Raw genomic sequence first — 64,898 nt, 5'->3', positions numbered from 1 at the left:
CGCATACAAGGATATACGTATATGGATATGGAATATTGCATTTTTGCTTTGGAAATAAAAGGTCAAACGCATAGTGTTGGAAAGACTGAGTTTTTGCGGTCACAGTGTTTTTTCTCTTGTTTAGTCCCTCGCGGCACTTTTTTTAAGATTACTGCCGCAATAGTATGTGTGCAAGGCCAGATGTTTTCAGTAGAGTGTGTGTGAGGTGTTCAGTAGTGAATGTGAGAGTATTCAGTAGTGTGTGTGCAAGGCCAGAGGTTTTCAGTAGTGTGTGTGCGAAGTGAGTTTGAATTTTGGCGTACACGGCCCCTCATAAAATTGACACCACCTCACACATTGTCACCCGTCACTAGCAACTTCCAGAACATTATTGGGAGTTAGGACTGATTTGGCAGAGCTGGAACAAAACAATAAATAGAAATAAGATGGAAACAGCTCAAAAGACGAATTGTCTTTAGATTTGTATAGATTGTACACTAAAGTGGAAACTATTTTTTGTTTTACACCTGAAAAAGAGTCCATCATTTTGTTTCTATTTTGTATACGTTATTTTTGTACTCATCATTTAAATACTGTAACTGACACAACCATGGAGAAAATAGAGATTATGTCAAGAACAAAGCCAAACCAATTGTGGGTCCCCTAGGGATAAGAGTCAGAATAGCATTGTTGATTGTGCTCATTACATGTGGCACCTTTCTGGTTGGGTGGGGAATACAATATTAGTTCACGCATAGAGAATGCCCACATCACTAACAAAACTCCAGCTGTGTTTCAGAGGCTTTCACTTATCCCCAGAGCCAAAAGATCAGCTGAGCAACAAGAGGAGGAGTTAGAAATACTCGTTTCCAAAGGTGAGGCGGTTATAATCAAGATGATTCACCCCCCCATGCAGTTCTTGTATCAAATGATAAAATGGGTTTACGTGATCGGGATAATGTAAGTGATGGGGATTTACAGATTAGGGGAATCTCCAAATACACTGGATCCATGTTTTAGTCTGTACCAGAAACACCCCCTGTTAAGTTTATGAACAACCGACCGGTGACCTATCTGAGCACAATTATTGAAAATGATTACAGTAGAAACAGGCTACTAACCCACAAGTACAGCTTTGTACGTACAAACTCTATGAACAAATTCCCCAGCAGATTGTGGCGACATTGCACAGATATGTCCAGTCACAAAAGTTACTTATGTTCTAAATAACAGTGAGATTTAAAGTGATCAGTGGCGTTTCTATATGTACAAAAGTAGTGCGGCACAAAAAACTCAGATGTCTATATATAAGCTTCTGCAGTGAGGTTCATTGCTGGTGAGGCACTGGCACTGACTCTTCAGGTTTACAAATTATATTTTGACCTAAATCAAAATATAATATTTTTCAAAAGCTTTTTTAGTCTGATGCTTCAATTAATTTTAAACAGACAGTTCAACAGAAGGATACCCAAAAAATGTAATTTTATCATTTAAATATTGAATTGTTCTCTCTTAGTAAGATCCCATTTTCAATAAAATGGTGGTCTTACCTTGACTTGAAGATGAAGTCCATTTGCCTATCCTTCTGGACAAAAATCTCTATTACTTTTTTGTAAAAAGTAATAGAGAAAACTCATCTCTTTCGACTCCACTTCGAGCGCTAGAACGATTAACGAAGCACTTTTATACTAATAAAGGACTGGATTACCTAAAGCCAGTGAGTAGCACTTGAAATGTTTGGCTCTATGAAACCTGATATACTTATATGATTCTGTTTTCTTCAAGGTTGTGTCTTCCTGGTCGAATGTACTTATTGTAAGTCGCTTTGGACAAAAGCGTCAGCTAAAGTGCAATGTAATGTAATGTAATGTAATGTAATGTAAAAGTCCTCCTTATCTTCTTGTAGTTTTCAAAAGTCTATCATAAAATCTAAATGATGGACTTATGATTAGAAAATGATAAAAAGTAGGGTATAGACATGTGGATATTATCCGGCTGAAACAAAACGTACATTTATCTAACAGCTACGTTTCCCACAGATCTTATTTTGAGCTATTTTCTAAAATCCTATGGAGAAATCTCATTGCTTTTTTGTGGAGGGAAGCCAATGCGCAGCTTACTTCCTGGTTTTAGGACGCGTCTCTCTCCCCTCTTCACACACCACACTTTTCGCGGCACACGTACTTACAGCCAATCAGCTCTGAATGATGTGAGATGACGTATGGTGGGGATGGCAGCTCTATGCCCCTATGGTCATTATTTTTGCCACACACATTAAATAGGAAAATACTCTGAGCACGCGCAGTGTAGTTTTTTACAGTCACCGTTCACTTAGACAATAAGAGGGAGGGGCAGGATCGGGTTTTGTCCCACATGGCTCTAAACAGCTCAATAGGCACACACTGTAGACACTAATTAGAAGAACACATACTAAAACAGCAATGTACAGACGAATAGATGATTAAACATGATCTTAAATATATTTATATATTTTTTTATTTATTTTTTGGATTTTGTTGTAATCATTATTTTAATACTTTCTGCTGACACTAGGTGTGTAATTGAAAAGATAATACATTTGCAACATAGGTTAGTCCAAATGTTTGGAAATGCATGTGTGTATAATAGGAAGATGAATCCACGAGGATATCAATCCAGGACCTATGATCCAGGACCACAGCCACGACTCGCCATCCAGGGCTCGCGATCCAGGACACAGGACCGCAGGATCATCCATGACTCTGGATCCCGGCGTATATAGACACCAAAAAGAAAGACATTTGGGAAGCTGGGTTAATCGGAACATGAGAGTACACAGGTATAGACAGAGAGAAGGAAGAAGTAAGATGTCCCCCGACAAACTAAGCCTATATCAGCAAAAACTAGGGGATGAATCTAATCAGCCCTAACTATAAGCTTTATAAAAAAGAAAGGTCTTAAGCGCACTCTTAAAAACGGATAGGGTGTCTGCCGCCCGAACACAAACTGGAAGCTGACTCCACAAATGTGGAGCTCGATAAGAAAAGGCTCTGGCTCCCATTGTACTTTTAGAGACTCTAGGAACAACCAACAACCCTGCATTCTTGGAACGCAATGCCCTAGTAGGACAGTAGTGTATAATGAGTTCTTTAAGGTAAGATGGTGCCTGCCCATTAAGGGCTTTGTAGGCGAGAAGAAGAATTTAAATTCTATCTTGTGTTCTATAGGGAGCCAGTGTAAGGCAGCCAGAACAGGAGTAATGTGGTCCCTTTTCCTAACTGTGGTTAGTACACGAGCTGCAGCATTTGAATCAGCTGAAGCGACTTGACTGACTTCTTGGTACACCCTGATAATAAGGAGTTACAATAATCCAGCCTTGAAGTAACAAATGCATGGACTAGTTTCTCTGCATCGTTTTGAGGCAAGATTATGCCTGATTTTTGCAATGTTACGTAGATGGAAGTAGGCGGGTCCTTGAAATTGATTTTATGTGGGCGTTAAGGATAAATCCTGATCAAATATAACACCAAGATTTCCTTAGTCTCACTGGAGGCCAAATTAATGCCATCCATAGTTAGTTATATCTTAGATAATTTGTTTCGTAGATTCTTCGGGCCAAGTAACTTCAGTTTTTGGTCGTGTTAACATCAAAAAATGTAAGGTCATCCACGTTTTTAAGTCCTTAAGGCAGTCTTGAATTTTATTTAGATGATTAATTTCATCAGGCTTGATTGATAAATATAGTTGAGTATCATCCGCATAACAATGAAAGTTTACAGAATGATTCCTTATAATATTGCCTAACTTGAACAAAATAGGTCCGAGCACTGAGCCCTGTGGCACTCCATGGCTAACTTTGGTTTGCGTGGAAGATTCATCATTGACACGTACAAACTGAGAGCGTTCAGATAGATAGGACCTAAACCAGCCTAAAGCAGTTCCCTGTATGCCAACTAAGTGCTCTAATCTTTTGCAATAGGATATCATGGTCGATAGTATCAAATGCAGCACTGAGATCGAGCAAAACAAGAATAGAGACATGTCCCTTGTCTGAGGCTATTAGAATGTCATTTGTGACTTTAACCACTAACCACTGTACTGTGGGATAATGGGGTAGACATGATGGAAATAACATGTATTTGTCGTCCAAGATGTAGAGTTTTTAAAAATACACTGGGCAAAGAGAGATTGCACATTTTAATTTTGAAAAAGCAATATAATTGGGAGTAATACATGCAGGGCCTTGGATCACTCATTGTAATGGTGCATATTTTTGACAACCAATATCGTTCAGGGAGAAGGTGTCGCTCAACCCACCCTGCAGATGTTTTAAATCTTACTTGCAGCTCCACAGGGAGCGCACGGCGCCAGATTATGAGTTTTAAAAGACAAGCGCCACCACCTCCTAATGTTCATCCATTTAATCAGTGATGACCTGAAATTTAGAGATGATATTTAAAGTAGAAACATATCCTCCATAAGTGAAAATTCCTGAATTGAACTACAAACCATTAATTAAATGACTTCTGTTTTTAAAATACTTGATAAAGGAGGGAGTAATTATCACATGCTCGGCACCCAAGGTTCCACACTCTGTTAAAGGGGTTACATTGTTCTTTGAATAGACCAGAATTGAAGGTAAATTAGTATGAGTTATTGATATTCCACTGGTTTTCACACCATTTCAGGGACTTTATCACTGCATAAGAACAGACCACCCAAAGGTACTGAAGTAGGAACTTTTAAGTGATGAAATTCTACAACTGTTGTAACTGACCAACATCTTCTGTCTAAAATGCCGTATCCCAGAGTAGATGCACGACGGCCTCTTCTATAGAACATATTACTTTCATACCTTAAATGGTATGAAAGGAGGGAGGGTACATTTCTCATGAGGAAACAGTTACAAATGCTAGCAGAACAAGACAATCCACCAGAGATGGATGTTCAATTATGAGATTGTTCAAAGAATGTCCAAATGATGTGATACTTCTAAAGGTCCAAACCAGTGATATTTCAAATGATATCATTTGAATGAAGAACCAGCTACAATGCTAAAATTGAGTATTTTCTATTACCTTATACTATTCCGAGATGGTGTATTCTTTTTACCTTGTGCTATTCTAAAATAGTTTGTTTCTTTTACACTTTGTAAAAACAAGTGCCTTAACACTGAGCGTGGTATGAGAACAGTTTCTGTGAAAGTATTTTTTTGTATTTTTGTATTTTCATGAAGGTTATTGAACCATTCCATTTTGATTGTATGTTTTTGATATGAGTTATGTACTATGCAAAGTTCAGATGAAGAACTCATTGATTTCAGTAGGCTATTATTTACATACCCTAAAGGGTCTGTAAGGAGGGATTGTTAGAAATTAAAATCAATGTTTTATGGCATGACTTGGTTTGGACGTACCGTCAGCTTAAAAGCTATTTTATTCTCGCACGATCTTAATGCCAAGATTTTATTCTGAAAATCCTTGATGACGACATCCGGGTGACCGTCCAGTATTATAGAGTGGCGTAGTCACGCCCATTTACTTCCGGTCCATGGGACCCCCGGAAGCGGAAAATTATACATTGAAGTCAATGGAGAGAGAAAGTTATCTTTTGATCCCGTTTGAATTGTGCCACGAATGACACATATGATGTTTGTCAATCTTAAACAATCATTTCCATGTAAAATAAGTCACAGTTTGTCGTAAAACTGTTGAGATATAAGACTATGAAAAGTACGCAACTAGAAAGACTACAAATCCCATTCTGGGTCGCGTAAGTGATGTCATAGGCGATAATGCTCCAAGACTGGTTGCGACTCGCAATTAAAGCAAAGAAGAAGAAGAAGAAGATCTCATAACTGATTTATTCCCTCCAATAAATATAAGAGATTGCTCCAATAAATTCACTTTTATAAGATGCCTGTGTGCTTTGTACCAGGTTGTAATCACAAAAGTGATCATACCACTTGCTCGTTCTATCGCTTCCCGTCTGATGAAAGGACAGGAGTCGTTGGATCAAACATATCAGGTAATATACATGTTTTGCATGGAACATAGTCAAGTTATATTCTGTACACACTGTGAAGACCACTGAGACAAATGTAACATTTGTGATATTGGGCTATATAAATAAACATTGATTGATTGATTGATTGAGTTAGCTACCTAGCTAGTAGCGAGCACGTTAGTTAGCATCACATTACTTAGCCTTGTCATTTGTATTAGCCTTAACATGAAGTAAACCAAAATGTTAAACAGTAAGAGTAGTCATGATGGTAAGTATTTTGTGAAACATTTGAAGAGTAGCCTATCGCCCCCTCCACCAGGTGCTAAGGGGGCGGGAGGTAGGCTAACGCTACATTAGCATCGGCGATCTTTTCTACTTAATGCTATCTGCACAAATGGTTAACATTGAACATTAAAAGATCAGGCAGTTCAGGGAGAGTCGAAGGCAGGCAGGCAGCTTTGCATGACATTCTTCTGGACGTGTTTCATTGTGATGATAGTGAGGGTGAGTCAATCTGTTTGTTGGAAAGACAGTAGTTGAGTGATTACTGAGAGAAAATTATTAAAAGAGATAATTATTCAAAGTGTTGTTACTTTAAAGTGTTGTTACTGACCTTTTTCTCTTTTATTTTCTTTACCTCACCTGTAACTGCTGAGACCCTGAGGAACATGCACACTGGACTGACCTGCTCTGGCAACCTGATTTCCACTGTAGGTAATAGTATTTGGTTATGGTATATTATTTATCAAATCAAATCAAGTTTTATTTATATAGCACATTTATAAACGATTTTTGGTCGAGCCAACAGTGCTGTACATATAATAAAAATAGCCTACAGTAGGGACACTTTACAGCAAATACAACAGCACAGATTGTTCAGAATATCAGTATGACAATACGACACCCTCTATCCTTAGACCCTCTGTCCTTAGATCCTCTGTCCTGAGACCCTCTGTCCTTAGACCCTCTGTCCTTAGACCCTCTGTCCTTAGACCCTCACATCGTACAAGGAAACACTTCCAGATAAAACCCACAGTTTAAGCGGAAAAAATGGGAGAAACCTCAGAGAGAGCAACAGAGGAGGGATCCCTCTCCCAGGACGGACAGACGTGCAATAGATGCCGTGTGTAAATCGAAGAGATAATACATTTTACAGCATATAGACCGAATGTTAGGAAATGCATGTGTCTGTAATAAGAAGATGAATCCACGAGGATGTCAGTTACAATCCTGTGGAAGCCATCAGGGAAGCAGCATGACGAGACCCAAGGCAGGACCGCAGAGACAGGTTCAGCCACGACCCGAAGTCCACGACTTAATCCAGAACTCAGGATAGAGGATCCAAGACACAGGACTACAGCAAGAGGATCAGCCTCGACTCCGGATCCCGGCGTAGATATAGATACAAAACAAGAAAAAAGATTTATATACATCAAAGGCACAATGCACCCCCCAGAGAGACACATGTATTGAGTGTGATATTTTGTATAGGTCATGTGAAATCATCTTTACATACTAGAAAACTGTAGGAGCGACAACTTGTTTTGAAATTGAATTTTTAATATCTGATAAAAAGTTGATCTGTTTTCTTTATTCTTCTCTCTTCCCAGCTCCATCCATCACCATTCTCTGTTCCTGCAGGTCCTGCTTGCTAATCAATGCTCATATTTTTTTACACAATTACAAATAAAGTCAATGTATTGTATGACATTGAAGTTGTGCTTCATTCGGAGTCAATAATAAATTAATTCTGCCTTCAACTGCACAATGATTGTGGACTGCACCGACATCCATGTAGCTGCCCCCCCCAGTAAGATGAACCAAGCAAAGAGGGTCACCATCATGCCCAAGGACATCCAGCTGGCCCGCCGCATCCGCGGAGAGGGCTTAGACTGACCTGAGACCACCACACTCAAACACAACGGCTCTTTTAAGAGCCACCTACAGTTTCAAAGAGTTGCAATTAGTGCTGCGTACCGGTACGCCGAACCGGTACTGGACTTGTAAAAAGTTTCGGTTCAAGTCCGGTTGAAACCGGAACGTCGGGAACCGGTACTTGGACTCGCAAAAAAACTAGCACTTACGTATATTCTGGTGTCTGTGGTTATTTAAACATTCCCTGATAAACGTTATTCAGCCTCAATAAATGCTAATCCCAGTGTGCTCAGTGTACAACATCACATGTAATTTCACCTTCGATTCACGGTTTGAAAACGTAGCATTTCGCCACATGCTAATGCTAACCGGAAGTGAAGAATTTTCAGAATAAAAGTATTAAGTTAATAGTGTGAACTTCCGGTTTTTTCAGAATAAAACTGATTTAAATTAAATAGTGTATTTAATTCAAAATTACGCCATATCAACATTGATTTTAATTTCTAACAGTATGTATGTACATCACTATGTATGTAGTATGTACTGTATAATGTACACATGTAGAGTTGTAGAAAATACATGGTGTACAGACAGTACAGTACACTCTGACTGTACAGTCACTACAGTGTAGCCTATACTGTATAGTAGGTGTGTAACAGTGTAATGCGTATAGTCTACTCTACACTCTACCTTTCAGCAACGTTTTAGGGATTTAGTTTTAACTTTGTAGTAGTTCACTGTAGTTACTGTCATAAGTCATTGTTTTTTTTTACATTTGTACTTTGTAGAGAAATGTAGACACAAGTTGGAAGGGAGCACAATAAACCTGACGAGTTTGAATTTGAGTTGATTATGAGTTAATTTTCAATTGATAATTAGCTCACAATAAGTTCACTTTAGTTACTCACACAACTTGACACAAGCCATGGGTTCAGGTCCGGACTTATAAGTCCGGACCTGAACCTGAACCTCTGGACTTGAGTCTGGACCTGAACCTGAATGTGAGTCCAGGTACGCAGCACTACGCAGCACTAGTTGCAATCCTACGTTATTATAATGATTAAACTGGTTCATGTATCAGTTTACTGAACCGTGGTGAATGAAAGAAATTAGTGAGGTAGTGGTTTACTGAAGTTACAAAGACATTAATATATGAGTAACAGGTCAGTGTAAACACAAGCTTCTGTCAATTATGGATCATTCAAACTCTATAAAAATATGTAATAAAGTTCTAAAACAAGTATTCGGTATATTCCTTGATAGTTTTTGGAGAAGGTTGTTTTTAAGTTTACTAAAATCTATCGTTTCAACTGTTTCACTTTATAAAAAGGGAACAGGTGAGTAGAGCATCATTGAGTTTCTTATTCTGTCAGTAAATTATCCAAAGGAATGTTTTTCATTATTTTAGTCAACCCTAAACAAATTGATTGTACCTTTTAATAATGACCTTACATGGTCGGCAAAGTTAAATTAACTTCAGAAAATCAAATCTGTTATGAGAAAAAACTAATAAATGTTTAAAGATAGGAACTTGCCATCCCACTGAAAAACAGTCCGTAGAGATTTAAAGGCGTGGTTGTAGTTCAGTCCAACGTTTCATTTGGATTCATTTGACAACAGTCAACTATTTTCATAAAGAATATATATATTTTTCAAAGTCAACTTTATTGTCAATCTTACTCAGTTTGTGTTTATAGACAGAGAGATCAAAAAGACATTTCCAACAATCCCAAATACGAAAAATTAAATTATACAATTTACAGATATGTATACAAATATATATATCCTATATACACCATCATGTATAATGATGGTGTATGATGTAGAAGGAAATGTGGTAGATAACAAGTAAATATAGAGTTACATACAGATCCAAGTTACAGCAAAAGATGGAATAACTAAGAAGCACGCAGTATAATAATAATTACATGCAACAATTAAATAACTGCTCAGCATCTCCACCACAATCCCAATCTGCTGTGTCCTGTTTTCCTCCCCTCTGCATAACACCCCATCACACATACGAAACACAACGCAGAGTCCGAGGGTGTTAAGAGTATGTTTATTTAAATGTCCTCCTCTCTACTGGCCAACACAGGGAGCATATGCTGGGTGTAGAATTGTTCCAGGAGGAGGAGATTTCCATGCCATGCAGGGTCTTTGGGGATAGGGATGATGATCGCCTCCTTCGTGGTCCACACAACAAAGTAGCAGAGACTCCGGTCTGTGATGTGCAGCTGCCATTGGACCTGGTGCCAGTATGGGTGATTCTCCTTGAGAATATATGACCCACCCTCCTCACGGAGACAGAAGGATGGTAACTGGACTGCCTCCGCGATGGTCATGTTCCTCTGGCTGTGTAGACACTTCACCTCCAGCAGGGCAGATGGCTGCACAAGTCCATCGGGTGATGCTCCCAAAACACCCGACTCACTCACAAAGAGACCAGACTCGAACACTGTCACCCGATAGGCCTCCACAAAAGCCTTCACCCCTTCGGCCTCGTTTACAACCCCCCAGTTGACAGCCATGACTCCGTCCAAGTTGTACCCCACAAGCACCCTCTTCATGAGGGACGCGCATGGAGTGGATGAAAGTCCCGACCGCAGCACAGCACCAAAATTGCTGGCTGTCAACCTGCCCCGCCTGTGTAACTGCCACTGAGGATTTGTCCGCTGTCATACGGTGGCTGTCTGGATGGCAGCTTTCTGGTCTCTGCTCAGTCGCATTGAGGCAAGAATTGACTCAAGCCCCCGACCCCCATGCTCCTTCACCAGCTCCGGGACTGTGACCATGGCCTGATGTTGAGGCCGCGGCTCTGGCTCAGGTGACAAAAGCCATGCCATGCCACACTGTGCGCCCCTCAGTGCAGACCTGAACCAGTCTACATCCTCAGTGGCGATGTCTCTGGCCAGTGGGTTGTATGTCTCCTCTCGCTGTTGGTAAAGTTGAGACACCGGCTGGACTACTTTTTAAGTGCCAGGCTTCCTCCACTGGCACTCAACATCTGTGGAGCTGATCTGCCACATGGCAAATATTGCCAATGCTGCAGCGTGGCTGCATTTGTACATCCCCCGTGCACAATCACAGACAGCGCTCTGCATCGCGCCATCGTCTCCCATGCAGATCTGTAAAAATAAAGTAAGTACCATTTGTTAGCATGCTATAATAGATTGAATGAGCAATAATACAAGGATGGTCCGGATCTGGGGGTGGGAGGGTTTATTTTTCCATAGTTTTGTCCTCTTGTCTGATTGTTGTTATTGTTTGTTTTTTCTGTATTTTTTGTAATTTGTGTTGTATTGGTTGTGATTGTACATTGTATTTTTCTAAATGTGTATGAATACATTTTTAAAAAACAATTGATCAACAATAAAAAAGCATTTGGTCAGGATCTAGACTCAGTGTGTAGTTTATTAATTAATCAATGCTCTCTACATTAGGAAAACACATACCAGTGTACCAGAGGGAGTCACACACAGCTGTGCCTAGATAACCAAACAAATTGACAAGATAACCAAAATCCTTGAATCTACACACAGCAAATAAACTCAAATGACACAACGAGATGTAAAAGGAGATCACACATACAGTATAGTCGATATAAAACTGGCCGCTTCAATCTGAAGAGCAACTAAAACAAAACACGGGAGTGTACCTTGTTCTTGTGAACACTAATGTTATCCACAGCATACACAGAGACCACGAAGTTCTTAAGGAGAAAACTAGTTGCTAAAACAAAACACGTTAGTGTACCTTGTTAGCTAATGTTAGCTAGCTGACATTAACGTTACACATTGCACTCATATTACTCACCGAAACCTTGTAAAGCCGGTGTTATGCCGTAGGTTGAAGCCTTGCCGTGGATTGAAGCCCTGTTCGCGGGGACGCGCAAAGGTGACGTCATCGCCTGTATTGAGCATGGATGTATAATAAGAACATACTCTGGGCCTAGCAGGTACAAAACTAAAGAGGGGCTTCCAAATTCGGCAGCACCAACACCTGATCTGCCGGATTTTTAAGCCCTCTTTAGTTTTTCACCTGCAGGGCCCAGAATAAAATGCTTTTGTGAACACAAACTAGAGGGGAACAGCAAGCACCAGTGTGATTATGGTGAGTCTGTGACTATGCTGGCCAAAATTACAGGGGGCGCTTCAAAATCCGGCAGCTCTAACAACTGCACTGCCGGATATGGAAGCCCCTCTTTATTTTTGTACCTGCAGGGCCCAGAGTGAAATGCTTTGGTGAGCATAAAGAGGGGAACATGCAACACCAGTGTGATTTTGGTGACATTGTGACTAGCCTGGCCAAAATTATAGTGGGCGCTTCAAAATCCGGCAGCTCTAGCAACTGCACTGCCGGATATGGAAGCCCCTCTTTAGTTTTTGACTTGCTGGGCCCAGAGTGAAATGCTTTTGTGAGCACAAACTAGAGGGGAACAGCAAGCACCAGTGTGATTTTGGTGAAGTTGTGACTATCCTGGAGAAAGATATAGGAGGGGTTCCAAATCCGGCAGCACCAATACCTGATCTGCCGGATTTTGAAGCCCCTCTTTAGTTTTTCACCTGCAGGGCCCAGAGTAAAATGCTTGTGTGAGCACAAACTAGAGGGGAACAGCAAGCACCAGTGTGATTGTGGTGAAGTTGTGACTGTCCTGGACAAAGTTGTAGGGGGGGTGCCATATCTGACAGGAGAAATACCTGCTCTGCTGAACATGTTATAGAGAACAGTGCAGATCTAAAATAAGGAACATTAATAGTGTGATATAAGATATAAGATCAATAATACACTTTATTTTAGGGCACCTTTCAAAGCATTCAATGTCACCTTATTAAAATACAATAACAAATAAAATATGAGTGGCATTACAATACAAACATGTGTTGAGTAGGAAACCACAGAGGAAAATTACATTCAAAGGAGCAATTAAAGCGAGTGAAGCCAGTTTGAACACATTATCTTTTAGGCTTGCTTGAAAATAACACAGTGTCTGACATATGTTATATCATTACTGTCATATAATTGCTTACTATTCGTGGTTATCAGACACTTAAACAACAGAGAAGGTTTTAAGAAATAGGACTATACTCACAAATGACATATTATCCTGTCATTGTCTGTTCTGTAGGAAGGAGGAATATAACAGAGTGGGACTGCACTCAAAAACGGAAGTTTGTTCCAATACGAAGATTGTGACTATATGAAAAGTGTCCTTAAAACGAGCCTCCTCGCAATTGTATGCACATTATTTATTCAGCCGTTTGCTGTTTAATCTGATGGGAAATATATCATTCAAAAGAGAGAGAAAAGTTTATTAAACTAGACGAACGCTCAATACAGGCGATGACGTCACGTTTGCGCGTCCCCGCGAACAGGGCTTCAATCTACGGCACAACAGGTCTCCTTATTTTAAGTTTATTTCCTGGGAGCAAGAGGAGCAGGAATATCATAATACTTCTCACTTCTCTGGGGTTGCGTCAGAATAGTCAATTTTAAATAAAAAATAATCCAGAGTTTTGGTTATTTTCTTTCTTTTGTTTATTGTTTTCTGCAGTCTCTTGTCCACACTCCAGTCCAGTTGGTGGCGGTAATGCACCTACAAGTTGGTTTGCCAACCGCCAAAAAACACCAATGAAGAAGAAGAAGAAAAACCGAGAGAAGAAGAAGAAGAAGAACCCGGGTGGCGTCTCGTCGCTAGGTCACTACGGTTCTCTGTCTTTCTGTGTTCCTGAGACATTGTGTGAGCTCCAGCACTACTGATCCATCATCTGTGCGTTTGGAGAATCCTCCGAATGGACTGTGTGCTCTTTTTTCTGGAGCGTTTACCTCCGACTATAGGAGCTAGCTTAGCATGCTAGCTGGAAACACGTTGGTAGTCAGATTGAGAGTTTGATGGAGAGAAAGGAACAGTGTGTTTAACGGAGTTTGCAGGAAAAGGTGATCTAGTAGATATGAGTAAAGACCAAATGCTGCTTTCGTTGAAGAAGCTGCTACTCACTCCTCCTGGTGAAGAGATATTTGCTCTGTTTGAAAAAACGATGGCAGAGTACGAGGAGGAGCTGTCTCGTTCAAAAGAGGAGAACAAGAGACTCCAGAAACTACTGGACGCTGCTTTACAGCCTCAGCTTCGGATACACAGAGCAGGTATGTTCCCTTTACTCTTAATTAACACTTTAAACCAGGCCAAACTACGGCCCGAGGGCCAAATGACCCTGGCCATTTTGAATCGGCCCTCAGCTAATTCAAAAAGTATAATGAAATATGGCCCACAAATTAAACTTGTGCTTTTCTCATATTGTAATTCTTAAATATTTATGTACAAATATATTACACAGTAGTATTCATGTTGATAACATTTTGATTACATTTTCTAACAAATTTTAGTAGATAAAAGAAGCCTAATAACTTACATACATAACAAGCTTGAAATAGATCCTTCATATGTCATGTTATTATAATAAATATATATATATATATGTTTATATGTGTATATATACACTATTGAGACTTCTGTTTTTAAGGGATGAGCTGCCAACAAGATAAATGAAATCCAATATAGAGCTGTGATGTAGGCTGTTTTTTTCTTAAATAGCCTGTGACACGAGTTTCCCCCATCATCCAAACCCATCAATTTGAGTAAATATTGTCCCCTTGAAAACCGTTACTGAACTGATTTTGGATATTTGTACTTTGATAACCATTTATCTGCCCTTCAATGTTGACCATTTCTGGATCTTCTCGGGGATTCTTCAAGTCCCGCCAAATTATGTGTGACGTCATTCCGGGCACAGCGCTCCAGCGGCACCGTTCAGGATCCCAGCATCTGCATGTAAACGCACGATGGCGCACACAGCAGCAAGCTCAGACAGTTTAATTTTAAACGTGTCTGAGAGCTCATATGAGGCTGAAGGATCGGTTTATGTTGTATCTGTTAGAAGTTTAGGAATTAGGTGCGTCAATATGGGCGATCATACGGTCATGTAGCCAGTGGTGGACTGGGACTAAAAATCATCCCGGGACTCTCGACCGGCCCACTTCGGTACCGCTAGTAAATTGTCAACGGGGGAGTGGGGGATGATGTGCTAGTGACTTATCCGACCGGCCCACTTCGGTACCAGCCCATCGGGATTCGTCCCGATGGCCAGTCCGCCACTGCACCCAGCCCACGTAAACTGTCAACGGGGGGGGCCTCGCTGCGGGGAAACGGTGGACCTAGTGTCCCGATCGGAGTGGGAATAATAATAATCCGTGCATTTTATCCATTAATTTCCCCAACATTGTGGTAAAAAAACACACGTTTAATCCTTGTTGGTGTACTACAACTACAAAAAGCATCGGTTTGTTTTCTCATCAGGAAATGCAGACCGGCACAAACGATTTTTAATCATCATCCTCACGATCATTTAATGTATCATATGTTCGCCGAATTGACATGAAAGCACTAATAAATGTAGTTTCATCCACTTGAGTTTACAACTACAAAAATAATCGATTTGTTTTTATATCACATCCTACAGGAGGAAATTCAGTAGCTCTCACTACCGATTTTTAATCCTAATGTAATCATCATCTTCACCACGATCATTTATGTTTATGTTCGCCAAATTGACATGAAAGCACTGACAAATATGAATATACTGTAGTCCAGTGTTTCCCAACCGGGGGTACGCGTACCCCTAGTGGTACGCGAGGGAACTGTAGGGGGTACGTGGAATTCCAAGGTGACAAGTAAAACAAATAATAATCCCGTCAAAAATGATAGTGCGCGATTTGTTTCCCTAGGGAGACAATAGTCTGTGGCACGCACAACCGCGCCAAAATCCCACAATGAAAACAGCTGTTTACCTGCAGCCAGAAAAATACTGGTATGTCTGCGCTATGGATAAATGGCTGAAACGTCCGCTTGCTCTGGATTCAGGCCAGAGTTCAGAGGAGCCCGCCGAGAAACGTAAGAAAGAGGCCAAACTGAAACCAAGGCAGTACAGTGAAACATATATATTATTTGGATTCATTTATACTTCTGCGGACCCACCGCAGCCTCAGTGCTTCTTTTGCGGTGAAGTCCTGGCTAATAGTGCGATGAAGCCAGCGCATTTACAGAGACACCAGAGCACCAAACACTCGGGAAGTGTCGATAAAAGTGAATAATTTTACAGACGAAAGCTGTCGGAATTTAAGTCGAGCCAGACAGTAATGATGAAAGCCACGAATGTGTCAATGAAAGCACTCGAGGCATCTTACGCCGTGTCCCTGCTTGTGGCTAAATCAAAAAAACCTCACTCTATTGTTGAGCTCATTCTCCCTGCAGCGACTGCGTTGGCCGAAATTATGATAGACAAGAAAGCAGCCGAAGCACTCAAGAAAGTTTCCCTGTCGAATAACACCGTATCCCGTCGGATCAATGATATGTCTGTTAATATAATTGAACAAGTGGTGAACAAAATAAAACTAGCCGGTCAGTTCGCTTTGCAGCTGGATGAAATGACAGATGTGAGTGGAGAAGCGCAGCTCCTGTCCTTCGTGCGTTACAAAGATGCGTCGGACATAAACTATGGAGGTTATTCCCTATCTTTATTCAAGAGCGCGGTATTTAAATTTGAGAGCATACTTTATGTATTTATTTCCCTCAAACCCTGTCCTCGCACTCCAATAGTGCCTGCTTGCACTTAGATTAGCTCTGCTTCTGCTCAAACTGTACGCTTGCACTCAGATATATTGCTGTTTACAGATTTTTTCTGCTCTCAGATTTATTCTGTGCGCGCTCGAAACTTTTGTGCAACAATCCTGTCAAAATCCCTCAACCAATAGGAGGCCAGGTGTCCTTGCGGGTGCGTTCGCTTTACTTATTACAGCGTCCCGTAAGGGCGGTTACTCTTTGGTTTATAAACTCCCGCCCTCCACGGCTTTATAACATAGCATGTACTGCACTTGTTTGATTTACAACTACCTTACATAATAGCTACGTTCAGTGGCGGACTGGGACTAAAAATCAGCCCGGGAATAAAATAAAATCGTCCCTCCGTTGCCTTCTGCACATGTTGCTATGCAACAACAATAACAGATAGCGAATGTCGTCGTTTAGGTGCTTTTTTTTCTGGAGATAGGCACTTCTCAATCCACTCCTCAATCCACTCCTCCATAGTAAGCCCACCCCGGAGGTCGAAGTTAACCTTAAATGTTTCCATCTTAAGCTTAGTTAGTTAGTTAGTTTACTATATAAAGTTTAGTTTAGGATTTTATAACGGTTCTCAGACGCGGAGGGATACTGATTTGTGAAAAGTAACAATAACTATTCCCTGGATATAGGCCTACGCTCATTATATCACGGCTAAGAAACATCAGATTGCTTGATTTGACTTGTCCGTTTTATAAACATATACTAACTGTGCTTAACCCCCCCCCCCCCCCCCCCCCCATCCCAAAAAAAAGTTGTAAATGACTGGTGAAAAGAAACTGCTAGGCCATACTGATTCTGGATATTATTTTGCTAAGTGTTTTGTTCCTGAATTAAAGTTTAAATGCCTGTTTAAAGGGGACTTATTCAAAGGGGCTCCATGGTTTAAGCCTAAATGTTACAAGATATATATATAGCAAAGATAAGTTGATTATTTTGATTTCATATGTATTTATTTGATTATATTATTTATTTTCAAGGCAACATATTCATTTTTATTGAGTGATTTAAGTTAAAATTAAGAAAATGCCTGAGAATTAGATGTTCAAATTTAAGGAGATGAAATAAAGTTATTTTCATTCAATAATCAGTTACGTTCTACTTGTGAAGGATCATCAGCACGTATGAGTGAGGGGGTACTCATGGTATGACAAAAGGCTCAGGGGGTACACAAGACAAAAAAGGTTGGGAACCACTGCTGTAGTCAACTTCATTAAAACGTTATTAACGTGCCTAAACTCAGTAATTCACCATTTCTACGCATGACAACACACTTTGTCCGTGTTTGGCTCTCTCGCTGCACAGTGAAGCGTTCCCGCATTGACGTCACTTCCGGCTTCCCCCAAAACTTCAAAATGAGTCGAAGGAATTTCCCCGCGATGTTCGAAATTATTGATATTTAACGGAACGGTATCGCTTTTTCTTTTTTAAACTGACGGTTTGAGATTACTAGTAGCCCAATATTTCATTGCACAACAGTTGTTGGGATGCTGTCACAGGTTCTTTAAAGGTCCCATGACATGCTTTTCTGGTTATTAACCATCCCCTTGTGTGTTATATAGCTTTTTATGCATGTAAATGGTCTGCAAAGTCACAAACCCTCAAAGTACACCCCGTAGCGAGTACAACTCTAACACAGAAAATACCTGTCTATTAGGGGTGTAACGGTACACGTACCCGTACCGAAATTATTCGGTACGGGCCCTTCGGTTCGGTACAGGTGTGTACCGAACGAATATAACGTTAAACGTAAAAAATTGAGAACGTGAATAACTTTTTGGAAGTAATCTCAGGTGCTGCGTCGCAGCATTCAGAGTAATTTGCTCACATTGGGTTCAACGCGTCATCGAGCGAGCAAGTCATTTCATTGGATGAGAGGCATACTATGAGAGCTGGTCAGAGGGATGCGTTCAAATGTAGTCAGTAATTTGAGGAACTGTCAAAAATGAATGGCGAACGCAGATAAAGTTGAGCTCGAAAATCCTCCAGCATCATTGAAGTCTCCGGTTTGGGAACATTTTGGTTTCGCAGTTACGTACAAGGATGACGGACAAAGACAGGTGGACCGAACCAAAGCTGTTTGTCGGCATTGCAACTAAAATTGGTTACGCGGCTGGCAATACATCAAACTTGCACACTCTTGAAAAGGCATCACCCGAACGTGAATATCACCGGTACCAAAAGAAAAAAGACTGAAGTGCAAACCCAACTCCCGCTAGCATTTAAGCCTCCACCACTCGCAGAAAGATCAGACCGAGCCAAAGCTATTACAAACACCAAATATCCTTATGTTGCCATGTTAGCAAAGCGCTACCTGGCTGTATCTGTTACCTCTGTCCCTAGAGAGGGTTTTTTCCACAGCAGGAGACATTGTTAGTGCCAGCAGATCTGCCCTTTCGGCAAGCAATGTGGACAAGTTAATTTTTCTTTAAAAAAACATGAAAATACAATGACAAGCAAGTCCTAATGTCAAACTGGCTGCTTAGGTGCAGTACAGTTCAAATACAGATTATTTCAGTTCATCGAAATGCTGCACCTTAATATTTATTTTATTATATTTTGTATTTATTTGAGTGAATACATTATCCACAGTTTAATAATGATAATAAAAAAAAATATATATATGTTTTGTTTTGTGAAAAAAATTCTGCTGAACCGAACCGTGACCAAAAAAACCGAGGTACGTACCGAACCGAAATGTTTGTGAACCGTTACACCCCTACTGTCTATGCTTTCCCAGAACGCGTCGTTGGAGATTTATCTTTTTCCATTTTTTTCTTCCTGAGTATGGTGACGTTACCATGTCCAAATGGACCAATCAGTGGAGCTCCTCACACACCAGAATCCCTTGGCGCTACCAGTGTTGGGTGTAACCAGTGGCGTTTCTACATGTACAAAAGTGGTGGGGCACAAAAAACGTAGATGTCTATATATAAGCTTCTGCAGTGAGCTTCATGGCTGATGAGGCACTGCCACTGACTCTTCAGGTTTACAAATATTATATTTTGACCTAAATCAAAATATAATATTATTTTCAAAAGCCTCTTTAGTCTGATGCTTCAATTAATTTTAAACAGACAGTTCAACAGAAGGATACCCACAAAATGTAATTTTATCATTTAAATATTGAATTGTTCTCTCTTAGTAAGATCCCATTTTCAATAAAATTGTGGTCTTACCTTGACTTGAAGATGAAGTCCATTTGCCTATCCTTCTGGACAAAAATCTCTATTACTTTTTTGTAAAAGTCCTCCTTATCTTCTTGTAGTTTCAAAAGTCTATCATAAATCTAATCGATAGATTTATGATTATAAAAGTAGGGTAGACATGTGGATATTATCCGGCTGAACAAAACGTACATTTATCTAACAGCTACGTTTCCCACAGATCTTATTTTGAGCTATTTTCTAAAATCCTATGGAGAAATCTCATTGCTTTTTTGTGGAGGGAAGCCATGTGCAGCTTACTTCCGGGTTTTAGGACGCGTCTCTCTCCTCCTCTTCACACACCACACTTTTCGCGGCACACATACTTATAGCCAATCAGCTCTGAATTATGTGAGATGACGTATGGTGGGGATGGCAGCTCTATGCCCCTATGGTCATTATTATATACATATATATATAACGCAGTTACAAGTTACAACACATTTTAACCCGAAATTAAATGGTGTTTTGTTTTTTAAGAATTTACCAACACCGCGAGACATTCCGACACCAGAGAAAAAATGTGCGGGTAGATTAGTAAACCAGGGTTGCGTTCCGATAATCCAAAAATCAGCTCCTAAATTCTAACTAGAGATGTCCCGATCCGATCACGTGATCGGGGATCGGAGCCGATCACGTGATTTTCAAAAGATCGGAATCGTGAGGAAAAAATCGGGGATCGGGATTTTTAATTTTTTATAAAATATTTTTATTTTTATTTAGTGTTACAAAACAAAAATGACCATGTTCACGTCTTAAAGTCATCCAGAGGTGTTAGTTTTGGTTTAAAATTACACAACATCATGTATGTGTTGCTTCTTTTGGGCTTGTTTTCAGACCTGGTTGCTTATTTCTCTCAAAGCTGGCAACAGAGTGGGCGCAGTGTCTAATAGTAGCAGTAAGCTAACGATAGACTACGTTCAGCTGGTGAGTCGGGACAGAGAAAATGTCAGGAGTTTGGAAGTATTATAAAATTGAAAGCGAAGGCAGTGTAACAGCCAGATGCAATGTTTGCAAGGTGGAGGTTCCGCGTGGTGGAAAGAACAGAGCTACATTCAACACGACCAATCTAATACGCCACCTGAGAAACAAACACCAACAACAACACGACGAGTACACAGCGGCCACTCAGGTAACGGCCCTGAAACAACCGGCACTTTCAGAGACTTTTAAAAGGAAAGAGAAACTGCCCCAGAACAGTGAAAAGGCCAAACAAATAACAGCCAAGATAGCTGAATTCATCGCGTTGGATGACCAGCCGTTATCTGTTACCTTTGTTTTCTCTTAATGCATTGCATAAAGATCGGATCGGGAAAAATCGGTATCGGCAGATTGTCAAAATCAAAAGATCGGAATCGGATCGGGAGCAAAAAAAGGTGATCGGGACATCCCTAATTCTAACCCTATCTCCTATTCCTTGACTTCTGAGTGAAATGTCACGGGGTTAAGGGATAGTGGATAGGAGAATTCAAAAGGACTTAGGAGAAGAGACTGCAGTACTTTAGAGAATCCAAATGCACTTTCACTATCCGATAGGGGTGTAACGGTTCACAAACATTTCGGTTCGGTACGTACCTCGGTTTTTTGGTCACGGTTCGGTTCGGTACGTTTTCGGTACAGCAGAATTTTTTTTCACAAAACATATATATATATATATTTTTTTATTATTATTAAACTGTGAATAATGTATTCACTCAAATAAATACAAAATATAATAAAATAAATATTAAGGTGCAGCATTTCGATGAACTGAAATAATCTGTATTTGAACTTTACTGTAGGCTACTAGTACTCACAAAACATAAACTATTAGTTTTGGGTTTTTTATTTTTTATTAAACTGTGAATCTTCACTCAAAAAAATACAAAATATAATAAACATTAAGGTGCAGCTTTTCGATGAACTGAAATAATCTGTATTTGAACTGTACTGTACTAGTTCCTAAGCAGCCAGTTTGACATTAGGACTTGCTTGTCATTGTATTTTCATGTTTTTTTAAAGAAAAATTAACTTGTCCACATTGCTTGCTGAAAGGGCAGATCTGCTGGCACTAACAATGTATCCTGCTGTGGAGAACACCCTCTCGCTAGGGACAGAGGTAGCAGATACAGCCAGGTAGCGCTTTGCTAACATGGCAACATAAGGATATTTGGCGTTTGTAATAGCTTTGGCTCGGTCTGAACTCTCTGCGAGTGGTGGAGGCTTAAATGCTAGTGGGAGTTGGGTTTGCACTTCAGTCTTTTTTCTTTTGGTACCGGTGATATTCACGTTCGGGTGATGCCTTTTCAAGAGTGTGCAAGTTTGATGTATTGCCAGCCGCGTAACCAATATTAGTTGAACAATGCCGACAAACAGCTTTGGTTCGGTCCACCTGTCTTTGTCCTTCATCCTTGTACGTAACTGCGAAACCAAAATGTTCCCAAACCGGAGACTTCAATGATGCTGGAGGATTTTCGAGCTCAACTTTATCTGCGTTCGCCATTAATTTTCGACAGTTCCTCAAATTACTGACTACATTTGAACGCATCCCTCTGACCAGCTCTCATAGTATGCCTCTCATCCAATGAAATGACTTGCTCGCTCTATGACGCGTTGAACCCAATGTGAGCAAATTACTTTGAATGCTGCGACACAGCACTTGAGATTACTTCCAAAAAGTTGTTCACGTTCTCAATTTTTTACGTTTAACGTTATATTCGTTCGGTACACTTCGGTACACACCTGTACCGAACCGAAGGGCCCGTACCGAATTATTTCGGTACGTGTACCGTTACATCCCTACTATCCGACGTGTTTATGATGCGCCAGCGGACGTCATGAATGTGCGTCTGCTGCTGTGGGGAAACTATGGAAACTACAGTTTTCTATACAGCGGACTACAACATGGATGTTTAATAAGAACGAGGGACTACTGTAAACTCATCTAGAGACTCTGCACCGTGCTCTGATGCTGTTGCTTTATGCTTTATGAACGTGGACAACAGAGAAACATATTCTTCATGACCAAAGTTGGAATTGAAATAAAAAAGGAAAGTGAAACTTCTGCTCGTCACCCTCTCCCTCCGGCAGAGTTCCCGTTAGCCGTCAGCAGCAGCTGATCTCTCTCTCCCGTCAGATTAGACTTCACTCGCGTTTATGTCCATATCGATCAGATCCAGCTAGTTCTAGCTAATGATATGACTACCTGCTTATTAAAAGACACCTAAACAATAAGTGTCACTATGCAACCGGGTGAGGCCACAAAGTATAGCGCAGCATTATGCATTTGTTTACATGCCCACCGGAACCCCGAGGCATTACCAACAGATCAACGCACAATCAACCCATACAGGACATCTCTTTCTCCACATTAAGTGTTAGACATTAGAATTGACTATTCTTGTCTGTCACGTACTCTTCTTGTCTGTCACATAAGTGGCGCAACTGAAGCGGTATTGCGCTAAAGGGAAATTATTTTGACCGGACATTTTGACCGAAGAGATATAGATTTGCCGGCTAACGGGAACTCTGACGTCGCCATTGTGTGTGCTTCGCGGATGCGCTCGGCTCCTCTCGACTGCTGCTCGGTCAGCTTCCGGATGAGGAGGCATTCGTTCGACCAACTTACAGTAGATCAAATTACAAACATTTTTAACAGGGGCCATAATAGTGTAAATAATGTTTGTTTTGGCAGTTATAACTGAATGTAATGTTTTCTACTTTTTTACATCTGGGAAGGCATTTGCCTTCATCAGATGGAAAGTGTCTTGACCAACAAATTAAGTATTTCTTATAGCTATGCAGGGCATGCAGGGGCGGCGGGTAGGCTACTGTAGGCTAGCGCTGCTATGCAGCCACCTGTGCCCTGTTCTACGAAGCCAGTTCAACAGACCCTGGATATGTTTGAGTTATCTTAACTAACCCTAACAAACGAGATCTCGCTAAGCGGTCCTACGACGCTGGTTATCCACTCGGTAAATCAAGCCAGGGTTTCTCTCTCCAGCTGAGAGGGCGTTCACGTGAAAGGGGCGGGGTTAGCAACATTTGACCAATCACAAACAGGGACAAGTGTACTGACAGCGCAGCGTCATACTTCATTAATGAAAAGTAAACTAATATTAAACAAATATGAACTTTAAACATCCATGACTTAAACATATAATCCAGGATTCAAGCCACATAGCTGCACCTGCAAGGTGAATATATAACAACTGGTTAAAAAATAACTACCGAGTGTTTGAAAGCGTACAACAGTTTTATGATATCACTGCCCCATCTAAGACACGAGTGGATCTGACTTTAATTACATTTGAGTTGAGTGTTTCGTCAACCTAATGTGTTGCTTAAAAATAATACTTCTGCATACAGTAGGCTATGTGACAATGTGAGTGTTGCACAGCCAGATACGGCTCGAGAAGCTGACTCAGATAAGGAAATATATGATAGGCTATATTATATGATCGATGATCTGATTGATGATGTGAGGATATGAATGATAAGTGCGACACGTCGGCGTCTTCTCTGCATACGGCAGTTTAAACTGTATTTCCTTTATCCTGTAATATGACTTGATAGATTTAAACTCTGCACACTGAGTTCTGATTGGTCAGCAGGCGGTGCTTTCACTGAGTTGATCTCTTTTCTATAGATGCCGGAGGCAGGCAGCGTCAGGTAAAACAAGTTATTCAGCCTTCCCAAACCTGAGCCTCACGCGCCGCATATGCAAGCGAGCAAACACAAACAAGAACAAACAAACAAGTGAAATGAAGAATACAATTAAAATTGTACAATATAATATTGTGGTGGTTCATCTTATAATTCAGTCTAGAGAATGCACCAGACATCATCTAAGACCTGCAAAAATCTAAATTTTCTAAACCCTGCGTGCGTCATTTCGTCCGCGCGCATTTTTCAGGGAAATCTCTATTGGGCTTAGGGCCATCTGTAAATTAGCTTAGATGGCCCACAGGGCCATCTCCCAAAATCCTTAATGTCATGCACTGATTACATTTTGGAACTAACTTGCTCAACACTGGGCGCCACTATCAAACACAGTGGGGGGACCTTTAGTGTTGATTTTCAACTATCAGGGAGTCCCATTGACTTGCATACAGCTCCCTGAACGTTGGTAATAGACGAGTTGGGATCGCGGAGAAACACTCACTCAGCCTTATCTTTTCTCAGGCTGTGAGTGTGTGGCGAACTGTGTAGCGAACAGCCTGGCTGTGAGTTTATGTATGTGCTCAGGCTGAGTTCCGCGGTGTCTCGCAGTCCCCACGCAGTAACCAGGAAACAACACCAGTAACCCAGCTCACACTGTCCGCTCCTCGAGCCTCAAAGGGCAGAGCAGCGAGCCCCGCAATGTCCCGCCAACACGGCACCCAGACCCAACGGCGTCCTAGCACGAAGTGCGAGGAACCTATTGTTATTGGTGGAATTATTCTTATTCTGCTGCCTGTTTTTGAGGGCTTTAGGGCGCTTCAAAAGTTGTATAATTTTGCACGGACGCCAGGGCCGGTGAAACATTTGACATTCTGGAGTCAATGGGTGCAAATTGTCCAACATGCTTGCTAGCACCACCTATGTGTAAATAATCTTGGAAACATTGACATAGTCGTACCGTTTGTCTGTTTGCCCTGAAATGTTGCACACTTATCCGGATGAAATGAGCTTCGTACGCAAAACTTGGGACACACGTCACAGCCCACGACATTTTCGAGAATGTAAAAAAACAATCTTAATTTTTTGTTAAAATAGCTCAGTAGCGCCCCCTATTGTGTGGTAGTCATATATAGTTTCTCCGAACTTCACAAATGTTGGCACAGACATTCCTCATGAAATTGCGGACATGTTTGTAATTGGCTTCCATTTGCCCCGCCCCCGAGAAAGATGGCCTTTTGGAAACATTTGCATTTTTCACGCATTTTAAGCAAATTTTTGCGAACTCCTCCTAGGGAAAAGATCTAAACAATTCAATCCAGGACAAGTTCAGCCCATTTCCAATGTGATGTTAATTTGCGAAGGAATAGTTGATGTAAGGGAAACTTCTGTAGCAATGGAGAGTCAGGACTCAGAGAGACACGAGGAGAGTTGGAGCTTTGATGTCAAACACTGGTGGTTTATTACAAGTATTGGCCCGGAGAATTCACAAGACATGTCATGGGCCACGATTTGACCACACGCTTGAGATGCCATTTCCACTGATCATAATTCCATTGTTGAGGTCTACTAGAATAGATTTATATTGTGCAATTTTCCAAACTCACATTGGTTTCTCAAACAGCATCTCTGTAAACTACGTGTATTCACTGAATTTCACTCCCTCCCTGTGAGCACAGTGTGCTCTGATTGGTCGGGATGTTGTGAATCGCGCTGAGCTCCGTGGAGGTGTGGTTTCCTTGTTTAGCGACAGCGAAACACAGCCAAACTCATCCTGAGCACACACAAATTCCCAGCCGAAGTAAAAACAATAAGTGTGGCTTGATATTGAGTAAGAAAAAGGTTGATAAACGCTGTGAGAATGGGTCTGCAGAGAGAATTTCGTCACGATCCCAACTGTATGTTATCAGCCTGCAGCCAGGGAGGAGAAATCAGCAGAGCTGCCTGCACTGAGTGTGTGTGTGTGTGAGGAAGTCCGTGGATTGGTCAATTTGGACCAATCAGCGAGGGTTTAACGTAACGGCTCCGCGGACGTAACGTAACGGCTCCATGGATTGGTCCATTTGGTTCCGGGTACCGCATGACCGTATCACGTCATAGCTCCTGGCCATTCCTACATCACGATACCCAGGAAGTAAACAATGGACAATGACGTATCTCCAACGAGGCGTTTTGGAGAGGTATTTTCTGTGTTAGAGTTTTACTCCCTACAGGGTGTACTTTGAGGGTTTTGACTCTGCACACTGTTTACATACATAAAAACCTTCATAACACACAAGGGGACGGGTAATAACCGTAAAAGCATGACATGCGACCTTTAAGAGAGATAACAGACTCAGGCTTGGTCATAAACGTCAACAGGCAAAAAGGTTAGATATCTTAGGAGTAAAGGAGAATTATTCCCTCACAGTTGATCGCTCAAACGGGGAGCTCGTAAGCTGGCGGACAATTTACAATTTTTTACGATTTACATGTCACAAATTACTCCAAACTACTTGCATACAGTTTTTCCGAGATTCACGAAACGCTGTAAACATTGCTCCTTAGGATTGCGGACATATTTCAAATGGTCAACGCGAGGCGTTGTAGAGGCGCCGGGCAGGAAGTGGACCGGTCAGAGCATCCGGCCCATCCCAAAAATAAACTAATTTTGCAGACCCTATCCCTCCGTAGTCTTTCAAGTAGGAGGGGAAATGCCAGCGTTCTCCTCCGGTTTACAGGCACTGTGTAAATTATATATATAAAATAATTATGATGATGATATAGATAGATATATATATATTAGGGCTGTCAGTCGATTAAAATATTTCATCGCGATTGATCGCATGATTGTCCATAGTTAATCGCGATTAATCGCAAATTAATCGCACATTTTTTATCTGTTCTAAATGTACCTTAGAGGAATATGTTTCAAGTTTTTAATACTCTTATCAACATGAGTGGACAAATATGCTAATGTTTATTATCATTTGAACAATGACAAATATTCTCATGAATATTAAACACAACAACCTCTGAACATTACAAATATTCACCTCAATTCAACCTGGAACCTCTCTCATACAATAATGTGTGTGTGTGTGTGTGTGTGTGTGTGTGTGTGTGTGTGTGTGTGTGTGTGTGTGTGTGTGTGTGTGTGTGTGTGTGTGTGTGTGTGTGTGTGTGTGTGTGTGTGTGTGTGTGTGTGTGTGTGTGTGTGTGTGTGTAGTGTGTGTGTGTGTGTGTGTGTGTTGTGTGTGTGTGTGTGTGTGTGTGTGTGTTTGTGTGTGTGTGTGTGTGTGTGTGTGTGTGTGTGTGGGTGGTGTGTGGTGTGTGGTGTGTGTGTGGTGTGTGTGTGTGTGTGTGTGTGTGTGTGGTGTGTGTGTGTGGGCATATGCTCGAACGGGAGCTGCCTGGACGCTGCAATCATGTTCTACTATCCGTGCTGAGTGTGCTGACTTTTCGTACAATGTCTGGCTATCTGCATAAAGTCACGTGCTCGGCGCAGTTGTGGCGAAATGTCGCTCCTCTGTTTTCATTTAAACAGCTCCTTATATCCGTTAGCGCAGCTAGCTAGCACCAGATGCTAACAACAACAATACACGTAATGTCTCTCTCTCGCTCGCTCGGGCCACACATACACACACCCTCCCGGTCCTCCCAACAGCCAGTCGGTGCCTGCCGGTGAGCGTGGAAGTGTGGTCTGCTGCAAGCAGGCAGCAGGAGCGGGGCTGTCAGCATCAGCTTGTAGATGGTATTTTAAACTCGATGCGCTCTGAAACTACGGGGCGTCCGAGGAAAAAAAATACACATGCGTTAATCGTGTTAAAATAATTAGTGGCAATACATTTTTTTGTGTTATTAACGCGTTAACTTGACAGCCCTAATATATATATATATATATATATATATTAGGGCTTTATATATATATACAGCCCTATATACATATATATACATATATATATATATATTAGAGATGTCCCGATCACCTTTTTTTGCTCCCGATCCGATTCCGATCATTTGATTTTGACAATCTGCCGATACCGATTTTTCCCGATCTTTATGCAATGCATTAAGAGGAAACGAAGGAAAAAAGCATTCAAGTTGTCCCTTAAGGTTATTTTTTTTATTTAAATGACAGTACCCAACTATCCATTCTATCCAACATGGATATAGCTTCTTTTTTTCACAGCAGCATTGGATCAGTTCAGTTGTGCAGCATTGGATCAAAACAAAATAAAGCTTATCAGTGGTCCAACTCAAAATAACCATGTAAACAAATTGAGTGCAGATAGTGCAGTAACAAAACAAAAATAACTCTACTGGAAAGAGGTAGCTTGACTAGCTTCACAAGTTCACATTTAGTCACAAATAATAAAATAAAATAAAAATGTGGCTTAGTGCAGAATTCTAGCCTTAAGACTAACTAGTCTAGTAATAATGCAATGAACAACAGCAGCTTAACATAACATGAATAAACAAAGTATTATATTTCCATCTTACTGGAGTAACACAATTCAATAGTAATCAGCAGCAAACCACTTATTTTTGTTATTCTACAGTATTTTATTGATTGATTGATTGATTGATTGATTGATTTATTTTACATCCTTTATTTCTACAGTGTTTTATAGTTATTTGTTAATGTAACCCAATTTGTGTTCTTTGAAATTGAAAAGGATATCGCATTGTGTTTGTTACTTTCATTGCAGTTGTATGTGTCTCAAGTGTAATTTGTCTTGGCTTCCTATTTGTGGACATGCTTTTATTTTGAAGGAGAGGTAGGGCTGTTGACAGGAAGTTGTTGTTGCTTTGGAAACAACGTGACGGAGATTAACGGAGAAAAGTAATATCTACATACATAAAGACGGAGAAAGTAAGCGATAACGTTTATGGTTAAGTGTTAGCACCCCCCGAAGAGGCACAAGCTCTTACGTTGATATTGGAGATTTCAATAAATTCAATTTGGAAAAAAAACGGGTTAAAAAATGAAAAAACAAACAATCGTATTAGATTGGTCGTGTTGAACGTAGCTCTGTTCTTTCCACCACGCGGAACCTCCTTCTTGCAAACATTGCATCTGGCTGTTACACTGCCTTTGGTTTCAATTTTATAATACTTCCAAACTCCTGACATTTGCTCTGTCCCGACTCCTGAGTCACCAGCTGAACGAAGACTCTCGTTAGCTTACTGCTACTATTAGACACTGCGCCCACTCTGTTGCCAGATTTGAGAGAAATAAGCAACCAGGTCTGAAAACAAGCCCAAAAGAAGCAACACATACATGATGTTGTGTCATTTTAAACCAAAACTAAGGCCTCAGGATGACTTTAAGACGTGAACATGGTCATTTTTGTTTTGTAACATTAAATAAAATAATTTTTTTAAGGATCCCCGATCTTTTTCTCCCGATTCCGATCTTTTAAAAATCACGTGATCGGCTCCGATCCCCGATCACGTGATCGGATCGGGACATCTCTAATATATATATATATAAATAAATATGAGCACACATTATCTCACAAGCAAAAAAAACCTCCTTAAAACAACAGTCAAGTGTACAGTCCACTGTCAAAGACCCAGATGCCTCAACAGGCCATGTCCAAATCTGTTTTTCAAAGTTTTCAAGCAAGGAACACCAACATGTTTGCATTGTCGGGCAAATGTATCTTTGATTGTAAACTGTCGGGAAGGTGGGGGCTATCCATCTCCAGCTGCCGTGTTTGCTACCAGCTGGGAAAACGGAATGGGGTGGTTGTGTTTTAGGTGTAGTTTAAAATATGTGGTATTGCCTGCTTTTGTCGCTACCTTTTTTAAACAAATGCGACACACCGCCCGGCTTATTCGAGTCCGTTGGTTCGCCTCGTTGATTTGGCTTGAATCCAAAATACTGCCACACCGGAGAATCGAGATGTGTAGTTAGATTTTGTAACCAATTCCATTTCACTTTAAATTCCTTGCGAGTAAGTCACACGTTGTCTCCCGCTTGTCGCTATATTATTAATTTGGCTAATGCACGTGCATGCGGAGTGTCCTGACCTGGCTGTGTGTCAGCCCCGCCCCTCACAGCGCGCCTGGCCGGCAGCCACAGCGCGCCTGGCCGGCAGCCACAGCGCGCCTGGCCGGCAGCCACAGCGCGCCTGGCCGGCAGCCACAGCGCGCCTGGCCGGCAGCCACAGCGCGCCTGGCCGGCAGCCACAGCGCTCCTGGCAGCCACAGCGCTCCTGGCAGCCACAGCGCTCCTGGCAGCCACAGCGCTCCTGGCAGCCACAGCGCTCCTGGCAGCCACAGCGCTCCTGGCAGCCACAGCGCTCCTGGCAGCCACAGCGCTCCTAGCTAAAATGCTGGTCACATCCTTATGTAAACGGCAATTTATCGAGCTCAGAAAAGTTATCGAGTCCATTTTTATTTATCGTACGATAAGTCAATTTATCGATTATCGCGACAGGCCTAGCCATGGCTACCTGTTGCTGTCCCACCTGAGAGACGCAGGAGGAAGACCAAGCGGGGGACCCGCGCCAGGTTGCTGGTCAGACTGAGGAAACGAGAAAATCGTCCCCCTCTTCCGAGTATTCTTCTGGCTAATGTGCAATCCTTTGAAAATAAGCTAGATGAACTCAGAAGTCGGATTGCTTTTCAACGGGACATTAAGAACTGTAACGTGTTAATTCTCACTGAGACTTGGCTCAACCCTGCTATCCCTGACTCCGCCATTGTTCCTGACGGATTCACTATTTTTCGCCAGGACCGGACTGTTAACTCGGGGAAAAGTAAAGGTGGCGGTGTGTGTGTGTCATGACTAAAAACAACTGGTGCACAGATGTGAAGGTTATTTCTTCGGACTGTTCCGCTCATTTAGAGCACCTTATGATCACATGACAGGCTTTTTACCTGCCGAGAGAATTCACATCTGTTGTGATTACAGCAGTGTATATTCCGTCGCAAGCCGACTAGGGCTGCACGATTTTGGGAAAAAAATCTAATTGCGATTTTTCTGACAAATATTGCGATTGCGATTCGAATTGCGATATTTGTTTTTAAGCGACCCAACGGAAGTTTATTGTAAAATGCGGCCATAACTCCGGCTAGGAAGGTCGTATCAACGTGCTCCCGTCTCTAGCACCCCCGCAGCCGAGCTACGAGTGAAAAAACTAAACTTACATGAAACTTCCGTTGGGTTGCTTTAAAGTCAAGCTTCAGTTTAAGATTCACCCTGTAATAGAAACACGTGATGGAGCATTACTAACCTGACTCAGAAACCATCTAGGAAAGCTCCATTGGAAGCCATGTGGAAAGGGCCGGCACTTTCAAAAGCACTTGGCAGGTGATTGGATCAATCTGTCTATCACCTTCTATCATGGGCTACTTCTGATTGATTAACAATGGCTGGTACATGTGGAGCACAGCACTTCTGATGAAATTGTTAAAAAAAATCGCAGGCTTTCCGATTTGATAATCGCATCATTTAAAATCGCGATTTCGATTTAAAATCGATTAATCGTTCAGCCCTAAAGCCGACAACAACAACACGACACTCGATCAGCTGTTTGGGATTATCGACAAGACCGAGACTTCACGGCCAGAGGCGGCGTTTGTTGTGGCCGGGGATTTTAACACCGCTAACATGAAGAAGGTCCTGCCGAAATACTACCAACATATCAGCTGCCCGACGCGCGGGGGAAACATACTGGACCATGTTTATTCCCCTTTCAAACATGGATATAAGGCTCTCCCCCGCCCTCCCTTCGGCAAATCAGACCACATCTCTCTGCTGCTGCTGCTGCCTGCTTACAAGCAGAAACTTAAACGGCACAGACCGGAAACAAGGAGTTTACAGCGATGGGGTGAGGAGTCGGACTCTGCTCTGCAGCACTGCTTCGATTATACGGAGTGGAGTGTGTTTGAGGACAACAACATCAACACACACACAGACACAGTAATCTGCTACATTGGGAAATGCATCGATGACGTGGTACCGAAGGTTTCTGTACGGATATTCCCAAATCAAAAGCCCTGGATAAACGGCGAGGTTCGTACCATGCTGGAAGCGCGCACTATCGCGCACAGGGCTGGATATTTGGAGGAGTACACGAAATCTAAGTATGATCTCCGGAGAGCAATCAGCATTGCAAAGAGACAGTACAAAGACAAGGTGGAATCTGACTTCAAAGGCTGTAACACCCGGAACATGTGGGCGGGACTAAGAACAATGAAAGACTACAAAGGAGCAGCAGGGGGCAGAGTCCTGCACGGGTCTGATTTTCAAGACCCGCTCCCGTCCCGCACCCGCGACGTGCAATACCGAACCCGCCCCGCTACCCGCACATATTGCCAATTAGTTCCGCAGCCCGACCCGTCGGCACAAGATCCGCAACCCGACCCGAACCCGCATAGCCTATATATGAGCAGTGAAAACGTGCAATTATTAACACACGCAGTTGCATATTTGTCTCAAAAAGCGTGGGATGTTGGTTATTTTCTCCATCTAGGATGACACCAAAAGCCTCCCAGACGTTGGATTTCGCTCTTGATGAAGTGTTATTGAAAATGCTGTATTCTCCGCTGGAGAGCTTCACCTCAGCCATTTAGAATGTGGCGCGCACAGCAGCAGATTGATGCGCTGCAGAGGTTATGATTATGCGCGGTCCCGCCGGGGAGAGGTCTGAGGATTTAAATTATTATTATTTTAATATATTTATTATGTAATACCCGCGACCCGACCCGCATCATCTTTGTTTTACCCAGAACCGAACCCGGAAAAAAGCGTTTGAAAAAATACCACCCGCGAATCACCTTTTTTGCGGGTCACCCGTCGGGTACCCGACCCGATGCAGGACTCTGGCAGGGGGTGCTGCGGGAGTGTCTGCCTGCACATCTCTCCCAGATGAGCTGAAAAGCTTTTTTGCACGTTTTGAGAGCATTCAGGCTGTGGAGGCACAGAAGGACCAGGAACCCTGCCTTTTTGTTTTAAACAGGGCAGATGTGTGCAAATCCTTTTAAAAGGGTTAACCCACACAAGGCTCCTGGGCCTGATGGCATCCCTGGCCGTGTTCTCAGGGTGTGTGCAGTTCAGCTGGCAGAGGTGTTCACAGACATCATAAAAGACCCCCATCACCCCAGCCACAAACTGTTCAGTCTGCTGCCATCTGGCAGGCGTTACCACATAGGGCTGTGCATCTTCACTGGTCTCACGATTCGATTACGATTATCCTGTCAACGATTCGATTCGGTTTGATATCCCGGTGCATTACGGTGCATCACGATGCATAACAATGAGTTGCATCCTCAATTTTCAATATTACTGTATGGATACTTTTTCATCAATGAATACAATCAGTCAGATAAATATGAACTTTTTTTATTCTATAGAAAGTACATTACAAATCGATCAAACCATTTATTTGTCTTCTGCTCTATAACATGGCACATCCTAAAAGTGCCAAACATCATTATGAGTGTGACAACAGGTAGCATTGAACTACCATGTGTGTCATATCAACATGTTTATTAAATTGAAATGAAATAAATAGTATAGGCCTGGCCTACCTATAGTGTAAAAAAAGGTAAATCCTCGAAAACAAAACATTCTGCAGTGCTGTAATCTACAACAATGTTTTAAAATAGCAGCACAGGGCACTTCCTGAATGTGCCAAACAACAAAAACATGACTCACTGCTCAGCATTTGGGAATGTGTAGGTTATTCTACAAGAACACTAGTTGATCCACATGTTCTGGTTTGAGAGTGCTTCTTTTTGCAGTGACCACATCTCCTGCAGTGGAGAAAACTCGCAATGCAGACACACTTGTGCCTGGGATACACAAGTATCGCTTTGACACCCGTGAGAGGAGGGGAAAGTTCAAAGGGTCCTCAGTCAGAGGGAGGGATGATGCTTTACAGTATCTCTCTATTTCCTCCTCAGCAATGGCATAGGGGGTCTTGGGTTCTGCTGTACCTTCAGTGTCAGTGAAAGACCGTCCCAGCAAACTCACGAGCAGTGATGATGATGAGGCCTTTCTTTTGGGAGCAGAAGGGCCGTCAATCACTTCTGTCCTCCTGAGTGTCCTCTCATTCTATGTTTGAACAAAATAATAGAAAATAGCATTAAAATAGCAGTTAGCACTTTCTCAGTCAATGCAACAGCTCACATCTATTCTATTCTTCAGTCTTATAGACTGCTCAACCACTACACATAATGCAATAACTGTAACCATTCTCACGCATACCCACACTTTTAAATGCACTTTATATACAATTTTTTAGGGATGCACGATATTGGTTTTTTGAAACCGATACCGATAACTTCCTGCTTCTCAAGACCGATACCGATAATAATATAATATATATATATATATATATATATATATATATATATATATATATATATATATATATATATATATATATATTAAATGTACCTGTAGTTTTTGCACACCTGGTGGTAAAAAAAAGACTAGTAGTGAGCAAATGACATGAGCATTACTACTATGAACAAAACTAACCCTGGGGTCGTCTCTGGCAAACTTCTTGCCTTTTTCAAAAGCCTCGTCGATAGGTAAAAGCCCCGGTGCCTTTGCAGCTGGCTTTGGATTCGCCGATAGTTTAGCAGCGCAGGTGTCTTAGTACGCTTTTAACACACCATCGTAGCGATGGCGATGTTTCAGGTGACTAATCAGGTTGGAAGTATTATAGCTCGTTGTCTTTTTCCCTCCTCGTGGAACTTCTGCATTGCATTTGTTAATACAAATAGCAAGCGAACTATCTAACTCTGAAACTTTGAAATAGTCCCATACTACCGACGACATGTTTGTTTACTGTCCTGGCTTCACGGCCGCACACCATTTACGTCACAGCCAGGCATGAGTTAGGGAGCGCTGGATTTGTGAAAAACTCCCCTCTTCCTAAACCACTAATACCACAGTACTGGCAAAACGGGAGGAGCCGAGGGAAAAACAAGCGCCCCTCATCCCAATCCACCCACACCGCAGTATTTTTTCTTTTTTTTACCCAAAAAATATATTTTATATTATCGGGGCTATTAATACTTTTATCGGGATGACGTCATAATTCCTAATATCGGACCGATAATTATCGTGCACCACTACTATTTTTTATATCAATATTTTTAACAATTTATTTCCCGTATTATTGTATGTTGTTGTCTGTCCTATTGCCGTGTTTTTTAGTGTTATGTATTTGTCTGTATTTTTTGCACACCGGGACAGAGTTGCACTCTGAATCTCGTTATACTCCGTGTATAATGACAATAAAAGGCTTTAACTTAACTTTAACTATAGAATGTTTTCACTCATTGTAGCTACTATTATTAATATTGTAAAGTTTGTTTTTATTTTATAAGTTTACATGAAACATGGTGAAAATACCTCCAAGGATGCAGCCTCCTCAGTCACTCCTCTGTAGATCTCCAATCTCTCCTCCACTGTTAGAAAAGGCAGTCCCTTAAAATGGGGATCCAGGGCAGAGGCTGTATGAAGGATCTTCTTTTCTGCCTCACCGTTGTACCTCTTCAGGAGATCTGTTGTGATGGCATTCTTGATTGCGTGGATCATCGGTTAGTCTCCAATGGTGCCTGTCATGTTCTGGAGGAGTTGTGCATTTATTGGAGCAATGAGAGACACAGTTGGATTGCTCTCTTCTGACATCAGAGTGGTTGCATCCTTCATTGGCTTTAATGCACTCACAGCGTCCACTGCATTTGACACATCTGTTTCGTTAAGAGTGCAGAGGTCTGACTCTCCTTTTCTCACCTCTGGAGACAGCAAGGTGGCACATATTGCAGGTTGTTGTTCCAAGAACCTCTCGACCATGTCGTATGCACTGTTCCACCTTGTGGCAACATCAGTTATCAGCTTATGATTTTTCAGGCCCAGACATTTCTGTTTCTCTTTCAGATAGTGGTTCGCTGTAGTGCTGCGGTGGAAGAATGTTGCAATCCGTCGGACTCGACCCAGTAGCTTGGAGAGGGTGGCCACTTTAAGCGCCCGCTGGGACGCAAGATTCAGTGTATGGGCGAAGCATTTCACATGAGGGAATTTTCCTAATTCAGCTGCAACGATCATATTAGACGCGTTGTCTGTCACCAGCATTACATCTTTGTCTGATAGCTGCCATTCTTCCACTACACGAGACAGTAGCTCCGCAACATGCGCACCTGTGTGAGACTCGTAAACAGCTCTAGTTTGCAGCACATGCAACAAAAACTGCCAGTCCTCGCTGATGTAATGTGCCGTTAATGTTAAATAAGACTCCGTTGCGACAGAAGTCCAGGCATCACATGTTATGGCAACTCTTTTAGCTTGGATCATTGACGCCATTACCTGGGCTTTGGTTCCGTTGTAGAGTGCAGGTATGACATTTTCTGTAAAGTGGCTACGTGATGGGAGCTTATACCGTGGCTCCAGCGTCTTTAACAGGTGGCGAAAACCGGCGTTTTCCACGACCGAATAAGGACGTAGGTCCTTCGCTGTGAAAGCTGCCACCGACTGGGTGATTGTCTTCGCTTTCTCAGAGTTGGGCGGAAAAGTTGACCGCACCTCATCAATTCTTCGCTGGGCTGGGTCCGCTGTTTTCTTGGTGGCAGACGTTAGCTTCTCACAGTGAAAACGGCTAAGGTGGTTCCTCAAATTAGTGGTATTTCCACCAAGGTATTTTATTTTTGTGTGACACTTTACACACAGTGTGCGACTTGTCCAGTTCATTTTTCCCTTTTTAGTTGATAAAACCCATAATGGGTCCAGATGTCTGCTTTCAGAACACTAGGAGCGGTTTTTATTATTTGCGCACTGCTTTCGCCTCCCTCCATTATTGCACTAGCTCGGTAACCCACAATGCAATGCTACGTTGCTACCGTGACGTTTTAATTTAAAAAAACATTTTTTTATTGTTCAGCTGCTGCCAGAAAATCTACCACGTGAATAATCGGTTATCTTCTGTCACTGCATCGATACCGAATCGTCCACGTCTGCATCGCAATGCATCGTAGAAACGATTATTTTCAACACCCCTATTACCACAGCATCCTGACAAAAACCACCAGATTCAGAGACAGTTTCGTCCCACAGGCAATAAGACTGTTAAACACCTGAACTTCTGAAACAATTTCACAACATTCTGCTACTTACTTAGTAATTATTTATCTATTATCTATATCATTCCAATAACTTGTATATAGACTCGTATTGCACTATTCCACTTATTTTTTAGAACTGTTTTTCTTTTGTATTACTTTTAATATAATATACTTTAATATTGCTTTAATATTGTCTGCGTATCTGTATTATTGTGTTGCATTGTTGGAGAAGCCTGTGACCTAAGATTTTCAACGACATAATTACTCTGTAGCTATGTTAGGTTGACAATAAAGAACCTTGAACCTTGCGGTAAACCCTGCGAGAGAGAAAGGTTTGAGCTCCATACTGTTTCAGAAATAATGCTTGAAGTGGTTTGGAACATAATATGTCATTTAATCACAGCAGCATTTAGCTGAGTTTCTCCCGGTAGAAAACTCTCTTAGCAGGGGAAAGCTGCATGACTCAGCAAAGGGGCGTGGCTAGCAGCAGCTGTTCCATTTAAAGCTAAGGTCACAGAATCAGCTTTTTTGGAACAGGGCTGTAATAGAGGGGTATGAGGCATGGCTAAAATGGGTGATCTGTTTGGTATTTTAAACAAAATACTTCAGACATGTTTTGTATACGTATGGCCCTACAATATATTTGTAGTATTACCATTCTATAGGCGTAGCTTTGAACAATCCCAAATACAATTCATTGTTTACATTGCAGCTAGTGCTAAACCAGAAGAAAAAACCCTTTTTCATTTTTAACTGGATGTGGAAAGGGGCTGGGCTACATAAGGTGAATTGAACTAACAAAAATACACAATAGGTGGGACTAAGAAAGATAATATTAAAGTATAAAAACAAAGGCATTAATTAGGACTGCAAAAATGTCTCCCATTTTTAAATGCTAACACTTAACCGTTTTTTCTGACTGTGTGTTTCCTGTTTCCTGCAGACGTCCAGCAGCTGGTAGTGGTTAAAGAAGAGTTTCTCCCTGACCAGCAGGAGTGGAGCACCAGTCTGGACCAGGAGGACCCAGAGCCCCCCCCACACATTAAGCTGGAACAGGAGGAACTCAGGATCAGTCAGGAGGGAGAGCAGCTTCAGGAGCTGGAGGAGGCTGATATCACCAAGTCCACTTTCACTCCTGACCCTGTGAAGAGTGAAGATGATAAAGAGAAACCTCAGTCCTCACAGCCTCATCAAAGACAAACTGAACACATGGAAAAAGAAGCTGATGGAGATGACTGTCGAGGACCAGAACCAGCCAGGAACTCAGATCCAGAGAGCAGTTTACAACCAAAGACTGAGGACGACACTGGAGACTCTTCTGAACCTGACACTGAAGACAGTGCTGATTGGAAGGAGACCAGAGAACCTGCATCAGGCTCAAACTCACTGAAAAATAGACATGAATCTGTCAGTGATCCAAGGTTTAGTGCTGAAAATAAACCATTCAGCTGCTCAGTCTGTAAGAAAGCTTTTTCACATAGTGTACATTTAAAGAGACACATGAGAGTCCACACAGGAGAGAAAGCACACAGCTGCTCAGTCTGTAAGAAAGCTTTTTCACAGAGTGGACATTTAAAGAGACACATGAGAGTCCACACAGGAGAGAAAGCACACAGCTGCTCAGTTTGTGACAAAGCTTTTTCACGGAGTGGACATTTAAAGAGACACATGAGCACACACACAAGAGAGAAACCCTTTAGTTGCTCAGTTCGTAAGAAATCTTTTTCAAAGAATATAGATTTAAAGAGACACATGAGAGTCCACACAGGAGAGAAAGCACACAGCTGCTCAGTCTGTCAGAAAGCTTTTTCATGGAGTGGACATTTAAAGAGACACATGAGAATCCACACAGAAGAGAAACGATACAGATGCTCTGTCTGTACGAAAACTTTTTTACGGAGTGGACAATTTAAGGAACACATGAGAATCCACACAGGAGAGAAACCATACAGATGCTCTGTCTGTACGAAAGATTTTTCACGGAGTGGACAATTTAAGGAACACATGAGAATCCACACAGGAGAGAAACCATATAGATGCTCTGTCTGTATGAAAGCTTTTTCACGGAGTGGACAATTTAAGGAACACATGAGAATCCACACAGGAGAGAAACCATACAGATGCTCAGTCTGTAAGAAAGCTTTTTCACGGAGTGGAAATTTGAAGGAACACATGAGAATCCACACAGGAGAGGAAATATTCAGCTGCAACGTTTGTGACAAAAGATTTAAATGGCATTGTAATTTAAAAAGACACAAGCGTGTTTGTTGTCAGTCCTCACAGCTTAATGAAATTCAAACTGAGGATAACTGAGAGGCAGAGCCTCCAATCAGCAGCTCAGCTGAACACATGGAAGGTTTCTCATTTCTCTAATAGACCTATCGTTAAGCCACGCCCCTTTGAAAACTCGGACAAACAAAGCCGACCCTGAATGACTGTTGACAATGGCCGCGGGGGGAGTCCAAGTTAAAATAACATTAAAATAGAAGCAAGAGCTAATAAAAGCAACAGCAGATGAAAGTTAACAGTTAAAAGCAAGAGTAAAAAGGTAGCCATGTATTTCTTTATATAAAATATCTAATCTTGTTGCCTGTCGTGTGTAGTGGTGACTGTTGTGTAACCATTGAAATGATCATATGATGTTGAATGTTAGCAGTGGTGTGGTGGTCACTACATTAAATCTATAACTGTCCTTGTTGGTCATCATTTTCACTGTTATGCACCTGGCTGACTAACGTTACCTTTTTTTGGGTGAGGGTCTGTGTCTTTTCGGAGCAGCACACACGAGAGCCGGATGGGATCTGGATATTCCAGAGTTGGCTTCCCATCTCTGAAGTGCTTTGAGGTGAAAAGACAGTTAGAAAAAGTTAGCTAAAAACACCAGCTAACTAGCGAGGACGAAAAGTCAGACAGCAAACGTTGATGTTGATAACACTGTAGCTAGTTAGCTGGGCTAACAAGTTGGCAGCTAACGTTAGCTAGCTGGGCTGGATATACGCTAGCTAGTTGGCAGTCAAAGTCAATCGTTAGCAAACTAATAGTTTGGTCTACGTTTCTAATACATGCCGTCAAATATTATGTCTTTATGAATTGACCTTACCTTTGAGCAAACATAAGTGTCCTTGGTAATTGTCTTCACATTCAGTTGTGTATGTGGTCGACGACACAGCATAATCCACCGCTTGCATTTGTCGAGTTTTCTTTTGGGCTTTGGAAAAGGTACGAAATATACTCCTCCATCCAGTCTTTCAGGGTACCTGGTGTCCGAATTACAGGTACCCCACGTACAGCGTTTCACCATCAGATATTAGCTAGATAATAAACATAGAAACTGAACTTTTCACAGTGGTTTCGATCACAGACGTCTGGTTTTGGTTTGATGCGCCCCACAAACGGCTTTTCTGGTGATATCCGAGTTTTCTGCCAGGAGGGATTTTTGCTGTGATATGATTGGACAAATTATATTTGGGGCGTGGTTTAGCGATAGGTCTATTCCCCTCCTCGACTCCTATCCTCGTGTCTTAGTCCCGCCCACAGGAGATTTAAGCGGAGGAGTCGAGGAGGGGAACCTAGGAGAGAGGAGGGGAAGCAGCAGGCGGTTAGAGAAATGAGAAATCCTCTCCTCTGAGCTGTCATTTTAAAGAGACATCCGTTAATGATGACAGGAGGCACAGCACTTTGTCTGATGGACAGATCTGTGTTCATGACGACTTATATATTTGCTTTGAATTAATTCACAGTGCGGTATAATGAGACAATAACAGGCTACAGATGTGGACACACACACACACACACACACACACACACACAGTACCTTCAACATGGCGCGCTGAAATCCATTTCCGGGAGTCGAGGAGGGGAAATTATAGAAGCTGATAGAGAGGACAATGAATTAGTCATATAACAGTTCATAAATTAGAAAAATCTGCCTGACTGGATTAACATTTTTGCACAACATTCATATAAGACTTAAATGAACTCCATCTTTATCAACATAAGTGGACAATATGTTTAATGTTTTTGTCATACTGATATTCTGATATATACGTTAACCACTGACTGTTGATGAACCATTTTATTGTGGATTGAGGGCTCCAAGTTTCCATTGAGAGATATAGGATGATTTGATGTATTGTTCTTTATTTCTAAATGTTTTGTATCATTGCCCTCCTGTTAAAGGTGGAGTAGGTCATTCACTTCAGAAACCCTTTTTGCTATATTCCATGGAATGCTCTTAACAGCCCGATAGCAATGAATACATTACATACTTTGACAATAAACGCATAACATTTTTTTAATATGTGGCGCTGTTAAAAGCACGACCAGTTATTTTAGCCGGCCTGGCTAAAGTAACTGGATGGCCTACCTGCCTACCAGCCTTCCATCTCGTGCACAAACTTATCTCAGGCCCTCATTGGTCATGTGCGCGTTCGTGTATGTTGGAGGAGGGGCTCTGTAAGGAAGTCTGAAGGAAGGGGCAGATTTTTCTCGGCTGCATACTTTCAAATTCTAGCGCACTCGAGCTGGTTTCTCCATTCTTACCTACCTTACCTTTTAATGAGCCCTGTTTTACATAAATGTACCTGTTATCTGACTGTTTTTGCTTCTGCAACTGTAAGGGAACACATTTTTCTATTTTGTATCCTGATGACCTAATGCTGTTACATGTAATACGTTACTCCCTAAGCCTGATTTCACCCACCTGCAACCGATTCGCTAATAATCACAAATGTTCATTTCTTTGACCCCTTGACTCGACGACTTTCTTGTTTAATAATCGTTACTTCTCCTCAGGACCAAGTTTCTGTGTCCTGCCTTTCACCTGCTGATCACCCACTGCTCATTTAAGGTGGACTGACCTTTACAATGGACCAGCTAGTCTTAGTGTCTTAATGCAAACGTTTTGTAAAGTGATGCTAGACCAAAAACGTGCTGTTGGGTTGTGTGCTCTCTGCAGGACGGTGTCTGTACTCAAAGATTGTTTATGAAATGAGAGCTTCACTCCAAACGACGCCAACAGAGCGATACGTCTTCTTTCCAGCAGGTGGCATAAATGTTACATCATCCAGTTCAACTGTCATCCACATATTAATGATTCAAAACAGCAATGTGTAAGATATGGCTAGTAATTTACTATTTCAACAGAATGTGAAGAGGTTACAGTCTTGAGGCCATGTCCAATATGTTTATGTTTTGTTTGATTAAATCTACTGAAATGAGCATTCAATGACTTAATTATTCTTAATTACTGTCTTTACATCATGGGTTTGGATTTCAATATTAGAACGCGTAAAACCCAACTTTATTTCTTCTAAATTGCGGGTGTTCATTGTTTTGAAGTCTGTTGTGTTTCATCCAAGCTTCCACTTCGTGCTCCGATAATGCTGAAAGTATCTGTTGTATGCTTTTGCTGCTCCAGTAACAAGAGTGTAATTCACTGGACAGAGACAAGAGATAATGGATGGATCCAGAAAAGAACCAGAAGATAGTCTGTATAGAGCAGTGTTTCTCAAACTTTTTCATACCAAGGACCACTTAACCGATAAAAAAACACACGCGGACCACCTAACTCCACAAATATAAAAAAAACACATCGTTTTTCTAGAACAGATTATAAATCACCTGAAAATGGTACAAACAAGTAGCAACATGTGTGATGAAGGTGTTGCGCTGGGCTATATCATGCAATCGAAAGTGAAACTTAACCTCGCTCCATTGCGGAGATATTCCCGCGAGAGTGCGGAAAACTGAAATGAATTAATACATTTAAAATGTGACATTTTACCAATATACTCACGGACCACTTGGGGGCGCTCACGGACCACCGGTGGTCCGTGGACCACACTTTGAGAAGCACTGGTATAGAGCCTTCAGGTTCTGAAAATTATCAGCGATAGAGCTAGAAAAAAACTCCAAAAACCTGAATAGAGCTAGAAAATAGCCAGCATGAAGCCAAGAAAGTCCACTAGAAAGACAGGAAGGAGCAAAAAGAGTTTGTATTTTGTATTTGTTTTTTTAATCTTTTAATATTCAAGCTCTTCTCTTCTGCTCTTCTCGATCCACTCAGCTGGATTCTGCCCAAATCTGCTCAAAATCTGCTCAAAACATCTCGCTTTATCCATACTCCTGCAGGTGTATTGTTCTGGATTCATAGTGAAGTGCATGAGATGTTCTGCACTGTTATTGTTATGTATTTAACATAAAGTGAAATACCCATTTAAAAAAAGTCAGAAAAGAGACTCACTTACGGAAAAGGGTTATGAACCAGTGAGAGTTCTTTATTTGCACATAAACATACTAAAATAATTAAAGTTGTGACCAGATGGTGTCGCCCTCTGCACACATTTAACACTTTGCATGTTATTTATTTATTTCACCTTTTATACCACACTGCAAGTCTGACATTTATTAACGAGACGACTGGAAGTTATATTGCAGATTTAAACACTTATAAACACAGCTCAAGTCTTTCACAGCCAGAAATATTCAAGCAGAATAATCAATGCCTGTTAAATCAAAGGCAAAGCAATCATCTAAGACAACATTTGTGAAGCGGATAAGATCAACTCAGCATACAAGACACATCATTCCTGTGATAATCATAATCAAGGCTCTATGTTCATATAGAGAAGGATATTACAGTGTCTGTGGGCCTATTACATTACATTGCATTTAGCTGACGCTTTTATCCAAAGCGACTTACAATAAGTGCGTTCGACCAACAAAATACAAACTTGAAGAAAACAGAATCTTATAAGTACATCAGGTTTCATAGAGCAAAAACATTTCAAGTGCTACTCAACTGGCTTTAGGTAAGCCAGTCCTTTATTAGTATATAAGTGCTTTGTTAATAGTTCTATTGCTCGAAGTGGAGTCGAAAGAGATGAGTTTTCAGTCTGCGCCGGAAGATGTGCAAGCTATCTGCTGTCCTGATGTCAATGGGGAGCTCATTCCACCATTTTGGAGCCAGGATAGCAAACCCACGTGTTTTTGCTGATGGGAACTTGGGTCCCCTTCGCAGCGAGGGTGCAGCGAGCCGTTTGGTTGATGCAGAGCGGAGTGCACGTGCTGGGGTGTACGGTTTAACCATGTCCTGGATGTAGGAAGGGCCAGATCCATTCGCAGCATGGTACGCAAGTACCATTGTCTTGAAGTGGATTCTAGCAGTTACCGGAAGCCAGTGGAGGGAGCGGAGGAGCGGCGTGGTGTGGGAGAATTTAGGAAGGTTGAAGACCAGACGAGCCGCTGCATTCTGCCGAGCTGCCGAGGTCGGATGGCACATGCAGGTAGACCAGCCAGGAGGGAGTTGCAGTAGTCTAGGCGTGAGATGACGAGAGCCTGGACCAGAACCTGCATCGCTTTCTGGGTCAGCTGGGGACGTATCTTCCTGATGTTGTAAAGCGTGTATCTGCAGCAGCGGGTTGTAGCAGCGATGTTTGCAGTGAAGGACAGGTTGTTATCTAGGATCACACCCAGATTCCTTGCAGTCTGAATGTTGCCTATGTTGGTTAAAAGCCAGTGGAAGGGTGTATTAGTCTCGGAAATAACTCTTAATACATTTGTAAATTAACAAGAAAGAAATTGTGATAAAGAAGTGTTTGATAGAGGTTCATCCAACCTTGCAAGTGGAGTAATACAATTTTTTTTTAAAAATACTTACAACATAATTATTTGTATTATTCCCCCCCAAATGTCGGATTTTAATATACTTTTGTCCTTGTTAAAGCTTGAATTTTCTGGTAAATTAACCTTACAAATCTCAAAGATTATAAAACATTTACGATTTAATCTTGCTTATTTTCTTGGAATATTACCCTCCTCCCTTTCTATTTCATTTGATTCAAAAATCTACAATGGCCCTAAAACACTGCCGATACTGGAAAACCTTAGTCTTGTGTCAGTGGAATGCATGAATGAATATATATTAAATATGGAGCCTGAGGTTTACAACAACACAGCTCTTAATGTTAAATAGGATACTCTGCCTTCAAACACATTTTGAATTGAATCAAGCTAATATCCTTTTCAGCTAAATCCCATCTCAGTGTAGTCACAGCTGACAGTAATCCCTTAGGTGTTGTACCACTATCAATACATATTTGGAACAAGGACCCTTAGTCATGAATATAATTGGGTTGATTGTCAGGCAAATTATTGTAAACATATTTTCCTAATGATGTTTTGTCTCCACAGTTTCGTTGGACTCATGTGACTCTGCTGATCGTGGTGACTCAGTCTCACCTCATCATTCACAACCTGTTTGAGGAGATGATCTGGTAAATAAACAGTCCTTTATCCTCTTCACATAGATAAAGCTTCACCTTAATAGTTTCTTAAGTTTCTGTCTTTAAAAAGAAAATATTCCATTGTGTTTTCAATAAACTTGAACACTTTTCATATTATACAAAAAATGTACCTCATTGCATTTAAATAAAATAACTGTACCTTTTATGTTTACCGTGTTTATTGGCAAGACAAATCCAAATACATTCCTACATGCCTTGTTACAAAACTTGTTTTCTCTAAGTCTCTTATTTATGAGTCTCATGTTAACTCGTCTCTTCTCGCAGGTTCATTGTGCCGATTTCCTGTGTGATCTGTCACGGCATTATGGCCTACATGTTTGGTTTCTTCTTCGAGCGCACCCCTCTCATCAAGGTTGGTTGCATATTATTGTTTTTCCTAATATTAGAAACTGTTAATGTAAGCAACGCTGATGACTTTAAATAATAATGATCATGCCACCAAATACAGATTAAAACTGAAGTAACAAACCGTTTTGATAATGTAAGAAAGTACAGTTGTTTGTGTTAAAAATGTAAGAAGTAAAAGTAAAATGTCCTCAGAACAATAAGTAGTGGAGTAGGGAGGGGAGTACCAACAAGTCCTCCAACTCATACGAGAAAGATGTATAAGTACATTACAGTAACAAAGTATTTGTACTCCACTACTTCCCACCTCTGTCCGTTAGTTATAATACTTTTTTTAGAATTAATTTTTTGAAAGGGTGGTTTTATTATTTATCCAGTAGTAGGCGGTAATGCAACGTCCGGGCTGGATTGAGCGAGTCGGGCTGGCGTGACGTGGATTGCAGACCGGAAGAAGGAAGTGAAGTCGGAGACGCGTTGCAGATAGCTCAGAGAGAATCGGAAAACTCGGAAACATACAGAAAGGGTAGCATTGGACTGTTATTTTGGCGGATTTGCATAAACTGTACATTGACTGTATCATCATGTCAACCAGCTCAGATGGTAGCCAAATAACCAATATGGAATGGATGATATCCGAAGCCGCGAGGAAGAAAAGGGCTTTGAGAGAAAGAGATAGCTCAGTAAGAGTGCGAAGTTGGTCGGATTAGTTGGGTGAAGCAGACAAGGCTAGCTAAAACAAAAAATCAAAAGTCAGTCAAAATTACAGCCAAGCAACTTTGAATAAAGAACTAGAACACGGGTGGAAAGTTACAATATAATTCAATCAGGATGGTGGGCAGTGGCTCAGTCAGTAGGAGATTGGACTGTGAGCCGTAGGGTCGCCGGTTCAAGTCCCCGACCAGACCTAAAAATGGTGTGGACTGCTACTTGGAGAGGTCCCAGTTCACCTCCTGCCCTGCCGTGGTGCCCTTGAGCAAGGCATCGGACAACCCCCTTCCCCCCTCACTCCCATTGCTCCCCGGGCGCTGTGCAATAGCTGCCCACTGCTCCTAGTACTAGACTCCTGGTACTAGGGTTAAACGCAGAGAACAAATTGCACTGTGTGTGCTGTGTGCTCTGCATGTGTGACCATGGAGGGATTCATCTCTCCCAATATTATAATATTATATATTATTACCACCCGATTAAACTTACCAAAATCAATTGAAAAAGAGATTGGAAAAATGTAATTTGCTAAGTTCATGAACAACAAGCGGGTAAGTAAGTAAGTAAAACTTTATTTATATAGCACCCTTCTCAACACGGATGTACAAAGTGCTTTACAGTACAGTACACAGGACACAATTCAAAGTATAACTATAAAATGTAGAATAAAAGGCATAAAACAGCAGCAGGTAATACTTAGGATAAAACATACGACAAAACATCAATAAAAAAGACAGCCACTAACTCACCACCTCTGACGACCCAAAGGCCTGTCGGAACAGGTGTGTCTTTAACTGCCCCTTAAAAATCTCTATTGAGGCCGAGGTTTTTATTATCTGGGGGAGTTTGTTCCAAAGCCTTGGGGCCACCACCTCAAAGGCACGGTCACCCTTAGTCTTTAGCCCTGTTCGGGGCACCCTTAGGAGGCCTTGCTCAGAGGACCTCAGGGCCCGGGTTGTGATGTGCGGGTGGATAAAGTCATTGATGTAGGCTGGGGCTTGGCAATGGACAGCTCTATATGTGAAGACCAGTACTTTGAATTGGGTTCTGAGATGGACAGGGAGCCAGTGCAGGGCAGAAAGAATCGGAGTGATGTGGCATGTTTTTTTGGACCGAGTCAGTAATCTGGCTGCAGCATTTTGGACCTGTTGTAACCGGTGTATTGATGTTTTGTTGAGGCAGGAGAACAGAGCATTACAATAATCAAGCCGGGATGAAATAAAGGCATGGATAGCCATCTCCATTTCTGCGTTGGATAGAACCCCCCTGAGCTTGGCAATGTTCCTGAGATGGAAAAAACAGGTACGGGTCAGAAGTTGTATGTGTTTGTCTAGTAGCATAGACTGATCGAAGGTAACACCAAGGTTTTTTATGTTTGCCCTTATGTTACCACAGAATGAACCCAGGTGGCTTGCGGAGGCGATGTTATCAACCGCCAAGATCAAGACTTCCGTTTTTGATGCATTAAGCTGTAGGAAGTTGCTTGACATCCACTCCTCAATTGCAGACAGACATGTGATGAGGGTGTTTACTTTTTCCATTTTGACAGGTTTGAAGGAGAAGTATATCTGGATATCATCTGCGTAACAGTGATACGAGACACCTTCAAATTGGCTAATTAAGTGGCCCAATGGCAGCATGTACAGGGCAAAAAGAAGGGGGGCTAAAACAGAACCCTGGGGCAGGCCGCAGGATAGGGGAGTGCTATGTGATGAGAACGGGCCTACCGCCACAGAGAAACTTCTCCCACTGAGGTACGAGGCAAACCACTGGAGGGCAGACCCTGAGATGCCTACCCACTCCCTGAGTCTATCTAGCATGATGGCGTGGTCCACTGTGTCAAACGCTGCACTCAGGTCCAACAACACCAGAACCACGCAATCGCCTGCATCCGATGCCATCATGAGGTCATTGGAGACCCTGAGGAGAGCTGATTCTGTGGAGTGGTGTTTTCTGAAACCTGATTGGAATTTGTCATGGATTTTATTGTCATTCAGAAATGTATTGAGTTAGCAACAACTTTTTCTAAAACTTTTGACACAAATGGAAGCTTTGAGATGGGCCTGTAATTATTTGGGAGGGAGGGATCTAGATTGTTTTTTTTGAGAAGGGGCTGAACAACCGCCTGATTAAAAAATGATGGGACGGAGCCAGAGACAATGGAGATGTTTATAATGTGGAGCAGGGGTGGAGCGACACATGAAATAACTTATTTTAGCATGGACGTTGGTAAAGCATCCAGAGGGCTTGTAGGCCATAAGGTGAACCCTGTTATCGTTTCATCCCGCTCCACAGAAGTGGAACTACACAATCGTTAGTTCATAAAAAAGAACGAGTCATGCTTATCCACCAAAAAAAAGTTTGTCGCTAAAATTCCTGTCAATTCTTCTAGGCACGTAATTATTGGCTGAACTAGTCCCTTCAAAGCGTAATAATATCTTGGTCAAAAGTAGTGCCACGGTCCGTCACGTGATCGTGCTACATAGTGCTGGGGGGATACGATTATTTTGAAAACGATTAATCGGGCGATTATTTGATCGATTAGTCGACTAATCTAACGATTATTTTTCTGTTGTTCAATTCATAAAAAACGTAATGTAAAAAAAACGTAATGTAAAATTTTTTTTTTTTCACGATACTGTGTCTCAGGGGATCTTAATATTTAAGAACCTATTAATGTGTTATACCAGATTAACGGAAATAATCTCAGCTAATTGACGATACAAACCATGTTTACCAAAACAAAACACAAGTCTCATAAGAAGCATCTAAATGACCCCTGAGCGAAAAATGCTAACGGACATTGGCACAGAACTCAAGATAAAAGTACCCTTATTACTTATCGTAGCTGCACATACAAGATATCCGATTAAAGCTGAGACTCCACAGATTATGTAGGTATATAGTATCATCACTGAGTGATCCGGACTCGTGACAGGGGAAGCAAATACAGTCATCACAACACGTACCTTCACAGAGCTTCTAGGGAGATCGTCTCACCACCGTAATCTGATCAAAAGACGTGTTCAATGGCATTAACATGAGAAAAAACGCGGCTGAATCGGTTAATCCATAGGTTTTTAACGTCTATGTATACAAAAATGATTGAATTTATAATCCATAATTCCATTTTATGTAAAAAATCGGAGAGCAAATGCTAGCTGCTAATGGTAGCCACCACAGCTAGCTGCTGCTTCTGCTAGGCTATGCAGCAGTCTCAGTGAGATATAAATATATAAATATCTTTGCGTTTTGGACTAACTTTAAAATATTCCCATGCTTTTGAAGACCTAGGGCGAGATGTTTTCGTTTGGGGGCTTCGTGCGCAATCCTGTGAGGAGGAGGTGGTAGCCGTTTCAGTCTCCATTGTGTTTGAAGTGCGATTGCGAACTGCTTGTTGCTTTGGGTGACCGACGTGTGTGTAGCGACGCGTCGACGCGGAAATATGTCGTCGACGATATTTTGAAGTCGTCGACGCGTCGCTACAGCACTAGTGCTACACCAATTGGGTAGCTGCATATACCGGTATCAACAAACAGATTTGGAAAAAATGGCGACCGCCATGGTTTCATCGAGTAGCGGGGACGAGGAAAACGCACCAGAAAGTCTCAAAAAGTCAAAATTATCAACACACAAACATTGTTACATGCATATTACGTCTGTGAAGCACGAAAAGGTTGATTATTTTACCAATACAAGATGGAATACGTACAGGACAAGCTTACAACGGTGGCATTGATTTTGAAGTTACAAATACAATATTATCATATTACAATAATAATAATAATAATAATAATAATAATATAATATATATATATATATATATCTATAATAATAATCTATATCTATAATAATAATCTATAATAATATTAATAATAATAATAATGTAATTCATGAAATTATTATATGATGAATGAGTAAATAAATGAATCAATGGTCATTGGTATAAGTACTGCATTGTATTGATCTAAATTACTTAACGTAACAAGTTAACCTTCTTCTTGGACGCAGCTATGTATGAAATCAAGTCATGTTTATTGTAAGAGTGCATTTAACGTGTACAGGGTAACAATAACAACAGACAGACAGACAAAAAGTCCTCAGTCTAATGGAATAATCCACAAACTCAGCCAATGAACCTAGCGATGCGAACACGGTAGTCCAGGAATGTTGTTGTAGCTGGAGTTGGCTGATAAACGCTGCTAGCCAATGTTGATTCGATGGTCAACTCTGTTCCCAGATAGTAAAACCTCTCACAAATACCGCGTATATAACGCAAATACCTCGGACTTAGTGATGTATTAAGACATATGACAAAACATGACATAAAACAAGCATACAGCACTGTTTAGAATCCATTTGGTCTGGTTTAGTGTAACCATGGAGGCGGCCATCTTTCACTTCTGTTGACAATATGCAGCTACCCAATTGGTGTAGCACGATCACGTGACGAACCGTGGCACTACTTTTGACCAAGATATTATTACGCTTTGAAGGGACTAGTTCAGCCAATAATTACGTGCCTAGAAGAATTGACAGGAACTTTTCTTTGGTGGATAAGCATGACTCGTTCTTTTTTATGAACTAAAGATTATGTAGTTCCACTTCTGTGGAGCGGGATTTCTTTTCTAAAGGACTTTTCGAGGTTCACCTTGCGGCCTATTGAGGAAGATTTCATAGTGCTCACTACAGAGGTCAGGTCGGCTATGGTGATGCAGGGGATTGGGAGGGGGTGATGCTCGACCTCACATCAGCTACCTTGTTTATAAAAAAGGTGAGAAAACGGTCGCAGTCGTCGTTTGAATAAATAGGAACTGAGGGGGTGGACGGGTTTACAATGGTATTTATGGTTTTAAATAGTACTCTGGGGTTGTGCTTACTAGAGGAGATGAGATTAGAAAAATAGGTAGCCCGGGCATTTTTGACCAAATTGTTGTAATCACAGTAAAGGTCCTTCAGATGGAGACGGTGTAACAGGAGATTTGTGGTTTTCCACAGCCGCTCAACTTTGCGACAAAGCCGTTTCAGTATACGGGTGTCCTCTGTTAACCAGGGGGATGTGTTTACAGCTAGAGAGCTGCGTGTCACCATGGGAGCGACGTCATCTAAAATGGCGGAGCAGTGTGTATTGAAAGCGTTGATTAGACAATCAACATCATCAACATGCGACACCAAAACATTGCTGTCAAAAGCTGTTACAAATTTCTCAACCGCAGCGCCATTTAAAATACGCGAGGTTTTTACTCGCTTCCCCTGAACATAAGCGTTATCCAACGACATGACAAATAGTACATCTTTATGGTCGGAAACAGATAGCTCATCAAAACAAACGTTGCTAATATTTAGACCAATTGTGAACACGAGATCCAATGTGTTACCTTTGTTATGCGTTGGGCCAGACACATGTTGACAGAAATTAAAAGATTCGGTGACATTAAGGAAATCACTGGCAAATTTGTCTGAGCAGTCATTTACATGAATGTTAAAATCCCCGCACAGAAGAACTCTTTCATAGCGGATGATGGAGGTTAGTAAGTCACCAAGATCGGATAAAAAAGAGCCATTCTTGCCTGGAGGGCGATATATTAAAAAATACAATAAAACGGGTTTGAGCGACCCACTTTTGTTATTAGCACTTCAAATGTTGGAAAGGATCCAGTGCTCACCATGTTGGTGGAGAAGCAGTCTCTGTAGAACGCGGCAAGTCCTCCTCCTCGGCCGGTGCGCCTAGGAGCACAGGAGTAGCTGTAGCCCGGAGGACAAAGTTCGTTCAAGGAGGAAAACTCCCCGGCTCTCTGCCAGGACTCCGAAACAAGCATAAAATCCAGCTCTCTTGAGACGACGAAGTCATTTAATAAAAAGGATTTGTTTGTAATGGATCTGGCGTTCAACAAACAAAATGATACGCAGTCAGATCCGGCTCTTCCTATCTTCGAGGCCCAAGGCAGTGGGCGCAGGCAGCCGGACACAGGAGCCACGCCGAAACGAGCCGATGGTCGATTTCCAGAGCCCCCCGACCCTCGATGCGATATTGATACATAGGTAACAAACAGCAGCAGGAAAAGATTATCGGAATGAAGTCACTGAATGGGGAGAAAATGAATGCGCATGTTCCAGGAGCAATGGCAAAACTGAAAGGAGTACCATTGAACATGTCAATGGAAGTTGTTAAAAATGAAATAAAAGGAGGCAAAGTAGTGGAAGCCACAAGGCTTAAAAGCAAACCGGATGGCACACTCAAAGAAACATTATCAGTTCTCATTCAGTTTGAGAGAACCTTACCTAATGCAGTACAAATGGGATATTTGAACTTCATTGTTAGGGATTACATCCCCAAACCTCTCAGGTGCTAACGCATGTCAACGATTGGGGCACATAGCGCAGCAGTGTAAAGGACAGCTAAGGTGTGCGAGATGCGGAGGACAACATGAGTATGGAAAATGTGAAATTGATGCAAAGGTTAAATGTTGTAACTGCGGAGGAGATCACAGTGCTGCGTTTGGAGGATGTGAAGTACAGAGAGAGGCCAGAGAGGTGCAGAGAGTCAAGATTACAAACAACGTTTCATACGCAGATCAGAAGCAATAAAGAAAGTAGGGGAACAGTAACAATCAATAAGACCCCTAGTGGAATGGAGCAGAGAATTACAATACAGTAATCTTCCAATCCAACCCCACAGCGCCACCAAGAGTAAAGAGGATGATGATTTTCTACGAGTGAAAACATTTTGTACATTATCCAGTGCTTACTAAAATGAATACTAATGTATATATACAGGAAGGAGGTGTAATAACCAGGTGGTGCTTTACTAAAGCGGATTGGGGGAAATGTAGGATATGGTGTAGTGCGTTAAATTGTACTTTAGGCATAATCTTTGTTTCCAATATCTTTCTGTAGTTACAGTTATGTGTGTTCGCTACAATAATTGACATGTCTGTTCAACAGCACCACGTTGAAGTGGAAGCCGTCCTCCCGCCTGATGGAGCTTCTGGAAGAGTCTGCAGAGGAGCTGATTAAAGAGTACCAGGTAAATGTTCTGCTTGATTTGTGTTAAAATGTGTCTGCTGTTCTGTTTGTACATGGATATCTCTATTCTCTAAAGGTAAGTTCATCTTGCCATTATGTGAAAAACCTCTTCAGTCTCCAGTTTTTAAGTTAACATTTAGATAAAGTACATTTTTTTACATACATTTTACTGTATCATATTTATTTATATTTTCAAACTTACTCAATTTCAATGTTTACTATTCTGATTCAAAATGGGTTTTTCAGGAGAATTGATAATTTGAGCCTAGAACCAAATTATTTAATCAGGTTTACTTCCTGTTTGGAACAAAGAAAACATTTAATAAACTGAGCTTCCTTACTTGTTAGTTAATATAAATTCCCATATCCACACAGTAGCTAATGTGCATATGATAATAAAGCCCTTTGAACCGTTTGAAGCTTACCCCATCCCCTTTGCTTAAAAAGAACATTTAAAATCAATGGCTACTTAAATACTAAATTAAATAGCTAGCTCAACCCAATCAGTCTTAGTAAATTCACAGAAAAGTTTACAGTATTGTAAGTCAGACCCGGCGCCAGAACAAATCTAAAGGGAGGGCATATGATTTTCATGGGAGGGCACACAAAACCGTCACGTGCTGCGGGCCTGCGGCATAATATATATCAAACAGCAAGGCCAATAGCATCGCGTAAAGACGCACACTTATCGCAAATACATACACAAATAAAGGGCAACATAGAAACCACTTTTGAAACATTGTGTGCGTGGCAGCACAAACACTGGTAAATCACGAGCAAGGCACACTGGTTAAGGATGGCAGCTTCCTCATCGTTGCACTCGGAGAGAAATAGTAGAGACGGAGACGATGAACTGTTTAGCCCGCCTTGGGCATGGTTTATGTTCCTATGCATTGCACTCGGACATGCTGTGGAGTGAATCAAGTCACCTCTGAGAGGGAGTTGGTTGACAGCTAAAAAAGCTTTAATATCAACGATAGCTGACACGTAATAATGGCTCCGTGCCAGCTGATCTGCACCAAAGTACTCATTTCCTTATTTGTTTCCTCACGTATCTGTCTCTCTCTCCACAAACTCTCACATGAAATGTGTTCTTTTGATGCGGCATGTCTTAGCAGTCTGTAATGCGTGTTTCCAGTGGCAAAAACCTTTGACAGTAAAAGCCGCATCAGATGAAGACGTATTGACTTTAAACTGTCTACAGGGGAAACAAAAGGCTGCGTCTGCTTTTAACGAATCTTCAAGCCATGGTCTGTTAATGTACCATGCAGCGGCAAAAGTGCGCTTCTTTCCTGAAATTAATCTCCCTGGATAACGATCCTACGGAGCCCCTAAAGGGACATGGAAAAAAAACAAAAAAAAGAGAGAGAGAGAGAAAAAATAAAGTCAGGAAAACGGATTTGTTTCTCGTGCGCACGAGAAACAAATCCGTTTTCCTGACTTTATTTTTTTTTTAGAAAGTTACCGATGCACCAAGGAGGAAGTGGAACACGAGACAACCCATTTCATTGCAGACTGTTATGTTTACGTGGGGAAATGACAGTGCATACATTATTTGAGATATATTTTGAAGTCAGACTTAATTTGATGGACATTTCGGCCAGGGTTGTAGAGCTATTGGTTTAAGCACCGGATTGGCAAAACACTGGCGAGTCTGTAAACCAGTCTGCTCTTTGATCTATGAATTAATGTCCGTGACTCTCAGAGTACTGTTTTATAGGGAAACAAACACACACACACACACACACACACACACACACACACACACAGCCAGTGGCGGACTGGCCATCGGGACGTTCGGGACGAATCCCATTGGGCCGGTACCAAAGTGGGCCGCCCGTCACTAGCCGTCTATACGATATATATCTCAAATAATGTATGCACTGTCATTTCCCCCACGTAAACATAACAGTCTGCAATGAAATGGTTGTCTCCTGTGCGCTTCACTTCCTCCTTGGCGCACCGGTAACTTTCTCAACAAAAAAAAGTGCGCACGAGTTAGTAAAAAAAAAGTCAGGATAACGAGTTACCCCCTAATCCCACCAGGAGCGTCTGCGCTGCGTTGCGCTGCGTTGCGCTGCGTTGCGCTGCGTTGCGTTGCGCTGCGCTGCGTTGCGCTGCGTTGCGCTGCGCTGCGGCGTTTTTAGCGATCGCGGCCACTCTAGTCAATGGGTGCTATTCCACCAGACCCGCTGCGCCGCGGCTCGAAGCGTCCCAGAAGCTCCTCGCCGCAAGGAATTTCTAAAATATAGGATGAATCCTATTTTTGACGCAGCGCGGCGCAGGCAGGAAGTGGAACGTTCATCCAACAACTGCGAGGCTGCACACACGATGCTCTGCTTCCGCAACGTTTAGAAACGCGCCTGGTGGGTTATGACGCAGGAGGAGGTCGCAGCGCGGCGCAGCCGCAGCGCAGACGCTTCCGGTGGGATCAGGGGGTTAGTATCTCGTGCGCACGAGAAACGTTCTCGTGCGCACGAGATACTAACTCGTTATCCTGACTTTTTTTTTTCTCTCTGTTTTTTTTTTTTTTTTTTTACATGTCCCTTTAGGGGCTCCGTACGACCCAGCTTCACTTGCTTGGGTATTAACCCCAATATCATCGCTAACTCAGCCCCGGGGTTTGCCGAGGTCAAGCTTGTGACATTAAGGCGTGCTGCTGCAACGGCAGGTGCAGGGTCGCCAGCATCACCATCGGCTGCAGTTATTTCAGCGCTATTTCGTTTTAATAAATCCTTAGACCTTTTAAGCCAATTTCTGATGTCCATTTTGAAATTCAAACAGAAATGGGAGTCTACAGAATGCACAATAAACAAATCCAGAATAGGCGGCAGAGTGTGACGCTGTGATTGGTCTAAATGGGGACGAATCACAAATCACAACAGACACATGCATTTATTTGACGTAGCCTGCGATTTTTTTTGTTTGTTCTGACATCACATACATCGTAGCATAAAAGTTCACAGTTTATTTATAATTAAAAAAATAAAAAATATATATTTTTAAATTTTTATAAATAATAAAAAACGTGTTTATTGGGGGAGGGCAGGAATGTCAAATGGGAGGGCCTGGCCCTCCCACGGCGCCGGGCATGTTGTAAGTTAACACTGATTTACATGTTTTGACAGAATGGAGGCAAAGATATCGTAGAAAAAGGACTATGCTGAGTGTCGTGAAGATCCATGTCCCCCATGAAGTTCAGCAAAAGAAGACGCCACACCTCCCAACGTGTCCATCTCCATCGAGGGATCGGAGGTGCTTGATGAGTGTAAATGTTTGGTGAACGCCTGCCTTCTGCTCACGGGCATCATCCATGCAATGAACTTAAGTAACACATCAAAGTTGAAATACGCTTCTGTCGTTTTCAAAAATCCATCTTGAACTTAATTTCCTCAAGATTTATCTTGAAAGCCCACATGTTTGCAGAAGCAGTGGTGGCATTTTGAGGTACTTGAGAATTTCATTCCATTGCACTCTATACTCCACTACAAATCAAAGGGACATATTGTACTTTGTGCTTCACTATCTTATATAGAGTGTATAAAGTATAAGGTTCTGTTTTTTAATTTACCAAAAAATGTAAATATTTTTAGAAATCCTTCAGCTATTACATTTTTGTTTGTTAATATTGGATGTTTTACTACAGGGTACTTTTTACATGTAATAATCAAACAGAATTTAGCTAATTATAGTTTTACTTAAGTAACATTTTCATTACCAGACTTTCACTTGTAGTATTCTTACAGTGTGGTATGAATATTTTGTACTTAACCCTTGTGTTGTGTTCGAAAGCTGTTACCGTTCATGGTGTTTCGCGGGTCAATTTTGACCCATGATTTATCTCAGTTCAAACACTGAAAAATAATGACTATCATCCAATATTGTTTTAACTACATCATAACTAACTTATTATGCATTCATAACTGTACAATCCTGTTGTAATTTAATTGTATGGTTCCACAACACATTACACCACATATTGCCCACGTGCATGTGTGTGTTCAGGTTCAAGTGTTAGTGTACATATTCTTTGTGAAAGGTGGAGTTCCCGTGGGGGAGGGGGGCCAGCCAGAGGGATGGGAGACCAGGTGGATGTTGCGAAAAAAGTAGTGTTACAGTGGATGAAGAGGGTGGGGATGGGATGTCTAAAGTCAAAGATGAATCTTGATTGGGCAAAATTTGACCCCGAGTCACCCACAACAATTCTGCTGGGTCTTCACAGACCCGAACACCAAATTATACACTTTTTTTTTTAGAGACCTTCAGACTTGGCTAAAATTGTCAAAATCAGTTTTGTAGTGTTTATATAGCTGTTGTGGAGGATATCATGAAGCGATAAAAAAAACTAGAGTAGTTATTATATAATTTTTACTTGAAACGGGTCACTGGATACCCAAACACATCATAAGGGTTAAGAAAAGGGCCTGATACTTCTTCGACCTGCTTTGTTAAGTTTAACTGATGTACTGTATGTGCAGTATTGTTAAAATCATTGTAAACTGTAGATTAATCATGGCATGTATCAGACAACAGAAAAAAAATGTTGCTGTTTAAAAGTGTCTACTGTTTCATGTTTTGTAGTAGCCGCCTTAGTGTAAAAGAGTTTTATTGAATAAGAATTGCATTTGATGATACTTGATAATAAAAAAATCTTACTCCCCATTTTTTTCAGTGTAGGGCAACCCAAATAGGACACTTGACGTCTAGACGGCTGCCCAATATGCATTGCGCATGCACGAGTTTTAAACTTAAACGGTTGCCCAATTTACATTGATATATATATATATCATTCCAAAGCTGGTAAAGACTTTTCAAATTAGCAATAATAATCATATAAGAAAAGTACTGATCTAATAACAGAGATTTGTTCTTGAATCAACTTTTTTATGGAAATGTTTTTATGTAATTGTATTTAATTAATAAAATGAAAGACATTCACAGTTTATGTAATTAGATATACATTATTAATGCCTTACCTTTTTGTATACATTCACAGTAAATATTTCTTCAGTATGATAGCTGTCTAACAGAAGTTCAATCCATTTCTCACTTATTCTGAGAATGTACTTAACCCAATAAAAGGAGTTGTTAAATAATAGTGAAGTCACGTTGTAATAACAATAGCTCATCTCTCTCGTTCAGATTAATATTGTCTGTTTTTTTTACTTTTCTTTTTCTGCTTTACCAAATGCCACTGTGTCAAGTGTCCCATTTGATTTGCCGTATGTAGGCTAGTTGTCCAATATGGCGGACCATCTCGCACATACGCAATTTAAATCAGGCAGATATGCAGATCGGATAGTCAAAAGGGGCAGAAATGTAAATTATATTGTAGGTAAGATTCAGGAAGCCATTACGGAAATTGAAAGCTCGTCTCATGGGGGTTTAGATTGTCGTTTTTTTACGAGGAAAAGGATAGGTGAGGAGGTTAGGTTAAAACTTTATGGACAAGAACTAAAGAAAGTGAAGACATTTAAGTTTCTGGGAATATGGTTGGATGAGAGAGTCACATGGAGTACTCACATTGATAAAGTAGTAGATACATGTACAAAGGTTTTAAATGTTATGAGGTGCTTGGCAGGCACTAAGTGGGGGGCTGATAAAGCTGCTTTGAGGAACGTATACAGCCTTAATTAGATCAGTCATAGAATACGGACTAATAGGGTATGGTTCAGCTGCATACTCTTCTCTACAAAAATTAGATAGAGTCCAGGCACAAGCACTAAGGATATGCTGTGGGGCAGTCAGATCTACACTTCAGGTAGAGGTCGGAGAAATACCAATTTCTTTGAGGAAAAAACAGTTAATTGTTAATTACTGGGCAAATCTACGGGGACAGATACTCACCCTACTAAACAAACTGTAAAAACAAGTTGGGAAAAAAAAAAGTTTTTGTGTTTCGGAATTATGTAAGGAATTCAAAGTTAAAGAATGGAATATTAGTCCGATGGTGTTGTTATCAGCTGTTCTACCATCATGGTTGCTACCCCAACCTATAGTAGATTTATCCTTATTGAAACGGTTACATTCAATGAAAAATAAAATCAATGTGCAGGCTTATGTGAACACTGTTCTACACAAACAATTTACTGATGGATCCAAAAATCCAGAAAATGGTCAAACTAGTTGTGCATTTTATGTTCCTGAATTAAAGGTCAAAGTGGGAAAGCGAACAAGTGATCACATCGCAGTATACACAGTAGAGATGATGGCTATCTCACTAGCACTTCAGTGGGTAGAGGAAATACAGCCATATGCTAGCAGACATATTTGCTCTGACTCCAGCGCAGCTCTGGAATGTCGTCAGGATATTTTACACATCATGTTTAGGTTAGTTCATTTGGGAATTGATGTTCATTTGTGTGGGTTCCAGCGCATGTGGGTATTAGAGGGAATGAGGTAGTGGATCAACTGGCAAAATGTGGTTTGAAAGCAAACCAGATATAATGGTACTGTCATGTTTCATGGGCTTTTTGGGGTGTAGTCCCCACTTGAAAGGGATGAGGCGTCTACCGGACTTTGGGAACAGGATTTCACTCCAGTGACACAGCTTATTTTCAATATGTTTTATTTTGATTGGCAAGTTCACTTTATGCAGTCACTTTATGCAGGTGAAAAACCTTTGTAACAAATAAGAGAACATTTTAGAATTTGTAACCATGTAAATAAAGCGGATTCTTTTAACTTGGCTTTTCTGGAAATGTTGACAAATCAAGTTAATTATTATTTTGAAACTAGAAACTATTATTTCCCCTTCTTTCACAGAGGTATTCAATGAATAAAATACGACTTTACTATTTACTAGGGGTGTAACGGTACACGAACGAATATAACGTTAAACGTAAAAAATTGAGAACGTGAACAACTTCTTGGAAGTAATCTCAGGTGCTGCGTCGCAGCATTCAGAGTAATTTGCTCACATTGTGTTTAACGCGTCATAGAGCGAGCAAGTCATTTAATTGGACGAGAGGCATACTATGAGAGCTGGTCAGAGGGATGCGTTCAGATGTAGTCAGTAATTTGAGGAACTGTCGAAATGGCGAACGCAGATAAAGTTGAGCTCGTAAATCCTCCAGCATCATTGAAGTCTCCGGTTTGGGAACATTTTGGTTTCGCAGTCCCGTTCTAAGCCGTGTTCCTCACTCCTCACATCCCAAGCTACATCCCCAAAAAGGGTATTATGTTGTTACATCGTTTTAGAGGTTATGTTTCAGTTGTGCTCTTGATAAGCCATTAAAACAGTAAAACACGTTCAGTTTCCTTTTGCTTTTTGTGTCTCCTGTTCACCAAAACATACCCATCTGTGATGGAAAAAGAAAGTAATCTAAAAGTAATCTGATTACGTTACTTTTTTAAAACACGTAACTGTATTCGGATTACTTTATACTGTATAACTGATTACATTTACAAAGTAACTCTCCCAACCCTGTGTACTGCGTAGCCTGTCCTGAAGAAGAAGTAATCCTTCCTAGTGCCTGACGAGTTTTAAGCTAATAGCCTATACAGTTATGGATATTAGAAAGTTATTGTCATCAAAGCAGGCGCCACAAGCTGCAGCAGCAGCAGTATCAGCAGCTGACAACAATGTCATCACCAGCAGTGAAGACATGGATGATGTTTCAGGTTTGGGAATCTAATGGTGATATCTGCGCTCTGGCTGACTGAGTAAGAAGTAAAAAAGAGTGATGTAACGTTAATGTTATAGCTAGTAAACATGGAGTAACCACACTAAGTAGGCCTATACCCTTATATGTTAGTATACAGAACATGACTAAAAATTATCCTAAGATGTAACGTTAACCCTTCATACCTCAGTCTACTTTTAAGACACTAAAATAACGTATTTTAATTTTGTTTTCGCGCGTGGAATTATACCGGCTCTCGCTTCAGTACACATAACTTTACGTCACAAACATAGATGGTGGATGAGAATAGATCTATAGAACGATAAGCAATGCGCCAGAATCAAGGTGAGACTATCAGCATCCTTTAAAACTCTACGCACGTTCGTTTCACCGAAATAAGTAAACGACTGTATTTGAGTGAGTTAAGGCATTAGTTTGCTTCATTAAAGGGTGTTAATTAATAAGTGTTCTCCAGTGCCTTTTGTCCGCTTTAAGGTATTATTAAGGTAGGGTTAATGTTGCTCTCAAAGTGCACCAGATTGATGCTTTTAACTTCAATATTTATTTTTGCTAAAAGCCACTGTGTCAAGTGTCCATCTTGGGTTGCCGTCCGGAGTTGTCCAATACGGCGGACCATCTCGCACATGCGCAGTACCGATCGGGCAAGGGGACTGATCGGGTAGTGACAGCGTTTCGTCGCTAGGTCGCTACGGTTTTCTCTCTCTGTGTTCCTGAGACATTGTGTGAGCTCCAGCACTACTAATCCATCATCTGTGTTTTTGGATAATCCTCCGAATGGACTGTGCTCTTTTTTCTGGAGCGTTTACCTCGGACTTTCGGAGATAGCTTAGCATGCTAGCTGGAAACAAGTTGGTAACACTAGTCAGATTGAGAGTTTGATGGAGAGAAAGAAACAGTGTGTTTAACGGAGTTTGCAGGAAAAGGTGATCTAGTAAACATGAGTAAAGTCCAAATGCTGCTTTCGTTGAAGAAGCTGCTACTCACTCCTGCTGGTGAAGAGATATTTGCTCTGTTTGAAAAAACGATGGCAGAGTACGAGGAGGAGCTGTCTCGTTCAAAAGAGGAGAACAAGAGACTCCAGAAACTACTGGACGCTCTTTTACAGCCTCAGCTTCGGATACACAGAGCAGGTTTGTTCCCTTTACTCTTAATTAACACTTTAAACCAGGCCAAACTACGGCCCGGGGGCCAAATGACCCTGGCCGTAGTCGATAAAAAGAAGCCTAAGCATAACTTATTTACATAACAAGCTTGAAATAGACCCTTCATATGTCATATTATAATATATATATATATACACTGGGACTTCTGTTTTTAAGGGATGAGCTGCCAACAAGATTGTAATGGCAATTTCCTGTCCCTATGTCCTATACATTTTGCAGCTCGTGGTATTAAAATAGAATGGCTAGAATATTCATGTAAAATAGTGCCATATTCTGCCATGTCTGTAGAAATGTTGGGTCAAAAATAATGCATACAATAGCACAGATGCCTTCACCACGAAAAGCTACAAAAATATTTCATATATCTCAAGCTTATCAACAAGCTGATGTTGCAGCTGAAATGTTCTCCAGTCAACCTCACATGATGATGTGATACCAGTTTTCAAGCACAGTAAATCATCTCTTCCCAGAGTATATGATGGGACCAAGGTGATGATGTACATGGTTTTAATAATACTTTTGCCTTTCAATGTTTGCCATTTCAAACCATGAGCTGGTTCAAATAATATTTGCCTTGATTTACAATATGTTCTCATTTGTTTTATCAGTACAGTTTTGAAGATGAAATATTTCAGGATTGCACTTTTAACTTGAAATGTTCTCACTTGCTTGGTTTCAAAACAACATACATGCCATAATCTGTTCATTGGGGACCGACCATAACATCAATGCTATTTTTCATTGCTGTTGCCGGCCGCTATTGCTCACGTAAACCTACTACTGCTGCACCCCCTGTAATTTCAGATGCACCCAGAGTCATTTTGTTCTGGAACCGGGCCTGCCATTCAGGCTCATCAAGATCCCTCTGCTTCGTGTCGGGTTCCCTGATCAGCCTGTCGGGTGTTCTTTTCCCCATAATGACCGCCTCGCTGCACATTATCCCGTTTAATACACGGCCATATACTAAACAACCAATCGAGCCCATTCCGTGTTCCTGTTATTGTTTACTTCCTCTCTGCCTTTTTCTGGTGATTTATCTGACGTCCAGCGCTCCGTCTTTTAACCTCTTTTCCTTTCTCTTTCTTGATCCTCCTTAGCAACCTTCATTATAGTCCTTGACAGTGGTCTGTACTACTGGATTTACAACGTGTCACATCGATCAATCAGCATAGAGTACTCAACTAAGCCGTGTAATAAAATGTGTTAGTAGCCTTAATGGCCTACACAGTTGTTATGCTATTCACTGGATGTATAATGAGCTGCACTAAACTACATTTTAGCATTTAAAATACCTAGCCATTTTTTTGCGGTTATTTTGGTAAAGTAACTCAAAAGTAATATAAAAGTAGTGTAACTCATTACATTTCAGAGACAGTAATATTGTAATGTAAGTTAGTAAAGACAGTAATATTGTATTACATTTTGGAAGTAACTTGCCCAACACTGGGCGCCACTATCAAACACAGTGGGCTGACCTTTAGTGTCGATTTTCAACTATCAGGGAGTCCCATTGACTTGCATAGAGCTCCCTGAATGTTGGTAATAGACGAGTTGGGATCGCGGAGAAACACTCACTCAGCCTTATCTTTTCTCAGGCTGTGAGTGTGTGGCGAACAGCCTGGCTGTGAGTTTTTGTGTGTGCTCAGGCTGAGTTCCGCGGTGTCTCGCTGTCTCGCAGTCCCCACGCAGCAACCAGGAAACGACACCAGTAACCCAGCTCGCATTGTCCGCTCCTCAAGCCTCAAAGGGCGGAGCAGCGAGCCCCGCAACGTCCCGCCAATACGGCACCCAGTCCCAACGGCGTCCTAGCACGAAGTGCGAGGAACCTATTGTTATTGGTGGAATTATTCTTATTCTGCTGGCGTTTCCTGTTTTTGAGGGCTTTAGGACGCTTCAAAAGTTGTATAATTTTGCACGGACGCCAGGACCGGTGAAACATTTGACATTCTGGAGTCAATGGGTTCAAATTGTCCAACATGCTTGCTAGCACCACCTATGTGTAAATAATCTTGGAAACATTTACATAGTCGTACCGTTTGTCTGTTTGCCCTGAAATGTTGCACACTTATCCGGGTGAAATGAGCTTCGTACGCAAAACTTGGGACACACGTCAAAGCCCACGACATTTTCGAGAATGTAAAAAAACGAAATCTTAATTTTTTGTTAAAATAGCTCAGTAGCGCCCCTATTGTGTGGTAGTCATATATAGTTTGGCACAGACATTCCTCATGGAATTGCGGACATGTTTGTAATTGGCTTCCATTAGCCCCGCCCCCGAGAAA

The 64,898-nt window shown here is 41.4% G+C and overlaps 1 protein-coding gene and 1 long non-coding RNA gene across 2 annotated transcripts; both read left to right on the top strand.

Annotated features, from left to right (window-relative positions):
- The first annotated feature begins 13,433 nt into the window (after nucleotides 1-13,433).
- Nucleotides 13,434-40,116, top strand: LOC117553311 (zinc finger protein 583-like). Its single transcript, XM_034227191.1, has 3 exons — nucleotides 13,434-13,983; nucleotides 38,369-39,093; nucleotides 39,346-40,116. Exons 1-3 carry the CDS (start codon nucleotides 13,791-13,793, stop codon nucleotides 39,736-39,738), a joined length of 1,311 nt encoding a protein of 436 aa, XP_034083082.1. The 5' UTR covers nucleotides 13,434-13,790; the 3' UTR covers nucleotides 39,739-40,116.
- Nucleotides 40,117-51,468: 11,352 nt separating this feature from the next.
- Nucleotides 51,469-60,688, top strand: LOC117553316. The gene is made up of 3 exons (XR_004570115.1): nucleotides 51,469-51,555; nucleotides 53,727-53,808; nucleotides 56,936-60,688. It is a non-coding gene; the product is annotated as an uncharacterized LOC117553316 (long non-coding RNA).
- Nucleotides 60,689-64,898: the final 4,210 nt, after the last annotated feature.

This window comes from Gymnodraco acuticeps, unplaced genomic scaffold (assembly GCF_902827175.1).
Source record: "Gymnodraco acuticeps unplaced genomic scaffold, fGymAcu1.1, whole genome shotgun sequence".
Classification (NCBI taxonomy): Eukaryota; Metazoa; Chordata; class Actinopteri; order Perciformes; family Bathydraconidae; genus Gymnodraco; species Gymnodraco acuticeps.
The sequence above is the reverse complement of the archived record's forward strand: the minus strand, read 5'-3'. Positions and strand labels throughout refer to the sequence as shown.

Excerpts from the sequence above, each read along its gene's own strand:
- LOC117553311 (XM_034227191.1), top strand. The coding sequence starts at position 13,791 with ATGAGTAAAGACCAAATGCTGCTTTCGTTGAAGAAGCTGCTACTCACT. Across the intron at positions 13,984-38,368 it reads GCTTCGGATACACAGAGCAG|ACGTCCAGCAGCTGGTAGTG; the intron begins GTATGTTCCCTT and ends TGTTTCCTGCAG. Across the intron at positions 39,094-39,345 it reads GTGGACATTTAAAGAGACAC|ATGAGAATCCACACAGGAGA; the intron begins ATGAGCACACAC and ends TTTAAGGAACAC.